The following is a 70808-nucleotide window of genomic DNA, read 5'->3' on the forward strand; positions in this document are numbered from 1 at the left end:
ACTGACAGTTGGAAGCTTCACAAACTCTTGTGTTTTTTCATTGGAGCTGATTAGAAAAGCCACAGTGAGAAGTACCTCTTCCTTGAAAGCATTCACACAGAGGCTGGAGACTGCCTCTCAGAGAAGATCGAGAGATGACACACGGGTCAAGTGGCAGACTGGATCACAAGACCTCTGAGTTCCCAACCAACTGGGGATCCGGATTCATCACCTAATTGTACCTTGAAACACAGCAGAACAGATAAAAGGCAGGTGGTCACCAGCTTTCAGAGAGTTGAAGTCTGTTTTCTTGCCAATTATTTTTCTGCTACAGTTTCCATAAAATGGTATGAGAAGACCCTTGTCCTCCCTCCTTCTTATGGATCCAGTGTGGACTGCAGGGGACGGTACGTCAGTGCTCACTCCCCACTGTCATCAATGGCCAGGCATCAACCCTCAAGTACAGCCCCTATGTTGGATCCTGCAGAGAACAGAAGAAAGAAGGGGCAAAGTCTCTGGACTTCAGGACTCTGTGATCCCATTTTTGTCCTCCGTATCAGTTAGGAATTGCTAATAATAGAGGCCTGGCCTCAGAAGCTTAAACAAATTAGGGATTTAGGTTTTCACCTAAAAGAGGAAAGGGAAGCCACGTAGGACTGGTATGGCACCTCCAGAATGTGACCAGAGAACTAGGCCACTCTCTTTCTGCTCCACCATCTTCGGGGCAAAATGCCACCCTCAAGAGCTTCAGCCATCACTTCTGTGTTCCAGGTAGGAAAAAGGGAAGAGTAAGAGGGAAAGGGGTGTTCCTCTCACTCTTAAAGAGCTCTCCTCATGGGGGGCCTGGGTGGCTCAGTCGGTTAAGCATCTGCTTTTGGCTCAGGTCATGATCCCAGGGTCTTGGCATCGAGCCCCCCCACCCCTCCGTGGGCTTTCCTGCTCAGCAGGGAGCCTGCTTCTCCCTCTCCCTCTGCCCCTCCCCCTGCTCATGCTCTAATAAATAAACATCTTTTTTTTTAAAGATTTTATTTATTTGACAGAGCAAGACACAGTGAGAGAGCGAACACAAGCAGGGGGAGCGGGAGAGGGAGAAGCAGGCTTCCCGTGGAGCAGGGAGCCCGACGTGGGGCTCCATCCCAGGACCCTGGGATCATGACCTAAACCGAAGACAGACACTTAACAAATGAGCCACCCAGGCACCCCAAATAAATAAAAATCTTAAAAAAAAAAAAAAACAGCTTTCCTCAAACGAGCAATGGTGAGTGCTCGTTTCCCTGGCCACACCTGCAAGGGGGACTGGGAAATGGTTTTAGCTGGGCAGTCACCCCAATAAAATTCAGGGTCCTGTTACTAGGAAGGAGGAGGGGACTACAGGGCAAACAGCAGCCTCTTCCACTTCCTCTCATGCCCCTCTGTCAGGACAGCGGGATTCTTACCTATTTTATGAAGAGGAAAAGGCTGAAAAGGGGTAGGGGGACCCATGCAGAGCCCCGGTAGGTCGGTGGTGACATCAGTCTCAGCACCCCACTCAGGGCCGGCTTTGAAAAATGATGGAGAACGCAAAAAGCAGAAGCATCTGCGGGCAAACACCAGCTGTGGCCCAGGGCCATCTCTCTGCAGGGAGTCCCACTGGAGACTGCAGAGGGCAGGCAGGACGAGGGCTGCAGGACACTGGTCTACATGTCATTCCCTGGGTTGGCAAGAGGTAGACAGTGTTGGCCCTGGCTCAGTTGGGAGAACAGATGGGCAGGAATTCAGGGCAGCTTCCAAGTCAGCCAAGCGGCAAACTGCCTTCCTTCCCTCTCTGTCAGCCGCAGCTAGGTCTCACCTGGTCACAGCCAGCTGCAGGGGCCCAAGACTGAAGGCCACACCCGCGTGGCCAGGAGCAGCCCTGGAATGTGTCATCCCTCGCCTGATGCGAGGGGCTGTCATGAGGACAAGCGAGTGCAGCTGTCTGTCCCAGCAGCGGGCGGGTTTCTCCGTGTGGGGCCAACAAGCCCTGACTCCTTCGTGGAGCACAGGACCCTCGCTTTTGAGAGGGCCAGCCTGGGGCTCTGTTCTTTCTCGTGCCCTCGCCTCCCACAGAAATAATGGCGTTGTGGCCAGAGAGGTAAGGGGAACCCAGGAATTACATTGAAATACATGCAAGGCGAGCAGAGGCGACTCCTCCCCACATCTGAAGAAAGCAGAGTCCTCACAGAAGGGAAACAGAAACAAAGCAAACTTGATGAGGGGACAGAACCACGTGTTCAGTTTCAGAAACAGGACAGAAAATGCCGAGAATTTTATTGCAACTCTGACTACAGCATATGGTATAGGAGGAAGAACGGTTAAGCTTTTAGACAGAAACACACTTTCCTCTGTCAGCCGAACATGGTGGGGTTCACCAGGGAGGGAGTGGAAGGGCCCAGAGGAAAGGAGAGAGCTCTCCTCTCTTCCGCCTTCCAAAGATTACATCAACTTTGGATTATCTGTGTATGTACTCCCAATTCACTGACTCTAATGAAAAACTGACTGAAATTTGTTTAGAATTCTATTTAGCTAGGCTTCCAGAAAAGTTTTAAATGAGAAGTTTGGAGTAGAAAACTGATAATAAAGATCACTACCATAAGTCTTTAAAGACAGAGAAATTGGGGAAGAGACTGGAAGGACGGGGGTGGAAGGAGGGGCAGGCTAGCTGTGAAGGCCGCGCCCCCTTGGAGGATGCTCCCTGAAAGGTGAAGTGATGCACTGCCATCCCTCTCCTCTTCAGCAAGGGGCTGGCACCTCACAGCCACCTGCAGGTTCCACAGTGAAGCTCTTCGGATGATTATAAAGAACTTCCAACTCCGGTTCTCTCACTCCAGGCCTTCTCTCATCTTGAGGCCCTCGACTCATCAAATCTAAACTCTGCGACCCAGATCTGCTCATGTGGCCTTGGGAAGGCTGGGCAGAAGGCAGCCAGCAGGCTCCCACACCACCTGCCTTCCCCCTCCACCCTCAGTAGCCTGGCTCCTTGTTCCCACGAGGACACAATCAGGGCCAAGAGCCTTCATGAGCCCCCTCTGGCCCTCTGGGGTGCAAGGAGTCAGCAGGGACACACTCCCCATCCCGCCGGGGCCATCTGCACCAATTATAAGCCCTTTGGGAGCCAGCAGAGGGCTGTTTAGCTGCTGGTTCTCTATGATTAGCTAGTTCTTGTTTTTTGAATATTGCACATGGTGCAGCCAGCTGTATGAAGCATTCATGATTCAAAGCTTTTTTTCCCCTCAAAAAAAAAAAAGTGCTAAGCTAGTTGTTATTACTATGGGGAAGGAAAACTTTAAGTCTTATTTTCTGGGTAAGTTCCTTTCCCGACCTTATAAGTCCACCTCTTCCCAGGATTAAGATCATTCTTTTATCAATTTTCTTTTTTTTTTTTAAAGATTTTTATTTACTTATTTGAGAGAGAGAGAGAGAGAGCACAAGTGGGGGAGGGGGGAGGGGCAGAGGGAGAAGCAGACTCCCTACGGAGCAGGGAGCCCTATGTGGGCCTCGATCCCAGTACCCCAAGATCATGACCCAAGCCAAAGGCAGCCACTTAACCGACTGAGCCACCCAGGTGCCCCTCTTTTATCAATTTGCTATAGGCACCAGATAGGCACTTGCTTGCTGCAAATGAGCCTTGCTAAGAAACATCAAGATAGGGACACCTGGGTGGCTCAGTCGGTTAAGCCTTCAGCTCAGGACATAATCCCAGGGTCCTGGGATCGAGTCCCACATCGGGCTCCTTGCTCAGCAGGAAGCCTGCTTCTCCCTCTGCCTGCTGCCCCTGCTTGTGTTCGCTTGCTCTCTGACAAATAAATAAATAAAATCTTTAAAAAAAATAATCAAGATACTATGTAATTCCAGCTCAGGCATTATTATCCATAGTCCAATAGACTCTCTTCTCTCCCTTATTTTGTGTATGTGAGCGACCTGATGTTAAGGCATCCTTTTAATGAAACCATTCCAGAGAATCAACTTTTTGCAATCAACTCAGGAGCCAGGGCCAACTGCTGAGGCTTACCTTCTTTTGCAGGTGCTGAGCCAGGAACAAAAGCGTACTTTGTTCACACACTTGAAATCCTCATTGTTCTTACAGGCGAGAAGCAGTTGGCTGGCTATATGCCAGCACTAAAATCACTAGAGATGCTAAATACAATGTAGATTCCATCATGGACTTGAAATCCAGGTTCACACATGTGTAGAGATCCAGAGAAGTTGGAGATCTGGGAGTCTTGTGAACAGTGATAATGCAAGTGATGAAATCAGCTACAATGCACAGGGTAATGAACATGGAAACAGAAGAGGGGGTCCCCTTCTTCCTCCGATCTCTGAACTAGGCAAGTGAACTCATTTTTCTCATCATCTACAGGCCCTCTGGTAAACAAGAGCACAAGCAGGCCAATAACCACAGGACACTCTATGAATATAAAAAGTCCTTTGTAGCATGGGTTTGGCCAGCTTGACTGTCACCTCAATTTTCGGAACTTTAGGAACCCAGCTGTATATGGAATGAATAGTTCCACGTTGAGTAAAGAGAGAAATAAAAACGCCTATTTAAATATTCAGCAGGAAGATTACCCCAAAACTGATTTTACTTTTTTTGTGATAAGCAATTTTAAGTGTGTCCAAGTAAAAGAAAATCTGTACCAATTATGGGTTGTTCCACTGAGGATAATGGGAGCCACATGTCTCACTATCTGAGGAGTTACAACTACAGAGAGGGAGAAAACTAGAAGGTATCCTGTGGTGTCAGACTGGAATCAGAGGTGTGGTGTGAATTCATGGTTTTCAGTACATGGATCCAGAAATAAAATTTAGATGCTGTGTGTGTATACATGTCCACACCGATTGTAATGGATTATAACCCACTAAATAGAAGGTGAAACTACAAGTCCATACTGACATAAATTAATAAAGAGGAAAAGAGGAACTCCATACTGGAAAAGCCTGGCAAAACACTGCCTTAAACAAGTGGCTGGCTCGGTCGGTAGAGCATGCGCCTCTTGATACTGGGGTTGTGAGTTCGAGTCCCACACTGGATATAGAGATTACTTAAAAATAAAACCTTTAAAAATAAATTAAGCAAAAAGAAAAGAAAAACCAGTGGTCAGTTAGCATCATCAGTGTTGGGGCAAGGGGACAGTGTGTGCCACCTGAGGAGATGCAGTGAGGAGGACACAGCAGTACATCAGTATTCCCGCCAACGATGCATAAACTAAACCTACCAAAGGGAAACATTATCCAAAAATAAACAGCCTGTTATCTTCAAAAGTGTCAAGGTCAAGAAAGCCAGTGAAAAGCTGGGGTACTCTTCCAGAATAAAGGACGCTACAGAGATGTGACAATTAAAGGCAGTATGTAATTCTAAACTGTATCCTTTTGCTACAGAGGACATTATTGGGACATCTGGCAAATAGGGTACGAGGATTAGATGGCAATAGGTATTAATGACAATGTCTAGATTTGATATTTGTTTTTTTGGTTACACAGAAATAGGTCCTTGTTTATAGGCAATACACACTAAATTCAGGGGTAACTTTTATGAGTGATAAGGCCCATCACGTTAGCAACTTACTCTCAAATGGTTTAGGTTCAGTACTTGTAATTTTTATGGGAATATTTCAAGATAAAAATGTTTTTAAAAGTCCAACTTCCCTGTTATTTTAGCTGTTCTACGACTTACAAAATGACTACAGTAATAATGAAGACAGTGATATTAAAGATGGCTATTTCAACACCAAGAGTTTCACAAAATTCTTGAAACAGAGTAGAGATTAATGTTATTTTAAATAATGTGATTTTAAGTGTAAATTTTAAATAAAACATTTACTATCATGAATTAAAGAAAGATCAGTGAATGTACTCTTCTAGGTTGAATAAAAATAGAATGTTTAAGGTTTAAAAAAGTTTGGCTGGAGAAAAGTAATAGTTTTTGCAAAACCTGTGTGATCCAAAATTATGATATTCAGCAGCAAGAAGTATTCCAATTTCTCATAACCAGTTCTCAAGCAATGACACATATGTGTTACTTTAAGAAAGTGTCAAACAGAAATAGGCAAATCTGAAAGAATTTACCAAGTGTAATAAATTAGAGACTAAAATAACAATAAAAGAATTTATGGCTTACAAAGAGTTTCAAGTAGAAGTTTTTCCCTCTATCAACCTCTCGGAGTTCTATCAGCTCCCTCCTGACCTCTGAAAGACATGACCAAAATCTGGTTTACATTTAACTTTTCAGGGACACACGACCTGAAAAGAATTATCCACTATGATGCTGCCTGGTGCTCCTTTCTTGTAGCAGTCCTTCTCTCATATAAGTGATCAGACCTGGGTCCAAGGGCACAGAAGCAAGCATTATGTATCCCGCCAACACCACTCCCTGCCCAACAAATTCTCATCTCTCTCCAGTGATGAAGAGGTGGACATTCTTCTTGGACTGGAGCATCTGTGCAGCCCGCTCCACACCAACCACAGCAGCCAGCCTCTGGGCATCATACTTGGAGTAGAGGATAGTGCAAGTCCAGGTGGCTTCCCCTCCTCTGCTGGTGGCGCTCAGCATGTTACAGACTTCACTGTAGAAGTGCGGGTACGTTGGCAGTTCATAGAAAATCAGGTTCCTGATCCCTTTAATGGTATACCTATTAGAAGCGGAAAGAGAGGCTATATCTACTTGAGAAAATGTATGGAAAAGCTACCTAAGAGTTTGACAGGGGCAGAGCTCACTCCTGCCGCTGCACGCCCAAGGAGGAGGGTAACGCACACACAACCAACAGATGAAAGGTTATTTTAACTTGGGTTGGAAGGACTTATTTTGTGACAACACGTTTGAATTCCTAATGTTTGGCTTAAGATCATGATAAAATAAATTTTATCATTTCTTGAGTCTACTCTGGGTAGACTGAGATAGACTAGGACTGAAGATGTGTCACAGAAAACTTAAAAAGCAAACACTTAACAACTTAACATTACCCTTAATATAATCAGGCAAAACAGAATGTTCTATAATGGAGAGGAGGTCAGACCCAGTACGTAAGATAAACTGCATAAACTGTAAATGCGTTCCCATCAATCTTTCCTTGTCACTCTATAGACATGTTAACTCCATGGCAGATGTCCCAAGTTCATCCATTTACAAAATCCTGCCTGAGGACCCATTAAGCATTATGGAAAAGCAATTAATTTCAACAGCGTATGCACTTCTTTCCCTGCTGCAGTGCGACACAGTGGTGGGGGGGGGTGGAGACCCTAGGGACTCACCGTATGGTTTGGGTCGAGGTCAATTATTCCCTCTGGGGCCCCATAACAAAAGATTTTATAGTTGACAAGGTTCTGATTTTTCCTATTAAAGCTCTCTCCTATACTGCTGATGTTAGACTCCCTTGGGAATTTTATTTTATTCACAGAGGATAAGCTTTCCTTGTCTTCTTATCTCATGGATCATCCTGACCTCTGTAACAATCCTCGTCTTCCAAACTATAACTGCAATCCACTACTTGGTTCACCCTTAACCTTATCATAAAGAAGAAATTCTAACGGCTAATGACTTGAAGAAACTGTTCTACCTCACTAGTTATCAAAATAACAAAAATCAACATAGAGTTCTTCTTCTGCTTAGTATACAGTAAACTCAAGAGAATATTACTTCCACACTACCAAGAAAAAGCCAGATAACTTACAAAAGCATTCCTTTTCTCGGGCCTAGACAGCTGATGTCACAAGGCAACCAAGTGAATTGATTCAATGGTGCGCTGGTGTATGTTTAATAACTGGTTCTCACTGAGGAAGAGTGGGTGCTGATTTGAAGCAATTGCCAATTTCTGTGGTGTAAATATTCCCACCATGGACAATTTCAAGCTACCAATGTCATGTTACTGAGCTCAGGAGTTGGGAAGAGACATACAACCAGATCTCAAGAGCCAGCCCACCACTGACTGAACTCTGAAGAGTCACAAAGCCCTCTGCAGAGAGACAGGAAACAAGAACTACTTCACTCTTGAAGGAGCACAGGAGGAAGACGGCAGCTGCCAAGAAAGTGGGTAGCAAGAAAACAGCTACACTTTTAACAAATTTTTAAAGGACAAGTGTGGGCCTATGTGACAGTTCAGAATCCCTGAGATTTGTGGGCGCTCCTTTAGCTCACACTCACTCATGAATTCTTTTCCACAGGCCTCCATTGGGAGTCCTGGAGAAAGATGAGAGGCAAGGCAGAAGACCTAAGAGAGACCCCTTTGGTGAAACCACTCACTTCCCAGACCCCTATCTATATGAAGCAAAACTCTGAAATTGAGGAGAGAGGGGCAAAGGTCAACTGTTGGGGGGGGATGGTAAATAAAGCAAGTCGTCTGGAGCAGTAAAACCCCACCCCATCCTTCCCCATCACAAGACTTATACCGAGTAGAAAGCAACAGCAGACTGTCCCTGGGGAAAGAGCGCGAAATCCACTCAGCCCAAGATCCCGCACTGACATAAGCAGAGGTCTGCCACCACCGTGGGAGAAGCAGGAAACTCTTTCCTGCCAAGACCCCTTACAGATACCAGGTAGGGTTTGGCTGCCATGGAGTGTGCTACAGGGATGCTGAGAAGGCCCCACCTCCACAGCCCAGAACGAACAGGGCTTGCCTAAAACCAAGCTGCACCAAGAGAACCCCAACCCTACCTCAAGCCTCACAGGGAGTAACAAGCAAGAACAGCCTGCTGCTGGGGGAGGGGCTAGAGTGGGGAGAGACCTCCTACTCCGGCACAGGAGAACAGGGCTTGGTGAAAGCAGAGAGAAGATCAGGACACAGAAAAGTCCCTCTGGCACCCCAGGCCCCACACTAAGCCACTGTGTGCTAGGGAATTTAAAGTCTGTGAAGAGTGGAAGGTTAGCCACAGTAATAACCAAATCCCAACTAGATTCGCAACTCCGACACTAGTGGCCTGACAGAGTAAGAGGTGTGCCTGGCTGTAAGTACTACTCATCTCAGCCTCTACATTCAATAGACACTTATAAAAAAAACACAAAAATGCAAGAAAAAGACATTAAAACACTGAGGTATCATTTTGGCTATCAAGTGACTGGCAATAAGTGGGGTTTTGCAGAAACAGGCCAATGGAGTACAAATTATCAGCTGTGTGTATTTTGGGGAGGGGGAGACAAGATATGGGGAAGACAGTAGAGAGCAAATAAGCAGCAATATATAATAAATTTTTCATTGTGTAGATTTTGAGCTAACAGGTTTTCCTCTCCACATTTATCCTAATGAAATAAGTAAGCAACTACGCCATCAACTATGCATATGGATGTTCTTGGCACTGTCGCATATAATAGAACAATTTTTAAAAAAATCTATATATCATTAAGGGCGCCTGGGTAGCTCAGTTGGTTAAGCGACTGCCTTCGGCTCAGGTCATGATCCTGGAGTCCCGGGATCGAGTCCCGCATCGGGCTCCCTGCTGAACAGGGAGCCTGCTTCTCCCTCTGACCCTCCCCCCTCTCATGCTCTATCTCATTCTCTCTCTCTCAAATAAATAAATAAAATCTTTAAAAAAAAAAAAAATCTATATATCATTAAAAGGAAACTGGGCTAATTATATATCCATACAACATGATACTATGTAGCCATTAAAAAAGGATGCAATACACACCTCATAGATTACTTATTAATTAAATAGAAAAGGTACCTTTACAATGGAGAGATCTAGAAGACCCACCTTTTTTTTTTTTTTTAAGATTTTAGTTATTTATTTGACACAGAGAGACACAGCGAGAGAAGGAACACAAGCAGGGGGAGAGGGAGAGGGAGAAGCAGGCTTCCTGCCGAGCAGGGAGCCCGATGCGGGGCTCGATCCCAGGACCCTGGGATCATGACCTGAGCCGAAGGCAGATGCTTAGTGACTTGAGCTACCCAGGCACCCTAGCAGACCCACCTTGACCAAATGATTACATTTAGCATCTCCAAACATGATATAAACTGACATTATGTGCCAAGATGCAGTGGAAAGTATATAATATCCTCTATGTAGAGTTCTTATCGAAGATATTTAATTTAAATCAGTGATTCCCAACTTCGCTGTACTTTGAATCACCTGTTTGTGTGTATGAAGTATCCATGCTTCATCCCCAGCCCCAGACACAGGGATTTAATTGGCATTGGGATATGACCTGGATATTTGGATCTTTAAAAGCTCCCCAAGGGGATTCTAATGTATGGCAAAGTTTGGGAACCACTAATCTAAATAATAAAAGAAAATAATTAGACAATCCAGACTCTGGAACATTCTAAAGGAAACTGGATTGAATTCTTAAAAAAAAGAAGTCAAAGAAAAAAAAAAGCAAGAGAATTATTCTAGGTCAAGGTTTCTTAACCTCGGCATTAATGACATATTGAGCCAGATAATTCTCTGTTGTGGGGCTATCCTGTGCACTCCAGGATATCTAGAAGCATCTTCACCTCAACCCATTAGAACCACCAGATCACTAGAATAACCCTCTAGTCTTGACAACCAAAAATGTCTCCAGGAAAACTGCCCCCAGCTGAGAACTACTAAGATAGACTAAAGAAACATTAACCAAATGTAATGTATGATTCTTAACTGAATCCTGGATTAGGGGATGAAACAGCTATAATGGTCAATGTAGGGACAACTAGGAAAATCTGAATACAGACTATATATCAGATGATATTACTGTAATAATAACAAGTGGTATGACAATGGTATTGTAGTTAGATAAAAGTTAGGAACTACACGCTGAAAGAGTTAGGGGTTCAGTGTCATTAAGCCTCCTGCAGTTTATTTACAAATGGTTCATAGGAGGAAAAATAAGATGTGAATGGACAGAGAAGGAAAGAAAGAGAACGGGGGTGAGTGCAAATGTGGCAAAATGCTAACAGCTGGTGAAGTCCAAGGAGTTATAGATGTTCACTATTAGTCTTACAATTTCCTTTGAAATGAAATCTTTCCAGATAAAAAGTTGGGGGAAGGGAGGATGTGACAGAGCTATATATATCAACTTAAAAATGGACCCATGATATACACATATATATGCCAAAGTGTTAACATATTAAAATTGATTTTCAGTAAGCACTTAAAACATATAAAAGAAAAAAAATCCCATAAGTACAGTGTGATCCCAATTTAGTATCTTTTAAAAAAAAAGCCTGTGTGTGTGTATGTGTGTACTGGATGTTCTTAAACTAAGGACAAAGGACATGCCAGAGGTCTAGCTCACCTGCCAACTGTGAAAGATAAAGGAGGCACCTACAGCTGATGTGAAAGGCTAGCTCCTCCACATTGTCTATAAAAATGGTCTGCTACTTTCAGAACTGGGATTCTCAGGTAGGGCCAGGGGTACTCAGGAACACGCCAGCAGCCTTTCCCAACCCCATAAATCCCACCTCCAGAGTTTCTGACTCGCGCCCTGGTTGAGAATCCTCCTGCTGTGGCAACCCAGTGACATGCTCAGGGAAAGAGCTGTGAAGCATCCCATCCTCAGGCAGGCCATCATGACCAAAGGCCTGTCCAATCCTAATTCTACTGGTTTCATCCCCCAAACCCACAAAACACGACTAATCTTCAGGTTGAAAATGTTTTGCTAGCTTGCAAATGAGCAGTGATATTTCTAACACTGCCTAATGCCACAGAGAATATAAATAATGAATTTCAGAGTTGGATACTAAAGTTTAACATACATGTACCTCTCCCAAGGTCAAATCAAATCACAAAGGCATTGCAGATAAAAGCACCTCTCATCACCTTAGTGACCTCTCAAGCAAAAAAATCTATAGTTGGAAACCTTGAGATAATTAGCAGTCGCAGAACACTGAAGCACATTATTTCTATTCATCTTAAACACAGAATATACCAATTAACCTGGCCCAGGGTATAAAGTAAGTGATACATGCTAGGTTTGTCTTTATAGTGATTTGGGGGCAAAAGAGCTTGGTAAATACAGTGGTGTAAGACAGGGGACTGTCATGCCTACTTGAGACATCATGCCCTCTCCTTGAAAAACTGCTCTTTGAGAGCAGTCTTCAACCCAGCCTAATTCATACTTGCTATAAACAATCACACTGGGACGTTTTCCAATCCATCCACTTCACTTAAAAGGCTTGCTTTCATGTGTCAAGCTGATGGAAAACGAAGGGCTCTTAAGACCTGCTGAGTGCAAACTCCCCCAAAATATCACTTTCCAACATGAATGAAAACAACAACTTACTGGAACAAAGCAAATAATGATGCCAACAAGCAGGCATTAATACTCTTTGGCCAAGCAGCCCTGTGTAGATGGCCAACAAGGGAGCCCAGGGAACACAAGTGCAGCCATTTCTCATCTCTCCACTCGCAGATCACCCAGTCAGCAGAATACCCAAAGACGTCATGTCATGTCAGCCTCCTCTGCTGTGGCAGGCTGCTGGATTCCTCCCTCCCCATCTTGGTAACAAGAGCATGTCTGGGGAGCACATCCTAACATCAGCATAAACTAAAGGCAAAGCAATGCCAACATGCATCATCGAATATGTTCCAAAGCCTGAAAGATTCTGGCTTCTGTGTTTGGGGTTCTCTGAGAAAATGTGCCCCTCAGTAGTATATATGACTGGGAGTTAAACAGTAAAGGCAAAACATCAATTCACTGAACATTATTGCACATCAGGAAGGAAAGATAATAGGATGCAATTTCCATCTCTCTATAGATAAGGGTTTAAAAAGGGCTTTTTCATTTGACAGCAGAGACAGACTTGGCAAAACAATAAAATACCTGACTTCTGGGGGCACAAGTGGCTGCAAATAGTAACAGAGGGCTCAATATTACTAACGCTCTAATTAGAATTTTTTCTAAAAAGCAAATCCAATTTGTTGTGTCAAAAATCACATAATGGGGAAGCTAAGCAAATACTGAAATCACTAAATATTCAACTCTAAGCCCCTCCCCTTTTGCCCCCCACAAACAAGGGGCCCCTCAGTCCTGGTCTCCTTGTGAGGAAGCGTGTGTGCACCTCCTCAAAACACACCGTAACTCTCTGAACACTGACCGTGTGCATAGCGTCCAATTCCACAGACCACATAGCCTCTGCTATTTTGTCTGTGCTTCCATGACAGCTCCCTCTCCTTCCTAGATTCACTTCAGTTGTGCCTACCTCGAAGTGTTCAACTCAGTAATGTCTTTCTTGAGGTGTACAACCACAACTACAGGAAGTATTCCAAGTGTAGACCCACTCCAGATCTACACACAGATCACACTATAGTCACTCACTTGTCTCTACCTTTTCCAACAATACCCATTTTGGGAAGAGACCAACCAACCAAGAAGAGTTCTAAAACCCTCTGGCTTCTCCACAGAAAGTAGAGTGAAAGAGGACCTTATGGCACCACAAAGACTGCCACACACTCAGAAGCAGGCCATAATTTGCACTGCGTCTTCCCCTCCTGAGAGGACACTCCAAACCCAGCACTACTTTACCTTTTGTAGAAGTGGAAGCGTTCTGTGAGGAGCAAGAACTGTTTCTCTCCTTGAAGGAAGAAGTGTCTGGCCCTGGAGATACCAGACTTCTGGGTGTACTCGCAGATGTGGGTGAAATTCAGTTCTTCCTTCTTGAAGTAATTCCGGAGGCGCACAAAGTCAAAGTAGGAGGGGACATAGATGAGCGTGTGAGACATGACAGCGTCACGATACTGAGGCAAAATCTTGTTCACAAAAAAGTTAAACCTGATTTGGAAAAGCAAAGGGCAAAGTCAATGATTTAGAAATTAGCCCACAATGTCACCACTAACTGGGTTACCCTGGGCAAGTCACAATCTCCTTCTACCTCCCCCAAAGAGGCCAATCTGGTTTACATCATCACAAAGAGATTATGTAAGGATAAAAAAAAAAAAAGTGCTAACTCAATTCACTGTAAAAAAACAGATGTGATGTCAGTGTATCCCAGGGAATTATTCTAGAAGTAGATAAGCACACCATTCATTCATTCATTCATTCTGTGGTCAATTAATCAACAAATAATTACTGAACACCTCTCATACACAGCATCTTCCTCCTACCACGGGTCCCCTGATGAAACACAATGAAGAGACAGGGAAAATACAGAGAGAATTAGAAATACTGGAACCTTTGTATTTGCAGGAAGCAAAAGGTGAAGAGCTTATAGTTGAATATTTAAAGGTTGCAGTGTTTGCTTCTGAGCATTAGTTCTTGCCCTGAAGGGCTTACAATTAAGTTGTTGACATGGAACACTTAGCAGCATTAAGCAGTGTAATGTAATTAAGAAATGCCACAATCTCGTGGGAAGAATCCCTGATTTACAGTACTAATGCTGCCACTAACTAGCTAGGAGAACTAGGACCTCTCTGGGCTTCAGTTTCCTCCTCTGTCAGTGACGACCGGGTTCAATGATCTCATATCATTTGGTAAACGGCAGTCAGTAAAATCAACACAGAATCCAATTCTAAATCTGTATGCTGAAGCTAAATCCCTCTCTGTGACCCCCAGGGACTAGGGACTAGGGAGGGATAGGTACCTGGCATCAATCACTGAAGCTAGGTTTTCAGCTTCCATCCTCTGGAAGACATGTGGAAGCTGCACCAGGACATGGCTGATGGAGCCTGTCGTTGGGACGTTCCTCACAGCCACCTGCCAGGAGTCAATGAGAGCATTAGGAAGTGAGCCATCCTCACCTTAAGCCTCATGACCCAAACAGTACACAATGCTTCATGAAGATCCACAGAAACGAGGAGGAGCCCACCTGGCCTTGCAGATTGACGCAGTACTTGTTGAACACGGAGTTGATCTGGGCATCCTGTAGGGCTCCAAAAAGCAGGGTCTGGCGATAGTACTTGGACCAATTATTGAGGTTCCACATCCTCACTCGAGAGAAGTCCACCCCATGAGAATCCAAGGGCAGTAGGTTCATATGGTTCATCAAATGCTTTGAGCAGAAATAACACTAGTATTAATTTTTATTGAGGATGTACCTGTTGGGCATTGCTAAGCATTTTACAAGTCTGTCATCTTACTAACTCCATGGAGTATGTACAGCCAAATTCCAAATTCCACCAGAAAATCAAGGCTCAGATGGGTATGAATTGCCCACTTAGGTGAACACCCCCGACAGGAAGGTAACCTAAAACTGGCTACCTCTTGGACCTTTCAAAAAGAATCAAAATGGTACCTCCAGGAATATTCCTTTGAAAGGAACTTCTGAAATGCCACCCCAGTCACTCTAGGGGTTCCTCAGTCCCAGACTTAGATAAGAAAGGAAATGACATGGAAAACAGAGCTGTTGTTCTTCAGTGACCTGGTTCTCAAAACATTAGGATATCCCCAGAGCCACTATACATGCCTTTCCCTCAAATTACAGAATATGACTCAACCATCAACATGCCTTTTCTATCTTAATAATATTTTCACTTTGAAATATATATTAAACAATAACGAGTACTATAAATGTATTCCATACTTTATAAATTAAAGTATCCCCTTTATTTGCCCCAATCTTCCTGGGTCCCTACAAGCCCTGGAACTGTAGAAGTGAGTTCTCAAATGCCTTAAAAAAACAAATCTATGGTTCTGTGATAAGGACTGTTCCAAAGCACAGTTGTCCAATCCTAAAATGGACAAGACCGCAGAGTATGTGGGGAAGGAGGAAAAAATTACAGCCACAAGCTACAGTAGGAGGATAAGGACATCCTACATTTCTCTGTAAGACAAAATCACACATTAAGAAATCTTGAGCAATGTTTTCCCATTTCCACTGAAGGCCAAACAAAAGAAAATGAGCATAAACTGTAGGAGGAATTATATTAGGTAAAGACATTCCTGGTCAGGAGGAACCAATCTACCAACCAGCCACACTAAAGTGGTCTATTAGCAGAGGTGACCTTAAAGGGGAAGAAATCTCTTCTGGAGATTTGAAAATACTGGTAAAAATTTTTACTTCTCTGCATAATTATTGCCGACCTGTGGGTAGAAGAGGGGATAAAAGGGTTTTTCAAATTGGAAAATGTGAAATATTTCCATTCCCAAACTGAACACTCATTTGGACTTAAATAACCCTTTAAGACTTAAATTACTGAGCTTCTCTCTCTAAATGTGAATGTTGTCATTCTAAATGTGAATGACCACCATTACCAGGACATGCTCCCAGTTCTGCATCAGGTAAATGTCAGCTTGATCAATGATGAGAAGCTCAATGGAAGACAAAAAGTCAAAATCTCTCTTCTTCTCTCCTTCTGCACCAATGATGGTCCTCAAGCCCAGCGGGGAGGCAATGAGGATGTCGGAGGAGTAAAAGGGGGCATAGAGTCGGACGCTTCTCTGAAGTATTGCCACTCCTACACAAAACAGCCAAGTACACAGCCGTTCATTAGTTCCCACCAAGCCATTAGCTTCCACCCGCTCACCGTGCATGCTATACCTTCACATCTTTCCCCTGAGGACGTGACCGTGCTCCAGTTGTTTTCCTTCCTAAAATAATCATCCCCCCACCTTGCCTCTATGGTCCTGTCTAGCTCTCATTCTCTTCCTTTTGGCTCAAACTTCTCCAGAGTGGTCTCTGCTTAGAAATCTCCCACTCATTCCTCAGTGCATTGCAATCTGGCCTGAATCTCAGGACTCCTGCCAAGGTCACCAATTCAAGGACACTCATAAACACATAAAGCAGTATATTGAGCACATCCTCCTCAAAATGTTCTTTTCCTCACTGGTGGTTTCCATTTCTTTAACACTCATTTCTGTTTCTATCCCTGACCTGGCCGGCCCATGTCTACCTTTCCAGATCCAAACAGCTCTTCCACAAGTCCCTGGTTCAGCTCTAAGTTCTACTCACACCCTATATAAGTTTATGGGTAATAAATGGGTAAATTTATTCACTAACCACGGCTATAACACCACCTCCACAAAGATCTGTATTTCCAGTCCACATCTCTTTCCTGAGCCCAAAACTGACATGTATCAGCAGCTTGCAGGACACCTGCACAATGTTTAAAACTAAGCATCTACTCTAGTCCCCTCGCACCTGACACTCCAGCCATGCTGAAGCCTATGTACACCTTATCATGCTCGACGTATTCACCCTGATGCCTCTGCATGTGCGGTTCCCTGTGTGAACCCTTTTCCTCCACTCTGACCACCCCTCTTTGTAACAGACTAAATCGTAATCAGGTCTCAACTTTCTATAAATGGCACCCCCACTAGGATGCGTTCCCTAACTATCGTATCCCCATTTTGATTACAGAAATTGCTTTAAACGCTCCTGGAACATCCACTGCATCCTCTGATCAGCACTTATCATTCTGTAGTGTTTTCCCATTAGGCCAGATTTCCTTAACAGCAGGAAGCATAACTTTTATTTCTATATCTTCAGCTTCTTAGCAGTACCTGGCACACAACAGATGTTTAGTAAATGTTTTTCAAATGAGCTTATGTGACCAAAAGACATTTTCCCAAGAACTTTACTCTATCAATATACAACCAACCAAGTATACGGGAGTTGAATGAGAGACAAGCAAAGATGTGACAAGTTGGGTGGCAGTCGGTAAGTTGTGAGTGGAGATAATTCTGGGGTAGGCACTCTACATGGCCAGTGGGAGGGAGGTCCACCACTATGCATAGACACTCAGTTTATTCAGCCTCCCCAGAGTGACCCACTCAGCCCCTGTCACTTCCAACTCCCCCTGTAGCAGCAACTACTAGCTATGGGTGTGCCAAGACATTTCTGCCATAAACGTGCATGTGTCTTTACATACAGCTTCAGAGGTGCTCCACCCTGAGCCAAGTATCCACCCCGTTAGCCAAGCAAGACTCTCTCCCCTGGCAGACACGATGTCTCAAATGCACCCCAGTCCTGGTAGGAGGACATTCTACCCCACTGAGAGAATGCCTAATTCCAGGCTTCTAGCCTCCGGCCATGTGAACCTCACACCGTAGGTCCCTCAGGGTTTGAGCTCTGACGAGAGGGAATTACCTATCCGAAAGTGGTCATCGATGTTGCCGACAAACACGGCTTCGTAATCCTCAGGCCTCTTCAGGTTGGGTGGTCTTTCCTCAGGATCTGAGCCATACTCTCCCTTAAACCTCTTTTTGTTGCTCACAATTATTTTCTTCCTACTGTCACCCTCAAGGAGGCTGATGAAGAGCTGTACGACTCGCAGAGCAGCTTCCCGGAAGGGCACCACTATCAGCACCTGTGGAGGAAGCCATGCAGCCTTGGTGGGACCAGGGGAAGGACCGGCCGTTGCAGGGCAGCCTGCTGAGGACATGGAGCTTAAGAACCCTCTGTAGAGCGGCAGGCCCTGGAAGGGCTCATATCTCGGTCACCCCCTTTGCACAGGACCTGGCTCAGTACTAGAAGCTGAGCACCTCTCATACCTACAGCACCGTGTCCTATGCACTTTAATCTCATGGCCCTACGGGAGGCAATTCTCAACCAGAATGTGGAAATATCTTTCAGGATTAGGTCAATGCCTTTAATAGGTGTCCACTAGCAAAAATCCAATATAAACACACAAGGAATGTTACTCTCATTTCTGTGTCCCACAGAACTCAGTACAGTACTTTTATGCATAAGCCCCAAGGAATAAATATATGCTGAAAAAAATAAATGAATTAGGTATAATAAGTAGAGAACAAAAGAAGCTGGTAAGGAAAAGAAAGGATTAATGCATCACTACTTTTCTATTATGTTCCCTAGTACATTTTTCAGAAATGATGAGAAAGCATTTCTGAAATAAGATCATATCTCAATGGGAAATGCAGGACTCAGTTTTCCAAACATTTCCAAAAATGCTTAAAGTTATAACTGGTGAAAATGAAAATAGAATATGCTTAACAATGATAAATTTCTAACTACCCTTCTGTAAATATCAACAATGTAAAAAACCTCTGTCAGATCCCACAATTCATCAAATTCTAAATGTGCTTCATGGCTAATCTGACTCATTGTTTTCTATAACTCTAAATGGAAACAGATAACTTACAATCCTTATGTTCAAGACTCTGAGACAGTTTTCCAGAAAGGGAACCAGCACAGCTGGAGGGGTGCAGTCAGTCAGCCTAGTACAGTGCAGCACTGAGTACCCAAGACTGAAGAGGGCCAAGTTACTGTCCCAGCTGCAACACGAAGTATCTAGGCTTCGGGTTCCCCAGCTATCATATAGGGGGCTGGACCAAGAAATGTCTAAGAGCCACATCAGTACTAAACCCTAGAATCCTAAGAAACTCAGTGAAACAATCTAAAAAGGTAAGACTTCTTCAATATGGAGGGATACAGGCTAAGGGGGAATGGGGAATGGACGACACAAGACGTAGCCACATAACATGAATAAGGTGGGCCCAATTAAAAGACATTTTCTACCAAAGCTCTAAACCCACTGGAACTTAGGCTTACAGGCCCAAATAAATGTAATTATCACTTTAAGCAATAGTAACTGTACAATGGAAAAATAGGAATTTCTGTTTTCCAAGGTTTACTTATGGGTGTGGCTCAGTAAAGAGAATCCTTGGCTCTAATTCCATCTCTGCTACTCCTTCCCTGGGGTTCTTTAGCAAGGCCCTCTACGAATCTGGGTCTCTGTCCATAGCTGTAATATTTAGGGATTGGATAAAAGGCTTCCTAAGGTTCCATTCATTTCTGAGAATCAAAAAAAAGAGATTTACAATGGAGTTGTCATTTATGTATGTTCAGGGTTATCTTTAAAGAGAATTATCACAGAGGTACCTCTGATTCATGAGTTTCCAATTAAATCCACGGTTAGAAACAGTCCACTGAGTTGTCTGCGGCACTGCTCTGGCACTACCTGGCCCATCTAACATGCTCACTCTTGGACTCATTCATTATTCCAGTATTCGTATCATTAAAATACCTGAGCACGGCCAAGTGCCAGGCACCTATATGGCAGGGACTTGCGGCCTCCTACTGGAGGACAAAGCTCTCCTACTGCCACTCACCTTGGGCCTTGTTAGCCCTTGGTCTCTGAAGTCATCATCGTCACCCACCCCAAGTTTCTGGCTGCGGCGTCTGCTATTGTTACCAAGCACCTGGGCATTGGCTTTGAGGACATGATTTATTACATGTAGGCAGTACACGTGGCGGATCTCCTCCCCATTCTTCAGGGCAGTCCTTTCTGGGTAGAAGAGGTCCCGGTAAGAATTCATAATTAAGAAGAGCTCTTTCTGGAGGGATGTGAAGGGGCCACTTGATTTTGGGAGACCAGAGAGGAACTGGCTGTTGGTCTTGGTCCAGGTGGATTCCAGAGGCTTCTGGAGATGAAGTGACTTTAAATCAATGTCCTTTGAGGGTTTAAATGTCTCCAACTTCTGAAACTTGGATGAAAAGACAAGCTGGCCCAATATGGGCCACTAGGGAAAAGACAGATCAAGACCTAAGTTAGAAATTCATTATAATACATTGTGTTCACACAGTAATTTCTAATTTACCAAGCTCTCTCTGATTTGCCAGATCACCTTATTTAATTCTCATCAACAACCTGCAAGGCGGACACTATAATGCTCATCTTACAGTTTAGGAAAGCAGAGGTTCTGAGAGATTATAGGATTCACACAAATTTGACCCAGGAGAGAAGAGAGCTGAGAGCTAGAGCCCAAGGTTTCTGACTACAACCTGAGCTCTTCACTATGTCAGTGTGTCCCAAATTATTCTGCGGAATGTGTTCTAGGAAATCAAAATTTATTCTAGAAAAAAAAGGGCTCCACGGTCAAATAACTTTGGTAAACATCACAAAAGCTAATCACCCTCAGGGAGAGTCACAATGTATATTAGATACAAAAGGTTCTGATGAGTCCTATGACAAGAGCTCTATTCTACGGTATTTAACCTCAAGTTTTCCAAATTTACTTGGGCATGGAATACATTTTTTTGAGATATAGCTATTAAAATCATACAGTATATTTTTGTGAAATACCAAGTTGGGAATTTTTGCATTGTAACAAAATTGCTGATCTCAAGGGGGTAAAAAAAAGGATGATCTCAGCAATAAAAAGAAATGGATTATTGATATGCCCCCAAGAACTGGGGGTGGATCTCCAGGGAATTATGACTTCGGGGTGGATAAAGGGAACCTCCACCTGATAAAACAGTACAGAACTAAACACACACACAAAAGAGTAGGAGCAAAACTGATGAAAGCTGAGTAAGACAGAAGGGTGTGTCAATGTCAATTTCCTGGCCCCGATACTGTAGCATGGTTTCGCCAAGATGTTACCACTGGGGGAAACTGGGCAAAGGGCATAAGGGATGTCTTTGTGTTATTTCTTAAAAATGCAGCTATAATTATTATTTTAATGAAAATTTCAATTAAAAAAGGATGACCTACTCTTAAAAACAGCATCCACTGGTAAAAAACAAAAAACACAAAGAAGCAAAAACTGTTCCACATCTGAGTAACTTAGTTGTGAACCTACCTCAGATATTTCAAACAAATCAACAGTAGCAGTAGCTACTGTTTTACTCAATACTTTCTATGTATCAGTCAGTAAACTGAATTACTTCATTTTGAGGTAAGCATTACTGCCCCCCTCTAAGAGATGAGAATAAGATTAAAAAAAAAAGGTAGATTAACTTGCCTTGGGTCATGTAACAGCACCTCTCAGATGCTGGTCTAAACCCTGGTGTACCTGTCTTTGAAGCCATTCTTCCCTGGCTCCCACACTCCAGCTTCCCAGGGCCTCTCCTGGCTACACCTGTGCCCCACTAGGCTCTTCCAGCCTTCCTATGCTATCTCCCCTATCAACTCATCTACCACTGGTGTCTATCATACATTCCAGGAGACTGCCGAAACCCAACACCATTGCTTTACTTGGAGCTTCCCTTCATTTGTGACGGGGATGACTAAGCAATACTTACTTTTAGCTGATGAGTAGTTTTGGGATTTGTGACAACAGCCTGAATTTCTTTTTCCTTCAGTTCTTTGTTCACATGTTGTAGAAATGGATCTAATTCAGAAATCAAGAATGCCAGATAACTTGGGAGGAAACAGCAGGCATTTTTTGGTCTTCCCTCTAAACGGCACACTCTTTTTCACGATGTTAACTCATCTTTTCTCCCATTTACTTTCCCCATCCTCTCTCCCAGCTCAAAAGTTTCTAACAGGTTCTTTTTCCTAAAGCATTTCTCTAATCACATTACTTCTCAGCTCAAAACCCTTGAAGAAACTTCTCAGTCTGAAATTTGGGGCACTCTAGGATGTACACCTCCAATCTACCTCTCCAATGTAGTTTTTGAATTATATGGCCCTCAAATTCTTCTGCCTCTGTGGATTTCCTTCCTTCAATTAAAAATTCTATCCTTCTCTTCACCTCATTTTTGTATGTCCAAATACTAGCAGTTTAATGTTATCTCCTGACGCACAATAAATATTTCTCTAGAGCCTACTCTGCCAGGCGCAGTACTGGTTCCACTAAGAGGCTATCCTCGGATCCTCCAGACAGTCCCCCACCCTGCCCCCACCCACCCCCCCGCAACACTGTAAGATCCCTGAGAGCAGGTTCCATGCCTGATTTCTCTTGTATTGCAGGACACACAGAAATGCTCAATACTCAACTGGGGTGAACAAATGATCCAAATGGTAGTACCTACACTCAGGGTTATCTTCAGTCCTCTGAGCTGGCCACCCAACCCTCCCTTCCAGTCCCATCATTAAGAAGCAGAGAAAAGTTAAATGGCCTATGCAACGATCCAAATGGTAAAACTTCAAATGCAGTGCACTTTGTACTAAACACCTAAGAGTGAACAATGGACATAAGAATTCTAGGGGCTGATGTATCTGTACAGGCAAAACCACCAGAGGAATTTTAGGATAATCAAGGAATGTCTCCTCCACGGTTTTTATTTTTTATTTTTTTTAGAGAGGGAGGGAGGGAAGAGAGAGAGAGCATGAGGGGTGGGGAGGGGCAGAGGAAGAGGGAGAGAATCTTAAGCAGGCTCCACGCCCAGCAGCAGAGCCCGCAACAGGCTCACACAACCTGAGATCATGACCTAAGCAGAAATCAACAATCAGGCGCTTAACCAACTGAGCCACCCAGGCGCCCCTCCTCCAAGGTTATTAAAGTTTTGATGGTTTGGAATGGCGTTAGTGCCCAAATTCTACCTGCTACTTCTCTTTCTCCAGCACAATAGCCAACAGAACCAAATGAGTCAAGTAAGAAAATTTCAGCTTCATTAATGGTAGAGCTGGGTTGGGGTGCCTGGGTGGCTCAGTTGTTAAGCATCTGCCTTCAGCTCAGGTCATGGTCCCAGGGTCCTGGGATCGAGCCCGGCGTCAGGCTCCCTGCTCAGCGGGAGGCCTGTTTCTCCCTTTCCCACTCCCCCTGCTTGTGTTCCCTCTCTCGCTTTCTCTGTCAAATAAATAAAATCTTAAAAAAAAAAAAAAAAATGGTAGAGCTGGGTTGAAGAAGGGCAATGAGGCCAAAAACAGCAGTCAGAATACAGAATGAGACCAACCTGACTTGGCCTCCAGGTACAGGCTGAGAAAGTGGACCTGAGAGAGCAGAGACCTGCCTACACCTACCATACAGAAGCAGGCCTTGTCCAAGTCACTGCCACTGGGACAGAGGCATGACCAAGAAGCTGAGAGAGATTGGAGAGACAGAATGGAGCTTTTTGGCTTCGAAGGTGCTCCGTGGTAATGAGGACCAATGAAATTAGCCAGTCCTGAGTCTTACAAATCTGGAAATTCCTACTCTAATAACAAAGAGCAAGTGAAGGGTAGAAAGAAAAATATAAAATATTTTGCTCCTTTCTCTTCCTTCCCTGCTTGGGGAGAAAATCAGAAGTCTTCCCCTGACCCCAACTGTGGAAATATGAAGTCTGCAGAACTGGCCTTCTCTACTATCACTCTTAGGCCATCTGTCTTACTAAATGGCCTCCTGACTCCCAGCACAGCCTAACCACTGAAAACCACAAAATAGTTCTGAGAAGTATTTCTGCCCAGTTCTAGATATAGGTTCTAAACTGTTTCTATTGCTGCTCATTCCAGTAATAGGAGATTTAACACGTATTAGTGCACAAGCCCCCATACTAAGCACCTGGTGAATGCGAACACACACTGCTCTGACCTTGTGATACTTTCAGAGAACATGTGCTTCCACTTTCCTCTTCAAGAAAATTGGTTTCCAGGCTGAAGAGTGACTCGTGTTTTGCATCTGTAAACTCCTCAAGGGATTCTTGTGATGTGCCAAGCAGCCCATCCCCAACTTTTCTTTCAGGGTCAGCAGGTAAAACCGTACCTGTGATTTTTAGAAACATTTTGTAAAATTATTTATGCATAAATGTAATTATACTTCTGTGGGCAAATAAAATTTAATTCCTTCGCCTAAATCAACACTGATGTTTATTGCTATTATTTACTTTTAACCAAATTCAGGTGGAAGACTTAAGTTTCAAAATTAAGCCTGATGGTTGACCCAGTTCCACTTCTATAAACTTATTTTAAGATGATAACTAGACAAAGTACACCAAGATGTACATGTAAGGATGTTCAAAGCAGCACTAATGATTAGGACAAGAAATAACTGGAAAAATTGATTTCATCCTTTTCTATCAATGGAGTACTAATTAAATTACCACATATCATTTACAATGAAATACCATGTAATTAAGAAGCTAATATGAGGGGCGCCTGGATGGCTCAGTCATTACATGTCTGCCTTTGGCTCAGGTCATGATCCTAGGGTCCTTGGATCGAGCCCTGCATCGGGCTCCCTGCTCAGCGGGAAGCCTGCTTCTCCCTCTCTCACTCCCCCTGCTTGTGTTCCCTCTCTCGCTGTGTCTCTCTCTGTCAAATAAACAAATAAAATCTTTAAAAAAAGAAAAAAAGGAAACTAATATGAATCCATGATTACTTACATGGAAAAGATCTGTGGTATACTATTAAAGAAAAAAGTTACAGAAGTGTATGAGCCCATTATGCACACACACACACACACATACACACATACTTTTACTCACACATGTATCCACAAAAAGTAATGGAAGGTTATATAAAATGTTAAAGGTGTTCATCCCAAGGTGGTGGAGATACATGTTAACTACACTACCCTCTTAAATTTTTATGGTAAGTATATATTACTTTTATAATTAAAAAAAAGCACAAACTTTTCACTTCTAAAAATCCAAAACAGGAAATAAAAAACAAACAAAACAAAACAAACCCTAAGTCTGAGGCAATGAACTTTTATCCCTGTAAAACTGATGAATTAAAATACTGAGAATGATGTATGACACCTTAAAGTATACAGAAAAAATACAGCTGCAAGGAAAACAGGCATTACAATAGTATGATATAAAAAGTTACTCAGACATATTGACAATGAGATACAACTCCAGCAATACAAAGTCATGAATTACTAATACATGAACAACATGGATCAGGCACAAAAAAAGTGAGGAGCCAAAGAAGCCAGACACAAAAGGGTACATACTGTATGCTTCCATTTATATGAATTTCTAGAACAGACAAAACTAATCTTTAGTGAAAGAAAGCAGGTCAGTGGTTGCCTCATGCCAGAGAAGGGAAACTGACTACAGAAGGACAAGAAGACACCTTCTGGCAGTATTGGAAATGTTCTCAATCTTGATTTCAGTGATAATAACATAGATGTATATGTCAAACTCATTTAATTGTACACTTAAAACAGGTACACTTTATTGCATGTAAATCATACCTCCATAAAGTTAGTTTTAAAGTTAAAAAAGTCACCTAGAAGTCCGACTGAGATATAGTTCCTTTAAGCTTTCAATCTCAACTGTTCTCTGAAGCCCCCCTCATTTACTCTGACAATGTGCAACCAGCTGGAATCTCTTCAACGCCTTATAACTAGCTATTCCATACAAATCTGCTGTTGAAAATTTTTGTGTATTTTGTCTGTCTTCCATTAAACTTGGTTTCTCTAAGGAAAGGCCAGTGATCTCTTTAATTGAGACTGTCAAAAACAGCATTATGTTCTCTTTCCTCTGAATCAAGGGATCTTTACCTAGGATTGATGAAGTCCTGGAAATCATAAGCAAAAATATTACTTCTGCATTTTTCTGGCCATAGGGTCCTGTGTTTTCACAGATTATCAAAGATATCACTGAATCAACAAGGTTAAGAGTCTCTGCTTTGGATCCATGTGCTTTCATCCAACTCACACAGTACAAGGCACTGTGCTCATGGGGCAATCTGTCCTGACAAAGATGATGAGCCCACACCAAAGACACTTACTCTCCTGCACTTTGGTAGACTCTCCTGTTGTCTCTTTCTCCACACTGACGTCACTATCACCATCTTCACTGTTCATTTCCGCCTCATCTACAGCACTGTCTTCTTCCTCTTCTTCTTCATCTTCCTCCTCCTCCTCCTCATCTTCTTCTGGAGCATTTCTTAATGTGGCAAGTAGTTTGTGGTACCCAGAAACTTGTTCTGGTTCACTCTCTGCTTCACTTTCAGAACTTGAAGTATCTGAACTCTCTGACTAAAAGGAAAATGGGAAATTTTATTTTATTTCTTTTTAAAGATTTTATTTACTTATTTGAGAGAGAAAGAGAGAGCATGTGTGGTGGGAAGGGGAGAGGGAGAAGCAGGCTCCCCACTGGGCAGGGAGCCCTACATGGGGCTTGATTCCAGGACCCCGGGATCATGACCTGAGCCAAAGACAGACACTTAACCGACTGAGACACCCAGGCACCCTGGAAAATGGGAAATTTTAAAACAAACATATTATTCTTGTTTCTACCTTATGATTACCATTAGGCCAAAAATATAACTGGTTCAGACTTTCATAAATAAAAATTAGCTTTTCTGTAAATATGCAATCTTATCTATTCAATGATGCACAGCAACAAAGTTATTTTAAAAAGCTAGTCTAGTGGGATGCTTGAGTGGCTCAGTCAGTTAAGTGTCTGACTTTGATTTTGGCTCAGGTCATGATCTCAGGGTCATGGGATCCAGCCCCAGGTTGGGCTCTGTGCTCGGTGTGGAGCCTGCTTAAAATTCACTCTCCCCCTCCCTACCCCATGCATGCGTGTGCTTTCTCTCTCTCTCAAAAACAAAACAAAACAAAACAAAACCCCAAAACCCAAAAAAGCTAGTCTAGCTATGATTTTAGAATCTTTTCATCTTCTTTGAACTGCTTATGTTCTATATGGGAAGAAAGTGGACTAAAAACAGAGCTTGAGGTTATAAGGAGATCTAATCTATGTGTCAGATATTTGGAATGCTGAAAGGAGCAATAGGAAAATTGCAATACAACAAAAGAATGTAGGGGTTTTTTTAGTTTGTTGTAATGAGTTAGGACCTTTGTTCAGTTTGCACTGTTTGTGGCTCCTTTTATGTTAAGTAAACAAGATACTCCTTTAGGATTCACCAAGAGCCCTCTGGTAAGCCTCCTTGACAGGTTCTAATAGGCTAATCTCTCAGGAGAGTTTCAAACTCTGGCTACTATATTAGTTATCCCAATGGCATTATAACAGACATCTGCATTCAACACTAAGCAATATTACTAAAATAATAGCTTACATCTAAAATCAAAAGGAGTGGCAATGTAGCCAGGCTTTACTATCATTATATATAATCTTAAACAACCAAGAACCAACTATTATAAAAAAAAAAAAAAAGGCATAAAGCATTACCAGTTGATAAATCTGTGGTTTTCCCTCCTTTCCAGAAACCCTGAGAAGAAACAGGTAATGTTAAACTCTAACTACTAGCATGTAGCAATTAGTAAAAAGTCTAATGATAACTTTAAAGGAAAAAAGCAGAGTATAGTATTATAAATACATTATAAGTATAGTCATGTAAAAGCCACATATGCACTTGGACAGGGATTTTAAGAATCTAACAAACTGATAATAACTGACAAATGAAAAGTTTAACAAAGTCACATGACAGAGTTAACTGGCTCTCATCGGAAAGAGGTATCACTTTAGCAAATAAAAGACCTTTTCTAGCACATTGCTTAATTATAATGCCCCTAACTGCTGATGAAGCGGCCCAAAGTGGAGTGGCGGGTGAGCACTAAGACCCTAACTGACTGAGTCTGGACACTTCGAGAGGAGCCCACAATTACCGATACACCGGTTTCCTCATTGTAACTGGATAGAACAGCGATGTCTGAGGGCCGAGACAATTCTTTAAAAACACACAAAAAAACAAAAACAATCTTAGAAAACCTCTGACGGTGCAAAAACCAGCACCCCACCCCCACAGGGGGCGTGCGGTCTAGCTTAAAGCTAAGGGCTCAACAAAAGCAGGAGAACCCACGAAGAACCCCATCTCGGGCGGGATGCCACCGGCACCCGCCCAAGCTGAACGCGCTGGGAAGGCGCGGGAAGAGTGGGGAGCAGCCCTGCCCCGATCCCCAGGGAGACCGGCGGGCCCAAGTTGGGAAAAGCCACGGGCACCGCTGGCCCCGGCACTGCCCCTCCGTACTTGTCATAGAAGGGATGCTCCTCGCCGAAATCCCGAAGATGCTTCTTCTGCTTCTTAGTCAGGGCGGTGAGCAGCTGGCTCTGGCTCCGGCTCCCGCGTTTGCCCATAGCAAAAACGTCAAGGTCGCCCACCTGCAAGAGACGCGTTTCCCACCAGGAAGTTGTCTCGTCAACTCACACACGCGGGCTCGCCCACGGTGCTTTACGGCGGAAGCAGGTTGCCATAAAGCAGAGCCGTTTTACGTCCTAGCTGTACCACAGGCTTTAAAACTTCCTGGTCTCGATTCTGCCCTCTAGTGAAGCTCTTTTTTTTTTTTTTTTTAAGATTTTTAAAATTTATTTATTTGACAGAGAGAGACAGACAGAGAAAATACAAGCAGGGGGAGCAGCAGAGGGAGAAGCAGACTCCCCGCTGAGCAGGGAGCCCGATCCCAGAAGCCTGGGATCACAACGTGAGCCGAAGGCAGACGCTTAACTGACTGAGCCACCCAGGCGCCCCTGTAGTGAAGCTTTTTGGAAGCTCATGCACGCGTGCCTTTTGGTTCTCTGAGGTCGAGAACGGTGGGCGGGCAGGCTTTGGGGCTGCCTGGGTGCTTAGATGGGTGGGCTTACTTTGTGCTTCGGTTTGGGTCTATGGGAATCCTCCCGCTTAAACGGGTGGTAGCGGAGTTGGTTGAACGCCCTGACTTTATGTTGTGCTATAATAAAAATACCAACCAATATTTAAGGGTATCAGCACATCTCACTTCATTGTCACAGCAGTACACATACAAAGAGGTCCTGTTCATATGCGCAATATTGCAGAGGAGAAAACTGATGCTTAGAAAACATTGCACACAAAAAAAAAAAAAAAGAAAAAGAAAAGGAAAAAGAAAAGAAAGAGAAAAGGAAAACCTTACACACTAGCAAGAGAGGATGGGAACTTTTGTCTGATGCGACCATAAGCTTTAACCCACAAGGGTCGGCCACCTGTGTGTGCTGTATGAGGAATGGGGACACAGGCTGAGATTCCCGCCCTCACCCCACCCCCTCATTTCCTGAAAGTAATGGAAGAGCCCCTAGAAATAAATCTACTCCTACATTCGTCATGTTACAAGAGCCGAAACTCATCCAGAGAAGGAAAGTGACTTTCCCCAAATCACCCAGAGTCAATGTTAGAGAATGCCATAATACTGAATTAAGTGTCTCAAAACTGCGCTTGGACAAAGGGGGATGGAAAAACTTTTTAAAGTGGTGTGATCGTTCCAGATCTTGATGGTGGCAGTGGTTACATCTTATATACAATTACGAAAATTAAACGGCACATTTAAAATTGGTGAATTTGGAGCACCTGGGTGGCTCAGTCAGTTAAGTGTCTGCCTTCGACTCAGGTCATGATCCCAGGGTCCTGGGATGGAGCCCCCCCTCGGGCTCTCTGCTTGGCAGAGAGCCTGGTTCTCCCTCACCCTCTGCTGCTCCACCTGCTTGTGTTCTTTATCTCTCTCTGTCAAATAAATAAATAAAATATTTTAAAAAATAAAAATAAAATTGGTGAATTTTAATGTACCAAAATAATAACCTCACACATAAAGAGGAGAAAGCACAAAACAAAACTAGACTCAGTATTTCAGGGACATGCACAGGTGTGTGGGTCTTCGTGAGTCCACGGGATAAACACAGCAACTTTTTTCCCCTAATAATAATATCATGTTCTATAAAAACAAAGTGCTAAATCATAGATTGCAGAATTCATCTGAACATTTAAGGTAAAACAGGAGCCTTCAAAGAGAGTGTTCTCTTGGCTCGGCTATTAGGGGTGCTTCTGTGGGAAAATTTGAGCTTTGACCAATGCCATGTCACCCATGGAGAAGTTACACTAGAACTACTCGAATCCTATTCTTGTTGTGTCTAGTGACCATCTACTGTTCCTAATTAGATTCTGGGAGCTTGGGGTGGGGTAGGGCATGCAGGGGAAGGACTATCAAGAAAATATGCAAATAGTCAGTGGTGTCAGCACCTGGCCCAGCCAAGGAAACCATACACAAACACACATCTGTCTTCGTCTAATTTCAAGATAAAAGGTTAATTTATGTCAACAAAAGGCTGTTTGCAAAATGTCATCATATATTTTAAGGCACTAACCGCAGTATAATCTGGCTGTAACAATAAAGTCATACTTTATTTTTCCTCCCACTGTGTCCCAAGTGCTCCAGCTTCTCTCCCCAGAGGCAACCAGTTTCTTGGTGTTCTTCCAGAGATCTTCTGTAAAAAGCTATACTCTTGAGCACTTGAGATGACTCCTTATTCTCTCCTGGTTTCCACATCCTTGTAGTCTTGTGGACAGGTCTAGACGGTTCTCAGGCTCAGGCAAAACTGTGCCTTAGCCCCACCCCAGCAGTCTCATCATTGGCTCACTAGACAATGAAAAAAGAGTCCTTCTTCTAAAAAATATTTATATTAGCCTTTAACAACACAAAAGGGAACCCTGTGTAAAATTTTAACCTGAGAATCCAGAATTTAAACATTTTTTTCATGCCTTCATGAAAATTCTCTTAGTAAAACCCACACAAAGAAGATGCATGTGCCAAATAGTGAAGGCCCTGGGAAAACTGTAATGAAGGCCAAATTTGTTCTTCCTTTCTTTTTCTCACACCCAGCCCTTACTTTTCCCTCCTCCAAGGTTTTCTTCTACTTTTATCCTAGGCACTCAGTATTTTCAGGAGTAAAGACAGCCCAGTAAATAATCTTTTAACTAGTGTGCAGAGATATTAATGAATTAATGTAACTTTTCCCAGGATATTTGCAATTCCCTGGAGATTCCCTAGGATAATGATCTCAAAAGATGGGAGAGAAATGGCTGTCCCTTAGGACAAGAATATCAGAATAATAAGGAAGTGTTAATAATTTAAAAGAGAAAAACTTTCTTTGGAAAATGTCGAGAAATACAGAAGTAGACAAAATGGAATAATGCACTCCCATGTATCCATTACTCAGCTTCAGCAATTGCCAACACAAGGCCATCTTGTTTCACGAATACACCCACCCATTGCCCGTGACCTCCCTCAGCCCCACATTATTTTTGAAACAAATCCCAGACATCATATGATTTCATCTGTACATATTTTAGTACACATTTTGACAAGATAAGGATTCTTTCTTGAAAATAGCCACAGTGGCATTATTTCACCTAAAAAATGATAAATTATTTAATAACATCATGTATCTAATTGGTGTTCAAATTTCTCATTGTTTAATAAATGTCATCTTTGTTTTCTTTACACTTTGATGGTTTAATGTCGTCTGCTCTTCTCTATATTTCTTGTGAATAGTTTGCTGGATCTAGAACTTTGATCAGACTTCATTATAGTTGGTATTTTGTACTTCCTACAGGAGATGTATAATGTCTGATTGTCTTTTATTTATGATATTACCAGCCACTGGTGCTTAATGTCTAAATTCATTAATTTACTAATTCACTAGAGGTTGCATTCGCTATCTTCTAATGGTGATCATTCAAGTTTTTGTTTTTGTTTTTAGTATCATTATGAGCTCATGGAATTCTACAAATTGATGTGTTTTCATCCCTTGCAAATATTACGGTGTATATGGTTTGAAAGAGCTTATTTGATGTACAGCTATATGTTTGAAAAGATGAATAAACAAAACACTTTATAATGCAAACTACAGAATGTTGGCAGGAGTCTATCTCAGATTCTCAGCAGAGGGGGATGTTTGGGGAGGGTGGGGATGGGGACGTGTGGGGGGGTGTACAACTTGAAGCTATAGATCAGATATTGAAGATATTTGAGTTCTGAAACTAATGTGATAACTTACATAATAACAAGGTCACATGGGTTCAAGATATGTTCACAGGGAGCCATATGTAATCCAAAGGTATGACTCTCTAATAATGGAAGTTTGGACTCCTCAGCTACTGATTTGGGAGGGTTCTGGGGAAGGTTCTTATATGCACACCCACGCATTTGTCTCCTCTCCTCCAGAGGTCAGACCGTTTCTTACACCCAAGACCAGCTCCCCCAGCATACATATACACACGTGTCTCTATACACCCCAAAGCGATCCAGCCCCTCCCTGAGAATGCTGGTAGAAATCAGCATCTCACTACCCTTATAATGAAATGATTCTATTTATTCATTAAAAAATGCATATAGTAAACACTGTGTGCCAGGTGTTACGCTAGCAGCTGAGGCTAGGAGAAAGAATAAGACCCATGCTGGCCTCTTAAAGGAGTTTGCAGTCTTGTTTAGGTGTGGACAAGTATGCAAATTATTGCAATATGCTGGGATAAATGCCGAACCCATAAATGCTAATGCCAAGGAAGCAGCCAGGACTGTTGTTTTGGGGCTGGGGTAGATGGGATGGGGTGCCTTGAGCATTCATCAGTCGGTCACTTTCATAGGACATGAGGATTGAATTCCAAATTGATCTAGATCTAGATCTTTGACTGTATGAGTTGTTTCAGCTGACTTCATGAACAGCGTGTGTGTGTGTGTGTTCAAGACAGGATATGAGAGATATAGGACAACAGGAAATTAGAAAGCTGTGTAGTCATTGGATTCCACGGCATTTACTGTGTGTGGGGCAATACATTTTCAAGGTGGAGCATGTTTTAGAAAATGAAACTCTGAGAAAAGGAAAAGCTTCGTAATGCACTTCAGTACACTCTACATAACGTAGAAAAGTAAAATATTAATATATCTAGTTCCTACACTTTCTGTTCATCTGGACCCATAAGAAGTACCCATTGTCAAACCCAGAGCCTGGCATATCGTGATTTTTAAGACATACGTTTCCCTCAGGTTTATCAGAGGTTGATTTATATTAGGTCAAGCCTAAAAATGAAATATTTTATCAAATTATACTAATCTGATTGAGACGGAGCCTAAAATGCTGTGCTAGAGGGGACAAAGCTTTACATCCCTCCCTCCAGTGGAATATTGGCATAATTATATTCTACTTTTCATATTTTGGGGCAGGGCTCAGCATGCATAAATTTATCAAACATTTACTAAATAGTCACTGTGTTCAAGACATTATGCTAGGCATCAAGGATTTTTAAAGCTCCAACCTCAGGCTTTGCCCTTGAAGATCTCACAGTCTAATTGGGGAGGCAAAAGCAAGTAATAAATAATTACACTGTCATGGGCTAAAATCTCTATTTGGGAGTGCCTGGCTGGCTCAGTTGGAAGAGCATGTGACTCTTGATCTCGGGATAATAATGAGTTTGAGCCCCACGTTGGATTTAGAGATTACTTAAATAAATGAAGCTTTAAAAAAATAAAATAAGAGGCACCTGGGTGGCTCAGTCGTTAAGCGTCTGCCTTCGGCTCAGGTCATGATCCCAGCGTCCTGGGATCGAGCCCTGCATCAGGCTCCCTGCTCTGCAGGAAGCCTGCTTCTCTCTCTCCCGCTCCCCCTGCTTGTGTTTCCTCTCTCGCTGTGTCTCTCCCTGTCAGATAAATAAATAAAATCTTTAAAAAAAATAAAATAATAAAATAAATAAATAAATAAATAAATAAAATAAAATAAGATCTGTATTAGAAGGATGCACAAAGGGTTCTAGGAACCCAGAGGATAAAGAAACTCATTCTTCTGTGGAGGGGAGGGTGAGGGTAATGGGGAGCTGCACAGAGGATACACCAAGTCAGGGGTTCCCTAGTGAACAGTAGGGAGAGAACATTCCATGGAGAGGGAATAGCACAAGCAAAGGTGTAAAGATGTGTTTGGAAAACGGCAAGTCCATGTTGCTGGGGTGGATGGGTGAGAGAGGCGTGGTTGGAGAGGCCAACTGGTGAGAAAGCCGTCCACTGAAGGCCTTGCATTCCTTGCTGGGGGGTTCAGGCCCAACCCCACATGAGGTGAGAAGCCACTAAAGGATTTTGGGCCATGGGGTTACGTGATCAGATGTGGACTTTAGAGAAATCCTAATAATATCTGGTCTAAGAAACAAGGCTATTAAATCTCCCTTTTTGATGCCCCCCCTGAATAATTAGTTTGGTACCCATGCTGCCCACCAAGACTTTGGAGACTTTTTCATATTTTTACCAAATGCTTCCTTCTACTTCTCAACACTTTTTTTCACTTCTCAACATTTTGGAAACTAGCATCTCAAGTGTCCCTGATAGAATCATCCTAAGTAGAGACTATGGTGAATTCAGTTTAAGAAATCCACACCCTCCATACTGGTCCCTGTGCAGGGCATGGTTACAACACGAGGGCATCCCGTGGGCCAACCTAAGGGACTTGCTCCCTATAGCTGTTAACTTCTTCTGTTCTCCCTTTCTAGCCTCAGAGATCCTGCATCCATCTGCCTAACAAAAAAGATCATTTGATTCACATGAGCTTGAGAATATTATTAGACACCCAAGGGGAGAGATCCAAGAGGTAGTCAGATGTGTGCACATCTGGGCTTCAGGGGAGAGGTCCCAGATGCCAGGAGGCCCAGGCACATCTGGGAGTGGTCAGCATATGAATAAGACATGATGAGATCACCTAGTATAAATACAGAGATGAGGCCTGCGAACTCAGCCCTGGGGACCTGCAAATTTAAGAGACTGGGGAGTTGAGGAAGAACCAGAAAAGTGACTGAGAAGGATCAGACATTGGGGGAGGATATTTTCTTCCATTTACTGACTGATCCTTCTCAGGAAAGGTAGGTTAACAAAGAGGTTAAGACGGAGGGTATTGGACTCAGATGGATCCAGATTCAAATCTTCATCACACATTAAGTACTAAATGAGTTTACACTTCGTATGTGCCACTGGGTCCAGTCTAGGACCAGGAGGTATTTGCTTGTTGAGTAATCACTGATTGTGTACCACTGCACTCCAGGCATATAATGAGTGCCAAGGGCATTCATGCGGAAGAATCAAAAGCCCTGGGCTCAGGGAACTCACAGTCCAGAGGGAAGAGACAGTGCTAGAAGCCATGATTCTCTGTGACATCACGACATGATCAATTCTTTAATGAAAGTATGAGCCATGCACTGAGAGAGCAGAAAGTGGGAGTGATTAATCCAGCCTGCGATGGCCTGACTTAAAGGTGATGAATTTCTTCCTCATTTGTCTTTTACGTGTCATCTTACCCAAGAAAACTGTGACACTTCTGAGGTCTACCAACCAATCTATGTGACCATTTATGAGAATTTTTTTTTCTTTTGGAGAGAAGAAGTATAGATTGTGGGTATAGATTGTGGTCCTACTTTTTGAAAAATGAAGAATTACTGTCTTGAATGAAATCAAATCCACAATTGCCTATTAGCCCAAATCAATAGCGGTGGCTCTTACGTTCTCCCACATTTGACTATGACCAAATCACTCCCCCGTGTAGCCCCCATGCTGCAGGCTAAACCAAGGAGCCTATCACATCTGGTGTGGTAGGCTTCAGTGATCTGACTCTTTTTCCTTGGGTGATAATTTACCTTCCATTTGGTGGGGGCAGATTTTTTTCTTCAAATAGGGAAGCCCCAGTAAGCATCAGCCTTTCTGAGATTTAACAGCCATACATTTCTCATGAACAAGATTTCTCGCATCTTCTTGTACATTTTATTTCTCCTTGCTTTCTTCTTGATACATTCATCCTGGTTAGAACTGAAAATTTTAGACATAAAATTTGTAACTAAAGATGTCCTTTCATGAGTTTATTATAAAGTCTTGCACTGAAAATTCCATAGGGCAGATCTCAGAGCTGTTTGGAGCTCAGTGTGGAGCACTGTGGAGTATACTACCCTTATTCTGCAAACTGGTAGCTTCTCCAGCTCTCCCTGAAGACAGGGCTAGGGGTTTGGATGCCCAATGAATGTTTGGATCACTGTGTCCTCCAGTCCTAAAGTAACTGTAACAGCCATCCTTTTGGTGGCTGGTGTGGATGACGGTGACTTGGGACAAGGCAGGTCTCAGTGGAAAGGGAGAGGTGGGTAGTTTGGGTAAGGGTTAAGTATTGGCAGCTGGGATCCAAGGAGGAAATTTTTTTCAACCACCCAGAAATATACTCTGAAATCAGTCTTTGCTCTCCAGAAGACAAAAGGACCTTGAAAATCATTAAAAGAAAAGGAAGTCCTGATTCTAAAATGAAGAAAACTCTACCCTTTTTTCTCAGGGAAGATACATTTGTTTCCCAAGTAGGGCATATTACTTGAAGAATAGTCATTCTTCAAAGTTATCTCTGTGCTTCAGCCTTTAACTAAAAGGAATAAGTGTCTTTTAATATAGGAATCCCAATGATGCTGAGTACAATGGACTGAGTGTGTGTGTCCTTCCCCCAAAATTCATATGTTGAAATCCTAACCCTCAAGGTAATAGTATTTGGAAGTGGGGCCTCTGGGAAGTGATTAGGTCATAAAGGTGGAGCCCTCATGAATGGAATTTGTGCCCTTACAAAAGGGACTCCAGAGAGCTCCCTCATCCCTTCCACAATGTGAGGACATAGCAAGACGATGGCCTTCTAAGAACCAGGAAGCAGGTTGTCATCAAACTCCCTATCTGCCAGTGCCATGATCTTAGACTTCCTAGCCTCAGAACTGTGAGAAAAAAATTTCTGTTGATTATAAGCCACCCAGTTATGGTATTCTGTTATAACACCCCAGACAGACTAAGACATCAGGCTCCCACATGCATACATTAGCCAGAAGTACAGCCTTCCCCCTGTTTTGGCCAAATCTCTCAACAATGCTGGCACAGCCCAAAGGTCACACTCAGGTTAAACAATCACTGCTGAAGCCTGGCTGTGTTCTGGGGGCAAGAGCAGACACTCTCCCCTCCCCTCTTTCCCCTCCCTTGGCTCCTCCAATTTGTTACACTCAGACTCAGGCACGCCAAGCCAGAACTAGCTCCCACTGGTACAGGCCTTCAGTTGATATCCATTTCCCCAGACAGTCCCACAATGTCAACTGGATGGGTTGGAAGGAGGCTCCAGCATCAGCCTCATGCTCTTCCCAGAGTCAGATCTCCCCTCTATGGGCTTGCGGCCCTTGGACATCCATCCAGAATCTCCCCTATCTTATGGTGAATGTCATTTCAGCAGCCTAGTCACGACTGTCTGTCACTGTTAGGGCACCCGAAATTCATCTGATGTGTTTGGGTAACTCTGAATCTCAGAGAGACTAGATCACTAATAATATGAGCTATTATAGTTGTTGAGCATTATTTACTCTCTAAGTGTAAGTTCCTATTAAATTAAACTGAATGAAACAGGAAGGGTGAGGAGGAGTTGGCTCTGCTGCTTCCAGATGAATACATGCATATATGTGTGTGTGTGCGTGCATGCGTGTGCACACGTGTATTGGGGGAAAAGGAGCAGGTTGGAAGGACCAGGTCCTGGGCGCATATTCTTCTGGGGTCCAGGACTCTCCTTTGTTGTGATTTCCTAAGAGAACCTAGGGTAAGACCAATACAAAGGTAGTAAAGACTGATTTTAGGGGACAGGGAAATTTTATAACATCTTATTAATTGGCCATCATCAGTCTACAGTCTGAAATTCTTGAACTTTTGGCCAGCTTGGGCAGGTGGGCAGTCTGCACTGTCAACAGTGACCACATCGGACATTTCTGTAAGTTTTGACGATCATGTAACAGGCCAGATACGAGTCATACTCTAGGTATACCAGAACACCCCAAAGCTGTTTAGAGGCCTGGGATTCCAGAGAGAGAGAGAGATGCTTCTTTGGCCTATGACAAACAGATTAATTTGGAACAATTAGTAATGCTAAGCATCTCCTCTCTGCTAAACCTTTAGGGAAGGAAATGCTTTGGCTCTTTCTGTGGAAGAGTCGATCCCCTCCCTGGGGACAGCAGAAGGATGCAATCCTAGAAACAATGAAAACAACAGACTCTGTACAGGGCCTCTGGGCATGGCCTTTAGCTGCCCTGGCTACCGTTTTGTGACCAGCTACCTCCAGAGGGAAGTGCTTATGTGTCCTCCCACATGGTCACTCTGCACAGCAGCAACTGATTCTTGGAATCAGGGAAGAGTTGGCTCCCAGTAGTTGGGGCATTTGGCTCGAGAGGTGGAATGGCAGGAGCTGGTATCCCTTCTTTCCCGTCCAGGCTCGAAATGGCAGCTCGAGGCTTTACCATTCACCAGATGTTTTCAACCCAGGAAAGTAGGCACAGACATACCCCAGGGGAGGGTGGCAATTCCTGTGCCCAGAGAGCTGGATGCCTTGTCATGGTGCCAAATCATCTGAAAAGGTAAAACAGAAACCAAAACCAAGTCTAAGTCTAGGCAGGTGGGAACGGAGACGGGGGCTGGCAGGGACATCTACCTTAGGGTTGGATGAGAAGAGGTTGGCCGTCTCCTGGGAGAGCGGGGTAGGTATTTCTTACAAGAAGTGAAGTCCCCTAGTTTTCTACAGGGCTATGGGAAAAATTGCTTGTAATTATGTTAATTACAACAACAGAGCCCTTCACTTCTCAGGAGGGCTTTTCATCTTCAAAGGGGCTCCAGGATGGGACATTAACACTTGACATGAAAGTCTCTGGAGTTTCAGAACTGAAGGCGGAGGGGCCCTAGCTATATGGGCTGGGGCACCGGCAGCTGGCCTGGAAAGCCAAAGCCCAAGGACTTTTCTTGCATTTGGGTGGGGAGCAGGTCAAAGCAGGGATATGTTCCAGAAACTGGCCCTCACCTCACTGAAACTGGAGGGGCAGAGGGATGGAAGCGTCAGCCTCACTCTGGTTCTCCTGAGCCCTGACCCCCCCTATATCGGAACACCCTGATAAATCTGAATTTCAGATAAACAATAGACACACAAATGCACTACACAATTTGCTTACACACACCCACACACAGCCCGTGAGCAATCAGAGGCTGGGCTTCCTACCTGATAGACTGCTACCAGAGAGGTCAGCAAATCGGAGCATGTTCCCCCCAGGGCCACAGGGAACAAGGGCTCTTCAGACCTGCCCAGACCCAGCCTCTTTCCCACCCCCATGTGGGAATGCCAGAAAGTCCTCCTTTCAGCTCTCTGTAGGGCTAGAACTCAGGGCTGGGCTGCTGGGTGCAGGCCAGCCTCCCCAGCTCCTTTATTTACCTTGGATTTGGGGATGAAACAGCCTCAGGAGTGGAATGTCTAAAGCTTGCCTTCGCTCCCTGCCATCGGTCCTTCTCTGCACCCTGACCGGCACCCCACTGCTCTGTGGTTTAAGGGAGACATCTGTGGCCGCCCACCCCTCCTCCCCAAACAGCGGGAATAGAAATTCCTCTGTGAGCAAAACCAGAGAGAGATGGTCACTGGGCTGAGAGGAGCTTCCAGCCTCAGCAGTGGAATCCGGGCTGCCAGGACGGGTCTGGGCCTGAACTAGAAATGCCGCTGGGTTCCCGGGCTGGGCGGGAAGGGAAGACAAGCCGGCACTTGCCACAGCACAGAATAGTAACTGGGAGGTGGCGATGCTTGCTCTGAAACAGAGCGAAACTCTCAGGGCCTCCAGACTCAGACACACTGAGAGAGGTTCCCAGGCCCCCGAAAGCTCCAGATCCAGCCCCTGGGCTCAGTCAGTCAGGGTCAAGGACGGAGCATGCTGCCTTCCTCACGCCCCCGGGACAGACAGATGGTCCCACACATCTACATCCTGGAATATGACTTCGGGCCTGTGGGCAAGATTAACATTCCGAAGCTTTGGTTCCCCTTTATGACCTAATGGAAAGGGCATGGAGTCAGTCAGATGGGGCGGGGTCAGCTTCCCACTCACCGTGGACCAGCTGAGTGACCTTGGAGAAGAGACTCTTCTACAAACTAAATTTTTAAAAAGTCTCCCCTATGTGCTTGAAAATAAAGCCATTTAAGGAAAATGGATGTGGGCAAGATGAACCTGGCTGGCTGGGCTGGGAACGCCGCAATGGGGATTCCTGGACAGTGGGCCAGGCACAGAACCACAGCCGTTCCTTCAGATTCCAGAAAGGCTAATCTTAGGAAATTACTCTTAGAATTGTATTGGGAAAGAACAACTTTCCCCTGTGAATTGTAATAGTGGGTAAAACATGCTAATGTTTCCTTCTCTCCTTATCCTTTCTTCATGAATTAAAAGAGCAAGAATATATGAATGAAGTGTGACACACTCAGCTCATGGGCTCATTCAAATCATTACCTGCAGTTACAGAAGTGTGTTGGACACTGAACAATAAATGTTTATTGACTGACTAACTAACCTACTGTCTGATTAGGGGAAGAAAGGGCAGAAGCAAGAATTGATTTTATGTCAACTGAGTAGATCTTATTAGAAATCCTGCATCTTAAAAAAAAAAAAAAAAAGAAATCCTGCATCTTACTTTAGAAGCCTCAAAGACTAGTATTTTATCTCCCCAAATCCCCATTCACTGGTTCTACTATTTTCCTTCCACCTTCCATTGCTATTCATGCAGCAGTCATGCCCAGCTCTGCCGATAATGGTTTGTAACTAGTGAACCTTAGCTACTTGGCTACGCTAAGGGATTTGTCAGCCAGGCACCTGGCCAGTGAAGGCCTGGTGGGTCCTTCCTTGGATCTGAATGGCCCAGGAGTAACTGCTGCTAGCCGCCCCACATTATGCAGATGTCACTGTGCTGGGGAGGGACAGGTGGTGTGTGGGCTGCCTCATCTCTAATTCCTAGGTCTGAACAAAATAAGGGAAAAAACAGTCCCACAGTGTAGGATCAGAAGTATCCCAGGGGAGTTAAAACCAGGCAGAGCCTCGCACAAGACTTTGGTAACAAGTGGGAACAGCTGGGGATAGGGGGTGGAGTAAGGGTCAGATGAAGAACCGTTTCTACTCATAATCTGTCTCTCTTGTGAGTCATTTTGTCTCATTTCAAGTTCGGAGATTTGATCTTGAACCAGAGTATGGCCACTTCCTGGGTGATCTATAATCCTCTGTGAGCCTCAGTTTCTTAAAGTGTAAGTAGGAATACTAATTACTAACCCATATGTATGCATCGAACAAATATGTATTGAACACTTACTGTGTGCCAGGCCCTGTGCCAAGCACTGAGAATACAGTGGGAACAAGACAAAGTCCCTGTCCTCTTAGAGCTCATTTATACTCCAGGGCAGAAGCCCCCAAATGACAGCTCCTGTGGGCTGTTCTATCTGGCTCACTTAATTAACATTTCTTAAAATGTGTTGCAAACATATAAAAAGTTTTACATAAAAATCTAGATTGCCCAGTGGCAAACCTGGGCCTGTTTTTCTGGATGGCAACCATCAGCCAGAGCTTAGGGTCTGCTTCCTTTAAAAGGAAAGCGGGAAGCCTGGGTGGCTCACTCGTTAAGCATCTGCCTTCAGCTCAGGTCATGATCCTGGGGTCCTGCATCGGGCTCCCTGCTCGGCGGGAGGCCTGATTCTCCCTCTCCCACTCCCCCTTCTTGTGATCCTGCTCTTGCTATCTCTCTCTTTCTCTGTCAAATACATAAGTAAATAAATAAATAAAATTTTTAAAAATTAATAAATAAAAAATAAAAGGAAAGCATTCTCTCTCTCCAGGTCGCCACAGAGCATTTCCAGACACTCTTATCTTGCTCAAGCTTCAACAATATTTTTGTTTGTGTACTTACAACCTTTCCATGCTCCATAACTATAAAGAGGAGAAAGCTCAACTCTTTGATACGGCATTCAAGGCCTTCTACGTCTCTTTCCTGACTGATTCGTCCCTACAAATACTAAAGCTCCAGCAAATTGCGGTTTCCTGACCTTCCCACGTGGTACCTCTGAACATTTGCGATGTTATTTTCTTTGCCCAAAATGTCTTTTGCGTCTATTTTTTCTATTCGGAAAATTGATATTGATCTTTTAGGGTCATCTCCAACATTTCTCTATTTGTTCAGACTTCTGGTGAGGAGATGCCCAGAGAGTCACATGGGCTGGAGACCCTCAAAGATGGAAAAGCTGCCTTAGAGACCCAAGGGGGAGCAATTGTTCTGTATCTTATGGTCGGGCCCAGGGACCTTCCAGTTGGTGACATTTTGTAAAAAGCCTCAGCTTTCCCAATACATAGGGCAAAATACCAACATTAAATGAAATAATGTCTGTGAGTGAAATTAGATAGTACTTAAAAAAAAACCACATTTGATTGGAGTTATGGATGCTTAGTAAGTAGCAGCTATTATTCCAGTTGTATTATTATTAATATTTGAAGTGGAAGCAACTTCATCAAGAATGGGAGGCCAGCAGCTGCAGTGTGTGTTCTGGGAAGAGTCTACTAGGGCTGTAGGGTAAGAGATGTGGTTGGAAAAGCGGGCTAGGGTGAGAGAGGGGCCTTCCAACTAGTCTCCCCGCTTGGCCTTTCCCTCCCTTCTTTCTATCTTAAACACAGCAGCAAAGTGATGCTGCAAAGTAAGTCACCCTATATTGCTCTTACACTCTAAAGCTCCTAGGCGCTCCCTATCTCCCTCAGAGTAAAAGCTAAAGTCATTATCTCTCAGTCCTCATATCCCAACACTCTCCCCTTGCTCCTCGCTCTGTTCCAGCCACTGAACTTCATTCTGACCTCCCTGCCCATCCTTTAATGCGCAAGCATGTGCTCACCTCAGGGCCTTTTCACTTGCCAGACCCTCCTTCCGGAACAATCTTCCCTCTGCTATCTACAGGGCTCCATCCATCACTTTCTTAGATCTCTACTCAAATGTCATCTTCTCCCTGGTTAGTCTATGTAAAATTTTACTTCTCCCCTGCCCCCCTCCCCTTCTTAATCTCTGTTAACTTATTGTTCTTCTTGGAACTTACCACCAACTAACGTGCTTTACTTGTTTCGCTCATTTATCTTGGTTATTGTCTCTCTCCCACTAAAATACAAGCACTATGAGAACAGAAGTTCTTTTCTGTCTTGCTCACTGCTGTATCCCCCAAAATCTAGAACAGAGCCTGGCACATATTAGATACACAATAAACATCTGTTGGATGAGTGAATACAGTTTCTTGGTTCAATAAACCTTGGGATCTTACAGAATGTTTTTGAGCAGGAGAATGAATGGACCAGAGCTCACAGAGGGCTGTAGGATAGATTAGAATGGGGCTGGAAGCTGCGGAGAGGAGGTAGTCACAATAGCAGAAGGCTGCATAATTGAAAGTTTAAACAGAGGGCTTCAGTACGAATAGAAGAAGACAATAGGGGGTGGTAAGTTTCATGAGGGCGGGGAATTTATCTGGCATATAGTAGGTGTTCAATAAATATTTACTGATTGATGAATGAGGGAATGATGCTTGTGTTTTTCATGTGGGATGGGCTCAGGCCTCTGGTCTGAGTCTATCTTAGGAAAGACCTGAGCCTTGTTTGCTCTTGACTCTGGGGTTCTGCTGGTCAGGAGTTACATGAGCTCAACACTGAACTCTTACATTTGTAGGTACATCTTCCCTTCCTTTCTTGACTGGGCTAACCCTCCATGGCATGCAGTCACCTTTTAGGCCTTGGTTTAGCTCAGACAAATGGGGGTTCAGGCTGTAGGAATTGAGGTGGGATTCAGGCTGTAGGTTTTTAGGGGCAGGGACCAGATCGAATGACCTTTTTGAATACTACATAACTAAAGTTTTAGGTGATGCGGAGAAATTAGCGTGGAAGGGAGCTAGTAGTATGGAAATGAGTGTGCCAGCCCAGAGCCCCTCAAGAGCGTGGAAATCCCTCTGGACGTCATCTTCACCTTTCCTGCAGAACCACTGGTTAATGGTAGGAGGCTGATCTAGGTTGAGGCTGGGTATGTGGACTGTGTTAAGAGAAAGTCCCACACTGGAGGGGTGGTGGGGTGTGAGGTGGGGCAGCTGCTTGGTCAAAGAACCTCTCATTTATACCCTCCCTGGTCTGCCCTTTTGCTAGCTACATCTCCTCAAAGGAATTATTCACTAGGCTCTGAGATCCACACTGGGACCTGGCCCCTAATCCAATCAACAGAAATGAAGTGCTTCGTATCCTCCCTGACCCAAGGATAAATACATAGTAGCTCATTTCTGAATTCTCCAGGTTTCTATTAAGCGAATGCCTGGTGCCCAGAACTGTGCCAGATCCTCGCTTAAAGATGGTGGAGAAAAGTAACATTTGCATAGGCCTATTACTGTTTTATTTATTTAATTTGATCTTCTTGCCAATCCTGTGAAACAGTCAGTACCCTCACGCAGGAGATGGGTAAGCTGAGGTCCCGCTAGTTCATACGGCTAGAAATCGAGAGAAGGGAAATTCAAGACAAGTTTTGACGAATTCCAAAGCATAGGTTGGTTTTCTGAGGCCATCAGTGCTGCCTCTGGAATTTAATCACTGAGCTAAGGAATTGTTAGAACTAGAAGGTGACTGAAGGATTGGTTTAGCTCCTTCCAGTGAGGGGTTCAGCTTGGCGGTCACTGAATGCCAAAGAAAGGTCTCACACTCAGGTCTCCTGGCTCCCACGTGCTTTTTCTTTTGTCTTTGAAAGTACATGATGATATCTTTCTTAAATATTACGTTCATCTGCTTTAAAAATCAAAGAGTACTGAAAGCTTTAAACCAAAACATCAGCTGTCCCCACTCCCTATTTTTGTTGAAATAATATCTCATCTCCTAATATTTCTGTTGGAATCTTTCATCCCTTCTTATCCCCCCTCCCATGCTTTTTGTCCTCTCTTAACCTTGTGGTTGTACTAGAATGGTCAGAGGAGGGAAAAGAGATAAACACACTTGGTCATTCAGCCCTATTGGACAGAAGTCCCATGTCTTAACCACACTGTCCTCCATAAGATTCTGTATCCCCAGATAACTCGTTTTTCTGAAGTCAACACATGTCCAGTGCTCACGTAGCTTACCCTGAGCCTGACCTGTGCTAGCAGCTCCTGGCTCACAAGAGTTCCTCTCTGGCCTGTGCCTTGCTGCCCTGGAGGACTTGACTGGGGCCAGAGAATGATTTACATGAGAAAACAAAGAGCAGATAACAGCAGAGACGATCCCTCCCATTCACACTTGGCCATTCAGAAAGCTTTCAGATCCACAACAGCATATAATCACAGGGTCTGTTGTTTGGTGCTGACCATGGAGTCAAAATCGGGACACTGCTCTGTCTTGACAGGGCAGCATATTTAAAATCAGGACTGTGAATCTTCACACTCATGGTGGTTTCTTATTTGGCTCTTTTGTCTGCAGGGCCAGTGGAAGCTTCTTTCGCCAGGGCAGGTGGAAGTGGACTCTGGGATTTGCACCAAAGGGGAGAGAGAAGAAGGGGAGGACCCCAGGGAGACAGCTTACTTTTAAGAGATTTACTGGGCCTTGTTTTTCCCCTACTCCTCCTCCCCATAGATCCAAGTTTGGGATAAAGAAATTTGCTTCTTTGAGAACGCTTACCAGTGCTTGGCTCAGTTCAAGGATAAAAAGAGAGTCAGAAACTAATAATTCTGAACGCTTTAGTGGGGAATCCACCTAAAATCCCAAACTGAAGTCAGTTTCATTGCCTGGGCTGGAAAGTGAGATTCATTTATAAATTTATTTCTGCTGCAGCTTCCACTGTAGAAATCTCCATGAGCCTCGAATCTGGATCACACTCTGGGGTGCCTCTATAAGGGGTAAGGGGACAGAGGAAGGGCAACAATTCAGGCTGCAGTTTAGGTAATGTGCTAGGCTCCTCTGTAACCCCAGGACCTTGAAACACTGATGGAGCCAGATATAAGTCAGGATAGGATTTGGGGTAGTCATGATGGGCTCCAAAATGCCTTCTAGAAGGTCTGAGTTTCTCTGAGAGAGCACAGAATTGGATTGTTCAGCCTCTTCAACAGCCCCACCGACAAGTCGCCCGGTCTGTTGCTATTACAGACACCAGGGACACTGAGTTCTCCACTGTACTGAACCACTGGGAGCAGTCCCAGTTGCCACGCCTTCTGCTCTGCCAAGGCAAGTGGGATTTGGGTCACATGGCTTTATTGTCATATGATTGATACTGTAGAGGTTAAAGCTTCTGGGTGGTGAAAGAGACCCATCCTTACAAAGTAAGAGCTGCCTGGGAGCAGGAGAGAGGAATTCCCAGATTCCTTGTAGCTATACATCAATGCCCCTGTGTTGAAATGTACATCTAACTGCCTGAAACTCAGACTCACCAGTGAGTCAGCAATGCCTTACCTGAACGGGGATGGAAGGCAAAACAATGGGAATATCACAGGCCCAAGCCACATTGGGGATCTCTGAATCTTAAGAGTGCTCTTTTGAGAACATAGGACTGACTCCTCCCAAGCCTTTGGAGGGGCTCACAAGATGTTCTTATTCCCCAGACCAAACAGATGAGGTGTATCTCCAGCAAAAGAAGACTTCAGGGTGGCCTATTGCCAGACCTCATCGTTTGAAGAGCCTGGAAGTTCTTCCTGATCTCTACCTTAAGTCCTCCTGCTTCATCCCCTTTCGTTGACTCTTCAGTAGAGTGACTCCAGAGTTGGGACTTTGTTTTCTTCACCATAGCATCAACAGTGCTTAGATACATGGGTGATTAAAAAAATAATAATTAGGGGCGCCTGGGTGGCTCAGTCATTAAGCGGCTGCCTTCGGCTTAGGTCATGGTCCCAGGGTCCTGGGATCGAGCCCCGCATCCGGCTCCCTGCTCGATGGGAAGCCTGCTTCTCCCTCTCCCACCCCCTCCTCCTGCTTGTATTCCCTCTCTCGCTGTCTCTCTCTCTCTCTCTGTCAAATAAATAAATAAAATCTTAAAAAATAATAATAATAATTAACAACCAGTGCAGCACCAGTCAGAATAGACTCTGGTTGGGATGCTAAGCAGGGCCCAAGTGGAAGGGGCCCTGGGTTTGGGTTCTAGTCTTGGCTTTGTGCCTAATTTGCTACGTGACCTGGAGCAAATCACTTGACCTCCTTGGACCTCAGTTTTCTCATCTATGAAAAGGGGGTATTTGGACTAGAAGTTGCAAACTCATATGCCTACAGGCTCAGGTTATTGAACTAAATGAGTGAATCCAATAGGATGGGGTTGTCCTGACTTTAACATACGGATTCCGTCTAAATGAGCAGCTGGTGTCGGATGCAACTGCTGAGCCAGGCATCCAGAGCATTTGACTCTTCAAGAGATGCTGAAAATCTGGATGTTTATGTGAAATCCCCTGGTGTTTAAAATACTGTGTGGGTCAAACAAACATCTCTAAGCCAGTTTTACCCTCAGACTAGAGGATTGGAAGGGCCCGCCCAGCTTGAATTTTCCAATTTTAAAGTATGTGTCTTCTAAAGAAAATCTTTAAGAAATCATCTTAGTTATGGGGATTTCTGCCAGTGCACAAGTGAATGCCTGCTTGTGGGCTCATGCTTGTATGACATAGGGCTTTTGGCTCCCCGTAAAATGATCCTTCCCTGGTGGTCTTCCCCCCACCCCTCACACACACCTGCAGTGGACTGTTTGCTTGGTCTCAAGAGCCAAGCCCTGAGCCAAATGGGAGACGCTGCTTGTCCAGTGAGCTCATCAGCAGTAAAGAGTGGCTGTGTTGATGAAATAGTCCTTCCCTTCATGAAGGGAAGAGTGGCCACCAGCAGTGGCTGAACCAGAAGCTGGCTAAGTCAGGCTTGGGGACTTGCTATGTTCCCAGGCCTTTGCTGTATATGTCCCTAAGCCGAACTGGCACCGAGAATCAAGTTCACACAATTACCAATCTGGAGTTCTCCAACACACCCGTGTTAGTCTGCTGGGGCTAATGGAACTAAGTGCCACAGTCTGGGTAGCTTAAGCAACAGAACTGTCTTGTCTCACAGTTCTGCAGGCTGGAAGTCCAAAATCAAGGTGTCCGTAAGGTTGGATCCTTCTAAGGGCTCTGAGGGAAGGGTCTGTTCCAGGCCTCTCTCCTTGGCTTGTAGATGGTTGTTTTCTCCCTGTGTCTCTTCACATCATCTTCCCTCTGTGTCTGTCTGCCTCTATGTCCAAATTTCCCTTTTTTAAATAAGGACACCAGTCATAGTTGATTAGGGCCCACCCTAATGACCTCATTTTAACTCGATCACCTCTGTCAAGACCCTATGTCCAAATAAGGTCACATCCTGAGGTATTGGGGGCTGTAGGACTTCAACATCTGAATTTGGGGGGGGGGCACAATTCAACCATAACACCACTCCTTCATGGTCTCTCACACATTGCTTTAAACTCCAAAACCTAAGTACCCTGCTTATGCCCCTTCCTACCTGTGCCAGCTCAGTGCCTCAGGTCTCATGTACTGGTACAGAGCTCACTGTAAGCATGTACTCTATAAGGACTGGGGTTCACTGTAGTGGGAAAGGAGAGGGAACTCTCATCAAACACCTGTTAGGGGACATATTGGCCTTGAATGTCAGGTAGTAACAGGAGATGTCACCTCATTCTGTGAGGCACTGTCTATATACTTTTTATCCTTATACAAAAATTTCAAGTATTTATATATCACTCAGTAAGTACTGCTCCAAATGCTTTTTATGAAGCAATTTATCGGACCCCCACAACACCACTTTGAGGTGGGTACTATTATTTACCTCGTTGTATAGATAAGAAACTGAGGCCCAGAGAGCTTAAGAAACTTTCCCAAGTCTGTAGTAACTGATGCAGTTGGGGTTTGAATCCTAATAGCTCCAGAGGCCATGCTTTTAATCATTACCGGATAGTGACTGGAAAAGGCAGCAAATATTCTTGAATAGACGAGAAAAGTGAAACCAAGAAGCCAAGTAATTTACAGTCACTGGGGTGAGGGGCAGAATAAAGGCAGAATTCCTGCCCTGGAAGCCATAGGGCTTCCCCCTCCAAGGGACCAAGTGTCCTAACTCCCTTTTCCATATTCCACTCACTTAAACAGGCCCACGGGTAGTGCGGCCAGCCCAGAATCTCTAAACCCTTATTTGTGGTTAACTGTCTCCATACCGCAGGGCAACTATGGGACAAGAGGAAAGGGGAGGCACCCTCTCCACTTTAGATCTGACTTCCCAGTTTCCAAGACCACCAGCCCCGAGGCATAAGGCCCAGACGCGAGTCTGGGAATTTTCTCAGCCGGGGTTAGAAGCAGGAGAGTGAGGTGGGGAAGGGGCTGGGCGGTGCTGGGCCGCCCAAGAACACAGAGTCTCCTATTTCTCGCAACCCGCCAATCCTGAACGCGAGAGGGCGTGGCCATACCTGGGAGGCGTGGCCGGACGGCGGAGGGGGCTGCGGCGTCCCAGGGCGAGGCGGTGACGTGAGTTCGGCGCACCTGGGTCGGGCAGGTAAGGGCCGGTGCGGGACGGGGAGCGGAGCTCGAAGACTCTACCTGCGCAAAGCCAGGTGTTGCTTACCCGACCGGTGAAGAAGAGCGGTGGCGACGGGTGATCTTAACTGGGGACGTGGTTCGGAGGGACGTCCGCTTCTGGTCGCCGGATTGAGAAAAGGTGAGGACGCTAACTTTTGAACACTAGCTTTGGAAGGGGGTGGGGCGGTGGGGACCCACCCGCCCCAGCGTTTGTGGGGTTAGGAACCTTGCTTGAGAACATCTGTTTGTTTGGGGAGACCTTCTGGGGCTGGGTGCCTGTCGCCCTGCTTTAGGTAGCTTCTGGGCGGTCCTAGCCCTGGAGCACGGGGCCCCTCCCGAGCCCACACTTCTCTCTGCTCTCTTTCCCTCCCTGCCCTACCGGAGTGTGCCGCTCTCGGCCCCTACCCACCCACCATAGGCTAGAGCTACGGCGCCTCCGCCCCTCCGGTCTTACCAGCTCGCTGGGCCCAGTGTCCCAAAGAGGGGATTTCCCAGGCCTGCAGGCCTTTGGTCTTAGTGGGTGTTTGGGGAAATGGGGATGGGGGCGGTCAGGAGCTTTAGCCAGTTTGTTTTTTCTCCTTGAATTTGTTTAGCAGTCAGGCCCCTACCTGGGGCCTGGGAGACACCCATGGATTTCCAAGTAGCCAAGCTTGGTGTTGGGGAGGGTGGCGCTGGGTGTGGTTGCTCTGGGGGTGAGGCCCACTTCGCCTGAAGGGGATGGAGGGTGGGTGTGGAAAAATGGGGAAAGTGTCCCAGGCCTGACTGGAAAGGAGACCCGGGGTGCCCCTCTTTACAGGGAGCCTGCTTTGTAGTAAAAGGGTCATCTCTGTCCCAACCCTGCTTTCCTAGTGCATGTCAAAAGTGGAATCCAGGGAAGGGAGAGGGAGAAGGTGCTTGAGTAGGAGTTGGTGAAAGCTGGTGCTGACCTAGGAGAGCAGTTTAGGGTGTGCATAATGCATGGCAGCAGCACCCAGTACCCTGTAGCTCCCTCTCACCAGCCCCCAACTTCAATCCAGCAGGGAGGAAGGGCATGGGAATTATGGTGAGAGGCATAGAATTTACCCTTAAGCAGGGCTAAACTAAATGGAGGTAAGATTGGGGAACTTGGAATATTGCCTTCAGTTCGCTCCAGGGGAAGGGAAAAAGCGGGACTACCTGGCAAGTGTGTTTTGCTCTGAGCCAAACCATTGGCAGCCCAATCTCGAATCTCAGCTTTGAGGTAGTGGTGCCCCTGGAAACTAGGCTGGGCAGGGGCTGCAGAGGTGGCAGTGGGGGCTGTTTATAGAGGACCTGCTCCCTGGAATGGGTGTGTGAGAGAGGATGGTTAGTGCCTTGGGGAGGTTGAAAGTGTCCCGGCTCAATGCCCAGTGTGAGGGGAGTGGGTTAGCATCTTTGTTTTTTGGCTGGGTGAATACCTGTTGGACACACAGGCTTTGAATTTCATTGTGATGGCAGCTAGCGATCCCAGGGTTGAGTTCAGCTAGGCTGAGGTTCTGTGGGCATTGAGATTTGAGTGATGTGAGTGTTTTGAAAGAGAACTCTGAGTTAGGTGTGTTTGGGGGTGGGTGTCATCCAGTCTCCTCCTTAACCACTTCCTTGGCCCTTCATGCTGCTGGGATCTTGTCAGTATTTTGGTTTACTCTCTTAGTGTACAAAAGGAGGGACTTGGAAGGCAGGGTATCGTGGCAGGATTCAGTACTATGGCATACTTTGACTCAGGAGTGTTGGGTCCAGGCCCCAGATGAGGCACTTTTCTGTGTCTCAGTTAACCCAGCTATAAAATGGGGATGATAATAGTACTACTTCCAGATCATGAGGATGAAATCAAACACATTAAATAAAAGTGCATGTAAAAAACTGTAAAGCCTATGTAGGTATGAAGGATCGTTGGTATCATGGTCTCAGCAGCTGAAGGGCATCATCTTTTATACCTTCCAGTGGCCAAGAAAGGCCTTAGCTTTCTGTGGTTAAAAAAATACTACTTGTTTTTTTTCATTTTTTTAAAAAGATTTATTTATTTATTTATTTGACAGAGAGAGAGAGACAGCACAAGCAGGGGGAGAAGCAGGCAGAGGGAGAGGAAGGCTTCCTGCTGAGCAGGGAGCCCGATGCAGGGCTCGATCCCAGGACCCTGAGATCATGACCTGAGCGAAGGCAGACGCTTAACTGACAGAGCCACCCAGGCGCCCTGGTTTTTTGTGTTGTTTTTTTTTTTCATTTTATTATAAATTGAAACATGTCATTGTAGGAAAATGTGAATCATATACAAAAGTATATAGACAAGTATAAAATTCACCCATAATCCTATTACCAGCTAACGATTATGGATATCTTGTTACACTGGTGTATTATTTCTTTTCCTTTTTTTAATTATATGTATGTATGTGCAAGTGCATGTTATGTTACAGGACGGAGATACTACTGTAAGTCAATATTGTATGGTGTATTTTCTCCCTTCATGTTGTAAACATTTCCCCAAATCCAATAAAAATTCTTCAGACACCCCGTTGTTAATGGTTGCTTAATAGTGCAGCCTGTGAATATGTAATTAGCCATTTGCCTCGGTTATTTTGGTTGCTTCCAACTTTTCCCTCTCTGCCGGTTTTTACAGCTCTAGTTACTGGGTGGCAGGTGGGGGGGATGTTGGCTGGCTTTCAGAAGGTGGAGAGGGTTAGCGATGCAAGTGAGGCATGAAGGCAGGGGCGGGGTTGCTCATGTATAGTGCCATCTCGAGAGAATGCTGAGAACCCAGGACTCTAGATCTTAACAATCAATCTCTGAGATTGCTTCTCCTTCCCTATCACTATGTGCAGTTCTCTGTGTTGACTTGGTTGCTTTAATTTTTTCTTGATGAGCTGTCGATCAACTAGGATAAGCCCTTTTCTTCAAAGTCTGTGGTCCGTCAAGAACTGGATTTCACATGTCTGACAAGCGTAGACACAGGACTTATGGGTACTGCAATAGAAATTCTCAAAAGTCCCTCACGAGGTTGACCAATGTGCTGCCCATTTCCCTATCGTCCTTCCCGTCATCCCCTTTCCAGTAGGCTGGGACTGAGGAGAAGGTAGAACTTGCCTCTAGGAGAATATGCATTCTCTCCTCCTTAAAAGGTAAATGTTCCCCCCCCCGCCTCCCCCCCCCCCGTTTGATGGCTTGACTTGCTGCCCTACAAAACAACCTAAACAAGGCCAAGAACATGGGGGTGGGGTGGGGTGGGGGTACAGTTGAATATTGCATGCCACCCTCACCTGCCCACTGTGAGCTGTGCTCCCAGGGGGAAGGTTTCAGTTGCAGGACTTGTTAATTGGGTCAGAAGGCTCAGGTAAGAGCAGGTCCTGCCTTGCTCTTAAAGTGCCAGAAGTTTAGTGGGGTTTGGGTTTTCCCTGTTTGTTGGGAGTCTGGCTGGGGAAGGAAGTGGTGTTAGGGGCCGCCCCCTCAACTAAGCTCCTGTGAGTGGGAGCCTTCAGCTGACTCAACTGGTTTGGTTTCTGAACTATGATCCAGGTGGGGACCTTCCTGGGTGTGAAGGTGACTTATTTATCTTCCTTTCCTCAGGCCATTGTGGGGCTTGAGCAGTTCCAGTGGGGATTTCTTCAGGGAGGCTGATGAAAACGATGCCCTTTCTCACCCACATAGTGCTGGACTCACAGTAGCCAATGAACACATATTTGTTGAGTGAATGCGAATTTTGCAGGCCTCACCTTAAGTAAAAACAAAGTAAAAGGAGAACACCAAAAAAAAAATCTAAACACAACATCCCAGGCAAACAATTCTCTAGTGGCCAGTTTTTCCTAAAGGCACCCAGTCTGGGCAGGCCTTTGTTTCCTGCTCTGAGTGCTGGCTGTTGCCGAATGTTATCTGCTCTGCCCGTGTATTTTTATGAGAATCAATTGCAGACTTTACCCAGGCCAGCTCCTGCAACTAATGCGTTCACTTTAGCCTCTGTGGGGAGATAAACAGACCCAGGTGGAGGAGGCCATCTGAGCAGAGCAGAGCTTGTCTTATGATTGTTTTTAGCAGTCTAGGGTGAGGAGCCGTAGCATTTGATTATTCTTGGGTTCCTGGACTTTGCAAGAAGGGTCCTCAGAGCCTGTGTCTCCCATGTTCCCAAGTCTTCTCCCAGCCACTGGATTGTCTTGTGGATAACCAACTCAAGACCCCTTTTTCTTGGTACAGAGTCTTTGGCTGGCCCAGAGCAAGGAGAGCTGACTTGAGGCCCAGCTCTTCGGATCCCCGTGGATACGCTGCCTGCTCATCTCTGTAAGTGTGGACTTGGGAACCAGGACCCACCCTTGCCGCCTTCTCTCTCACCACGATGGTGCCATTTCTTAACTAAAATATTCCCGATCACCTTTAGTTGTCTTGTCTAAAAAGAAAGTGTGCTTCAAATTCTTGCCCCTGTCTTTGCTCTTTCCATACCTTTTTTCCTCCCGTCTCCTGAGATGAGATTGAAAAGAGCAATTTCACTTCTTTTTCAAAGCCCTTGATTCTTCAGGAAGGACTGTGTTCCAGCAGGGATGATGTCATCTTTTTTTTATTTTTCTGCTTCAGGATTTAAATAGAAGAAATGTGATCTACTTACATGATAAGTCTGATTTGGCTAGAACATGAAGTATAAATGGCTTTGGAATAAGAATCAAAAGAACCTTTTAACCTCTTTTCTTTTCTTCCCCACCTGGCACAGTTTATTCCCATATTTAGTTTCTTTGCTGTAATCTAATGAAACTGTAGCTCTATCATACGGGAACAGTGGCTGGGAAAAGTTCCCAGAGGCTGGCCTAATTCTCCTGCTCTCCCTACTCTTTACCCTCCCCCCGCAACCCCCTACAGATCATGGCCCTCCACCCCCGCAGAGTTCGGCTGAAGCCCTGGCTGGTGGCCCAGGTGGATAGTGGCCTGTACCCCGGGCTCATCTGGCTACACAGGGACTCCAAACGCTTCCAGATTCCCTGGAAACATGCTACCCGGCATAGCCCCCAACAAGAGGAGGAAAATACCATTTTCAAGGTAAAGGACTTCTTGCACCATCTGACTTAAAATGTTTTCCAGTTCTGTCAGAGCTTTCTGAGTTTTTTGGTTGTTGTTGTTTTGTTCTGTTTTCTATTTTGGCGTGAGGAATACAGTAGATCCAAAATGCTGATGCATCAGAGAGAATGTTTATGAAGGGGGTGCCCAAACTTAGGCATAGTAATTTCTCTTGCTGGGGCACATCTATAATGTTTGAGTCTGTTTATTCTTTCCCATTGGTTGAAGGTACTCAATTCACATCCCAAAAGATTCCAGGTGCAGTTGGCTAAACTGCAAGTGATCGTATTGGTGTGGTGGTTCCAAAAGCTCCCGAGGATCAGCAAATGACTCTTCCTCTTCATTCACTCAGGGCTCTTGCTATGAAGAGAGGTGCTTGGGCCTGGGAATGACTCTTCAGACCAGGACAGAACTACTGAGTGTTAGCAGGCTCCTAACATAGCCTGTAGGATGGGTGTAGAGGGCCCTCTGCAAGGTGTTCTTTTGATATTAAAATATCTTGCCCTATCCATAACCTCTGCTTAAAAATTAATGGTGATTTAGTACAAGTTTTTATTATACAAGTATGTTTTCTTAAATAAAAAATAGCTCTGATGTGACAGTTGTTTTACTTAACTGAAAACAAGATTTAATCAGATGGCATTTTACAAAATTTAATGAAGCCAAAGCTTGGCTTTAAGACAGAAGTAGGTGGGAAGCTGGTCATGGGGAGGGGTGTTATGTGGTTTATAACTCTGGACCGTGTGCCTCTGCTTCAGACCAACTTCTCTGTGCTGGTCAGCCTTCCATCTCATGAGTTGCTTTAGTTCCTGCATCCCCAAGACACGGAGAAGTGAGTTTAGCCTTTTCTTCCCTCTATAAGCTGGAAGTCAGAAGTGAAATCCAGTCCCTACCCTGGGCCTCTCAAGATTGATGGCCCCAGGTTCTTGCTGAGATTGGATCAGAAGAAGTGGGCTTACCCCTCGAAGAGAGCCATCCTAGAGATGTTTCCCACCCAACTCAGTTATATCAGGTATAGATACAAGAGGTAGAGGGAAAATTGGCCTGAGAGCACTTAGAAAGAAAGTAAATGAGCGCTTTTAATTTAAAAAATAATGATATGGAAATGACAGGGAAAACATCTGTAAACCAGCCCTAATTACTGAGGTTGGCATCGAGAGGGGGATGGGCCTGCCCTGGCCCAGCTGGTCTCTGGTTGTCGCCTTGGTTTGAAACTGGATTTGCCGTTGGTGGCTGGGGGTGGCTGGCCATGGCGGAAGAGGCTGGTTCCTGAAAGCCCGACGCAGGAGAGTGATCTATGTGTTCAGGGCTTGAGAAAAAGGTGGCTGCAGAAAGCTTGTCTTATTTATATCTGTATCTCTGTTTGCAGAATGCTAAGGGAGGGCCTTGGAAGTCAGGAGAAGAGTGAGGGTGCTTTCACACATCCCAAGCTCTGACAGGCCTTGGGTAGGATATGTGGGGGCGGGAAGGGGGCAGGGGGGCACTAGCATTAAATGGGTGCCCGCTCTGTATCCCCTGTCCATTATCTCATTTGATTCTCAGCAACTCTGTAAGGGAGGTATTACTCTCACGTTGTAGATGCAGAGGCCGAGTCTCCGAGGAGCTAAACAACCTGCTCAAATCAGGCAGCCAATAAGGGGTGTGGCCAGAATTTGAACCCAAGCCTATCTGCTCCCCCATTGGAAGAGAGAATGGAATTGGAAGACCTGGGTCAAATCCTACTGCTATCAATGGCGTGTATGGTCTTGAGCAAGTCACATAATCTCTTTGGTCTTTAGCTTCCCCTTCAGTAAAATGGGGATGAAACCAGTCTTGCCTGCCTCACAGGATTGTTGTGAGAATTGAGTGAAATGACGTGTGGGGAGGGACTAGTGAATTACCATTAAAATACAGAAGTTACTTCCATTTCTGGAGGAGGAGTGGGGACCTGCACAGTGACCTGAGTGTCAGAAGCAAGGCTCAGAATGGGTCTGAGTAAGTCACATTTATAAATCACAGTGATTGCCATGTGCTGGGTACTACCCTCTGCTGCATCAGCCTTGGGCCCGCTGCACCATCTGAGTGGGCCCTGAGGAGCAACGGCTCTGTTGTGAGCAGGAAGGCTGGGGCTGTGGTTTTGGCTTAGCCTGGCTGCTCTCCATGGAGGGGCAGAGATTTAGGGAGCCAAGGAACTCTGTAGGCCTGTGCCAAAGTCAGCACAGCCCAAGCCAGCTGGGTGGGGCTAGAGTGGGAGTGGGCACAGGGAATCAAATAAACGGAGGGGAGAATGTGGTGAGGTAGCAGTCAGGTACCACCAGGCACAACTGGAGATGTGCTTCTCAGATACTGTGGACCAGTGACGTCGGAATCCCCTGGAGGGACCCAGTGAACTGTATTTTTTCGAGCACAGCCATCTCGGGCAGCACCCCTCTATCAGACCTCTGCATCCTGTACTGCAAAACAAATGCAGGTGCCCCCAAGTCTGAGGAGATGGTAAGAAGTGAGCCTGAATTAGAAGAGAAGGATTTAAATTTGTACCGGAAGAAACTTCCTCATCCGTGATCATCAGGCTCTGACGGGGGAGTGACTGAGGGAGATCAGAGATCTCAAAGGATGGGGCGGAAAATTTCCATTTCAGCTTGAGGTCAGAAGCAGAGGCAGGGAGTTGGTATTAGACACGTGCCCTGTCCGTGTGAACAAGCTGGGGTGTGCTTCCTGGTCTTGAGGACTCTGCTAATGACATCCCCCTTTTCTGCATCAGAACATAACATCCTGAAGAAAGCATAGAGATCTGAGAATATGTTAGCAGTGGGGGAGAGTGGATATGCCGTGAGCAGAAACATACATGCTTTGGGACCCAGAAACTGAAAACCAGCAAGGAGGAGCCAAAGTGGTTTTAGCTCATGCCACCAGCCCCTGGTGTTTGCAGCAAAGTATTTCCAGTGAAGTGGGACTTTGAGGAACTAGGGAAGGGCAGGGGGTGTGGGTTTACTCGGACATGGGGCCACCTGAATGAGGCCCTCTGCCTCCAGCTGAACTCCCAGAGTATGCTACCTTGCCCCCCTACAGGCTGTTACTCCTAGGGGCACTTGTTTTCTACAATTATTTATGCATCAGATTGAAGAATGTATGGGGAGGGAACAGCAAGGCCAAATTCTTCATATCACATGCCAGCTCCCTTTGTCTTATTACATAAGTAATTAATGTCAAAAACAAATAAGCCAAAATAAAAAATTTACCTGAAATCCTGCTATCCAAAGTTACCATTAGCATTGTGGTGTATACAGTGGATGCTTGAACAACATGAGTTGGAACTGCACGGGTTCACTTCTTTATTTATTTTTTTTAAGCTTATTTATTTAAGTAATCTCTACACCCAGCGTGGGGCCCAAACTCACGACCTGGAGATCAAGAGCCGCATGCTTTTCTGACCGAGCCAGCCAGGCACCCCTGCACTGGTCCACTTATGTGCAGATTTTTTTTTTCAATAAATACTGTACTATAAATTATATTTTCTCTTCCTTATGATTTTCTTAATAGCATTTTCTTTAGCTTGCTTTATTGTAAGAATATAGTCTATAATACAAAATATGTGTTAATCAACTGTTACCAGTAAGATAGTTAAGTTTTGGGGAGTCAAAAATTAAATATGTGGATTTTTGACGGTGCAGGCGGTCGGTATTCCTGACCCCTGTTTTGTTCAAGGGTGAACTGTATTTTTTCCAGACTTTTCTTTATTTCCAACCCTTATTATAGCCACTCTTGACAGGTGGTGCTGGCACCAACAGTTGAGATAAGGCTCCTCCTTTCAAAAGATTGTGTTTGCATATGGCTTAATTTCCCTCAGGCCCTGCCTGGCCTGGTCCTGAGGGTGGTGCTGCTTGCTGCCGGCTCTGTAAGTGGGGATCCGGATGGCAGGGCAGTCAGGCAGGGGTGTACGCGCATGTGTGTATGAGAGAGGGTGCGCACACTTGGCAGTGTTTCTGGGCAACGGCAGGCATTCACTGCGGTTTCCTGTTCCTCAGGCCTGGGCTGTGGAGACAGGGAAGTACCAGGAAGGGGTGGATGACCCTGACCCAGCTAAATGGAAGGCCCAGCTCCGCTGTGCTCTCAACAAGAGCAGGGAATTCAACCTGATGTACGATGGCACCAAGGAAGTACCCATGAACCCGGTGAAGATATATCAAGTGTGTGACATCCCGCAGCCTCAGGGATCAATCATTAACCCAGGTGAGGCCCCAGCTGCTGGCGGGACAGGTGGACAGTAAGCCAGGTTCTGGGCTGGACTTTTAAAGAGATAGTTGACTTGAATATTGCTTACAAAGTTTAGTTACAAAGCAAAAAAGCCTTTCCCTAGGAAGGACCCAGAGAACAAAAGATCTAAAGTCAGCAAAATCTTCTTGTTCATTTAGGGGAATAGTTACTGGCGTGACTGCTTAAAGCATGAGAAAGCACAGGGAGTATAGAGTCCTACTGTAGGAAGAGCTTCCCTTGAGACTCAATGCTGAGAGGAGAGGTCAGGTAGTTTTGAAGATGGAGGAATTAAAACTTAGGAGGTTTGAGTTCTGAACCTGGCTCTTATCACTTTGCTCCTTGTGGGACATGGAATCAAGTCATTTGACCTTTGAGCCTCAGTTTCTTCAGTGGTAAAATCTGGGCTCTCATCTTTCCTGCCTACTTTAAAGACTATTTTAAGACTCAATTGACATGACATTTAAAAGCTATTAAGTTCCCTTTGTAAATGTTAGATGAGTGATTATTTAATTTGTAGGATACTTTTCCTAAAAGAATACCACCCGATCCTCCTATTTACCCAATGCTCAGCAAGTACCAAGAACCGGAAAATTTAGACTTGTCTTCCAATGGATCTAGTGAGGCCCTGCCCAGAGAGAAGGGTCTGTCCTCACATTAAGCTTACAAAGGGGAAAAGTTGGTGTCCTTGAGTCCTTAAAAGGGATGCTGAGGTGTGGCAAGAGGTTTAAAGTGAGAATTAAGAGATTTCTAGGAAAGGGGATAGGGTCTGCAGCTCCTGGGTAGGGGAGGGGAAGAGAGTTTACATTAGAGCTCAGTAGGAGGAGTTAGAGCCAGAGGTTCATATACCTTTGGTTCTCACTCTTTTTGGCTAGGGCATTAGGGGTGCACACTGAACCCCGGGAGCTGGTAGTACCTAGCATGTACAGTGGATCAGCTGCAAAGATGACAGTGCAACCCCAGTTACTCACTCGAGGGCTTACATGTCTGTTTCTCGGTTAGGATCCACTGGATCTGCTCCTTGGGATGAGAAGGATAATGATGTAGATGAAGAAGATGAGGAAGATGAGCTTGATCAGTCACAGCACCATGTTCCCATCCAGGACACCTTCCCCTTCCTGAACATCAATGGTGAGTGGGGGTGGTAGGTGGTACAGAAGAATGAAGAGGATGGAACGGGCTTTGATTAACAGCTACTGGCCCCCCTCAGCCCCCGCTGCACTGGGAGCAGTGACAAGGCCCTGTGGTCAAGCTGCTGGTCTATTAGCAAGTAGGGGTCACAGACAGGGGAACTCTGCTGGCCCAGTTATCCCAGTGGGCGGCTTCCAGGCATAGAGAACATCTTCTGAATCTTACAGATAATTCTGAGAAATTAAACAAATTCATTCTCAATCCCACATACAAAGCATCATTGTTACAAATTTCACTGATTTCCTTGAGGCCAAGTGTAGATATCATTTTGACGAATTATAGGCAAACTCTTCCACTATTTCCCTTGGTATAAATTTTGTGTCACTTTCTTAGCAGGATCTACTCTGCTAAGGCTAGGTCATGGGAAACTGGTGGTTTCTACAGCTCTTAATACTAGGCTTTGATAGAAGTTATCTGCAAGAGACTTTTTGCTTCTTTTATGGACTTTTTGAATTCAGCTTCCTAGGAAAAATGAGTTGAGAGGTTGGAAGATCACTGTGACAGAGCAGGTACTGACTCTTCCAGCGCACATTTGGAGAATGCCCAAACACAAGGTGAAGTGCTCTTCGGCATCTTCACTTGAACTGTCCACTGAAATGCTCCTAGTCTAATGCCATGCATTTAGTTGAGAAGCTCATCACTGTGTTTTCTAGTTCCATCACACTGCTATGGGTCAAATGAGGTCCTTGTGCCACTTAGAAAATTTATCAAGATGATTCCTTTGGGATTTTGGAGTCCCCTACTTTAGGTGATTCCCTTACCTTTGAGAATCAGGAAATGACGCTTATTATCTGTCCACTTCCCTCCTTCACTTAACCTACCATTTATATCTTTACAACCAAGTGATGAGTAAAGAAAAATAACATTGAGCTCTTTCAGGTCAATATTGCCACATGTTACATTCCCACTTAGTGATTTGAGTTGGATATCTGGAAATATGAGATCCTTTCCCAAATCCTTGGCTGGCTCATTCTGTTGTTTTCACCCCTTAAAAGGATGCAACCTATTTCCAGGATCCTGATTTCCTATTTCTGTTCATATTTTACCAAAGCAAATATTGTGTGGCCTTATGTTAGGGGTTGCTTTGGATTCTTTTTGGGAAGATGTGGGACATCTATTTAAAAAGTAGGGGCACCTGGGTGGCTTAGTTGGTTGGATGTCTGACTGTTGATTTCCACTCAGGTCATGATCTCTGGGTCCTGGGATTGAGCCCCAAGTTGGGCTCTCTGCTCAGTGGGGAGTCTACTTGAGGATCCACTCTCTCTCTCTCCCTTTGCCCTTCCCCCATTTGTGCACTTGCTCTTTCTCAAATAAATAAATCTTTAAAAATAAAAAAAAAAGTAAAATGGGTACATAGGTTTAACCAGACTTTTGCACGAAGGGTCAAAGAAACATTAACTTCTATGATTTCAGAGCTGTTGGGGCAGAGGAAGAAGAATTGTTGAAGAATAGATGCCTAAGAGGTGAGGCTAGGGGGAGAGATCTGTAGACTTTGGAGTGAACCAACTTTGAGAATAGCAAGAAAATAGGATGGGTATTTCATTTTCTTTCTTAAAAGCTTTAATTGTATTCTTTTGAATAAATATTGGTCTTACATGGTTTAAAATTCATAATGGTACAAAAAGATAATCAATTGAAAGTTTTTCCTTCCTTCCTGTCTCTGAGCCCCCTGTTCAGTTTCCCTGGAAGAAACTGATCCTTTCAGATTTTTGGGTATCCTTCCAGATGTTTCCTGCATGTGAAAGTATGTTTTTAATGGAATTTGTAAACACTCAAAGCTAATCAGCTAACTCAATTGAGTTCATTTTATAGAAGACAATCAACTCCTATGTAATTGCTGGGGTGAAAATCTGCAACAGGGAACCTTTCATCCATGCTCATTCTGATTTAACCCCAGAGAAAACTCACACGTCTGGTAATCTTCAGCAAATTCGCGTCTTCAGAACTATGAGTTTATGGGAGAACTAATATGATTAGGAAGTAGAAGTAGGGGAACTGTATTTCTTATCGTGTTAATTGTGGGAATCATTGAAGGGCTGCCGCACTGAGTCATAGTCCAGTGTTTGACTCTTGTCTGTTGACCTTGTTAGGTTTTAGAGCCCCAAGCCAGGTGATGTACATATGTGGTGCCCCCATGCCTGCTCACCCACATCTTTCTGTTCTAGGTTCTCCCATGGCACCAGCCAGTGTGGGCAACTGCAGCCCTGAAGCAGTGTGGCCCAAAACTGAACCTCTGGAAATAGATGTACCCCAGGCACCTATACAGCCCTTCTATAGCTCTCCAGAGCTGTGGATCAGCTCTCTCCCAAGTAAGTGAGACTTAATCTTTCTAGCTGGGTCTTCAGCTCCTTTTATAGTCCCTTCCCCGCCCTACCTTCTGCCTCCATTTCTTTGCCATGTAGGCAGCCTCTGTGTCTGGTTCCTGGCTGGCTAATGAGTCATCAGGGAAGAAGTAAAGAAACATTAGTTCATATTTATCTGCCCATGGGGATGCTCTGATTGGTTGCAGCTCGAGGTTACATACCTCTTAGGTGGGTGGAAAGCCTGGGTTAATCAGTTTGGCTAGGGGATCTGGGCATAAGGCCAGTTGAGGGATAGGAAGATTAATGGCCATGGATTTGATCAAGAAGGTTCTTGGATTTTGAGGGGCTTTCGGAAGGGAGAAAATCTTTCTGAATTGAACACAAATTGATCTCAATGAAGAATCAATGTCACTGCCCCATCTCCCTTTCACACTACACATGATGGTAGTGGGGATGGGGTGGGGGGTGGGGATGTGAGGGCTAGTATTTTGTCCAAGAGGCTAATAGCTTTGATAAGACCTATAGGGTTTAATTGAGGCTTGAGGAGTGAAAATTTACTCTGCCATGAACTGTGTCCTTTTATGGTAAATTATCAGAACAGATCCACAGAGTGTGCTTGTGTGTATCATTTTTCAGAAAGACAAGATGGCTTGGTAGTTTTTTCTTATTCTTCTGGTTTCTTTAAAAATGAGCCAAAAGGGCGCCTGGGTGGCTCAGTTGGTTAAGCGACTGCCTTCGGCTCAGGTCATGATCCTGGAGTCCCTGGATCGAGTCCCGCATCGGGCTCCCTGCTCGGCAGGGAGTCTGCTTTGCCCTCTGACCCTATCCCCTCTCATGTGTTCTCTCTCATTCTCTCTCTCTCAAATAAATAAATAAAATCTTTAAAAAATAAATAAATAAATAAAAATGAGCCAAAAATGAGACACAAACCAGGTACCTTATTCTTTAGCTCCTTCCAATGCCTACTAATGTGAAGACTCAGTCAGTATATCTTTATTTTTTTTTTTTAATGATTTTATTTATTTATTTGACAGAGACAGAGATAGCGAGAGCAGGAAAACAAGCAGCGGGAGTGGGAGAGGGAGAGCAGGCTTCCTGCCGAGGAGGGAGCCCAATGCGGGGCTCGATCCCAGGACCCTGGGACCATGACCTGAGCCAAAGGCAGACGCTTAACGACTGAGCCACCCAGGCAACCAGAAGACTCAATATAAATGAGGAGACTGGACCCAGAAGTTTGCTTGGAGAAATTCTAGCCCTTAGGGTGTAATGATTAAACAGAGATAGTATACATGGACCTTGAACTGTCTGCTTTTAAGGCAGCCTTTTGAGTGAATATTCGAGGGATAGGATGATGTCTTCCTTTGTTGCAGGAAGGATAACTGTGGTAGTGACCTTCCTGAATGCTGGTTGAAAGGTGGCTTCATCTCGATGGACTTGCATGAGTCTCAGAGATAGACAGGCAGAGCATTAGAGCAGGACTCTCACTGTCCTCTCTCACCTTGCAGTGACTGACCTGGACATCAAGTTTCAGTACCGTGGGAAGGAATATGGGCAGACCATGACCGTGAGCAACCCCCAGGGCTGCCGGCTCTTCTATGGGGACCTGGGTCCCATGCCTGACCAAGAGGAGCTCTTTGGTCCTGTCAGCCTGGAACAGGTCAAGTTCCCAGGTCCAGAGCATATCACCAATGAGAAGCAGAAGCTGTTCACCAGTAAGCTGCTAGACGTCATGGACAGAGGACTGATCCTGGAGGTCAGCGGTCATGCCATTTATGCCATCAGGCTGTGCCAGTGCAAGGTGTACTGGTCTGGGCCATGTGCCCCATCACTTGTTGCCCCCAACCTGATTGAGAGACAAAAGAAGGTCAAACTGTTTTGCCTGGAAACGTTCCTTAGTGGTAAGTCTTTTTTCAGAAGGTTGGTGGTTGGGAACTTCTTCCTGGAAGTAGGTTTACCACCTTCCCTACCCCCTCTCCTGGCTCTGCAAAGATCTTAACAAAAAACTCCTGGAGGAAGTGAAGGTAGAAGAGAACCTTAGTTCTTTTTTTTTTTTTTTTTTTAAGATTTTATTTATTTATTTGACAGAGAGAAAGACAGTGAGAGAGGGAACACAAACAGGAGTGGGAGGGGGAGAAGCAGGCTTCCCGCCGAGCAGGGAGCCCGATGTGGGGCTTGATCCCAGGACCCTGGGATCATGACCTGAGCCGAAGGCAGATGCTTAACCGACTGAGCCACCCAGGCACCCCGAGAACCTTAGTTCTGAGAAATGAAAGTGGCCTGGGCAACAAAGAAGGGCATTCCACTCCAAAGCTATGTACTTGGAAGCTATTTTTAGGTTAGCTGTGGCTCCTTTAGTGGCAGAAGAGGGAGACAGCCTTGTCATTACTGCCAAATGCCACCAATGCCACCTTAACGTTGGAAGTTGACTTTATCATAATTAGCAAAACATATTCTTCTCATTCGGGAAATATCTGAATGGCAAATTCAAGCAGACACATTTAGGGAGAACACTGAGATGTGGATTTTACAGTATAATTTGAACCCCAGGTCCAGTTTAGTGATGTCCAATAAAACCCCCTGAAATGGTAAAAGTGTTCTATATTTGTGTTGTCCACAGTAGCCCACATGGGACAGTTGAGCACATAAATGTGACTCATATGACTAAGGAACTAATTAATTTTAATTAATTTAAATGTAATAGCCACATGTGGCTAGTGACCACCATATTGGACAGCATAGAAGATAGTATTTACTGAGTGGATATGGAATGGCCCAGTACACCAAACTTGCTCTTCCACCTTCTACAGATCTCATTGCCCACCAGAAAGGACAGATAGAGAAGCAGCCACCATTTGAGATCTACTTATGCTTTGGGGAAGAATGGCCAGATGGGAAACCCCTGGAAAGAAAACTCATCTTGGTTCAGGTGAGGATATAAGGACGTGTCAACAACTCTTTGCCTTTTCACCAGTGCTTTAGCCCCTAGGACTAGGGTTATGCTGAGCAAAGGTCCATCAGCCTATGTGCATTTTATTCCCATCAGATAGAATAGCAGACTCAAGCGTTGTTTATTGTAAGAACCAAGTAGGTCCTATCAAAATAGGACCAAGCTGGAGCACACAGGGTCCTCAAAGTGGATGACTGGTTTAGTGAAGACCTTACCTTGCATTCTCTTGCTGACATTAGAGTCTTGCTGAAACCTAACAGTATATGGTCCTTTCCAGCTCTTTAAGAAAAACGTTTTGAGTTACTTTTAAGAATGTAACCTTATTCCAGTAAGTGGCAGCAAGACCACTTGGGTTTGGTCCCTGGATTTGTAAAAAAGATAGTCAACAGATGAAATGTGGGTAAAAGTCTTACTAAAGAAGCAGCTGTTTATTTAGACATGTGATGTGATGAGACATATAGGTTCTTCACCTTCATTTGGACCAAGTTCTAGAGTGGACCTTAGCAGGATGGTCCAGAGAGAAGAAGGCATACCCAGTATCTAGACATAAGGGTTGGGGCCTTCCCCAGGGCCTCACTGGTCCCTTCTATCATCTTGAGTCCCTCCTGCTATTTAAAAATACCTTCTCTTCAGTGGATACCTGTGTGCTCTGTGTCCTGAACAGGTCATTCCAGTGGTAGCTCGGATGATCTACGAGATGTTTTCTGGTGATTTTACACGGTCCTTTGACAGTGGCAGTGTCCGCCTGCAGATCTCAACTCCAGACATCAAAGATAACATCGTTGCTCAACTGAAGCAGCTGTACCGCATCCTCCAAACCCAGGAGAGCTGGCAGCCCATGCAGCCCACCCCCAGCATGCAACTACCCCCTGCCCTGCCAGCCCAGTAATCATGAATGCCATCTTTTTTACAATATTGTACATATCGGTATTTTTTATTACTCAGATTTAACCAGCTTTTAAACTTCTTCTTTCTAACAATGTTAGTGGCCTCCAATTCTCCACATATGCCTGGCTTTTAAAGTTGATTTAATTTATGGAAAAATCACCCTTCTTATTCCCCCTTTCTTTTTTAAACCTCGCAATGTTAGTGTAATGTAGTAGAGGGAGATTTGGCCTGGGACTTTGGACAGCAGCGTTCTAGCTGCAGCTTTGCTTCAGTGGTGTGACCTTGAACCACCAAGTCATTTAACCTCTAGGCTTCAGATTCATTACTGTAAAACGAAGGGGTTGGAATAATGCCTGAAATAATGCCAGTTAAAACTCTGACCTGATGACTTCATTCTACTTGTATAAGGCAGAACTGCCTGGAACAGAACCCTTCTGCATTGTTCTTGCACCACATTTTTTTCTTGCTTTCATTAAAGTTCCCTCAAGCACTGATTTGTCCAAGATTGATCTCCGTTTGACCTGTTCTGCTAGTATAGTAAGCTGGCTCCCTGACGGGGTAAGTGAGAGGGAGGGGAGCTGGCTGGTTGCTTAGGAACCAAGCTTGATATCTAAATAGAAATAGGTGCCAAAGTCTGAAAGTCACCTGGTCTGTGGAGTAAAAGCTCATAAACTGAGCTCCTCAAGGGAATCTGTCAACAGAAGGCCTAGGGATTCTGCACAGTTGGTTGTCAGGTATTTACCTTGCCACCACTCAAAATAACACTGTATGTGTGGTAGATGAGAGTATGACTCAGTGGTACCTTTCAGAGAGGATAGAGCTCTTTTTCTTTTTAATTCTTTGAGGAAGAGTTGGGAGTGAGCTGGGCATCTAGGACAAACTCCTTACTAAAAAAGCAACAGTTCCTTCTTGTTTGGAAACTTTTACAGTCTTACTATCATTTGGATTTTTTGCATTTGAAAAAATGGGGTGTTCAGGGTGAAGGAGGACAGGGCAGTGCTCTTCTGTAAAAGGCTCATCTGGCCCAAACGTGCTTGTCTCCCTTCTTGTGGAGGTAGCTGGGTGTGGACTACTCAGGTGAAGAGTGGTGTAGAACATTGTAGCTGTGGCTTCCACAAACTGGTCTTATCTATTAACTTTTGCTCCGTCTCTGATCTTTTTGCCCTACCCCAACCTTAAAAAAAAAAAAAGTATAATTTAAACTCCAAGACCTAAATGGAAAGCAAGATGTTAATCTCTGATTGCAGGCCCCTAATGCTCTTGAATACTGATGCCTCTCTGTGCCAGGCTGTTATAAGAAAACCCATGTCTAGTGTGCTACCCTTAAACTAGGCCATCCCCTACTTCCTACTGAAGTTGAGCTAGCCAAAAAGTCAGGTAGCTTCGAAAGCCATAAGCTCAGTTCAGTTACGGGTGGCAGTGGGACTTATTTAGAATGCAGAAGCTGTGGTTTTAGGGTCTCTAAGGGACGTAATGGGATCTGCTGTTACTAAAGTATGACCAAGAGAAATCTGAGTAAATGTCAAGTGTAGCTGTGAGCAGAAGTTGGGCTTCTAGACACCAGGAAACATACAAGGTATAGAAACTTTATATTTTTTGGTCATTTTGTTGAGTGGGTAATGTGAAGGATTTGGTTTTGGTGTCTGGCTAACTCTGTAACTGCACAGCTCAAAGTTAAAAAGAACCCACTGTAGGTAAATTGGGAGGACAACTGCTAGATCTGGATAGTCCTTTTCCCTTATGCTGTGAGAGGCTAATAGCCAGGCTGTCCATCTGGACGGGGACCGAGATAATACGAGCTGGCAAAAGGTGATGAAGATTGTTCTGAAGGGCCAAGAAGGATCAAACTTGCTGTATGTGACTGTAATGAAAAGTTTACAAAGATGCCAGAGGAGTGGATGAGTGGTTTTATGTAGTCTTAACCAGAGAGCCCAGTTTCTTCCACATTTTTTTATTGTTTTCAGAATCCTGGGAGAGGAGCGCCTGGGTGGTTCAGTTGGTTAAGTGTTGGACTCTTGATTTCAGCTCAGGTCATGACCTCAGGGTCATGACATTGAGCCCCACATTGGGCTCCATGCTCAGTGCGGAGTCTGCTTGAGATTCTCTTTTTCCTTCTTCGTCTGCCCACTCCCTACCCCACCTCCCCCACTCACCCGCTCTCTCTTTCAAATAATAAATACATCTTAAGAAAAAAAAAAAAAGGGGGCGCCTGGGTGGCTCAGTTGTTAAGCGTCTGCCTTCGGCTCAGGTCATGATCCCAGGGTGCTGGGATCGAGCCCCGCATCGGGCTCCCTGCTCTATTGGAAGCCTGCTTCTCCCTCTCCCACCCCCCCTGCTTGTGTTCCCTCTCTCGCTGTGTCTCTCTGTCAATTAAATAAATAAAATCTTTAAAAAAAAAAAAAAAAGAATGCTGGGTGAATGCATGCAGGGCTGTTCACTGATCTCCCTCAGTGCTCCTTCTCTGGTCCTGATGGACAGATAGATACCAGGTGCCCTTTCTTTCTTGGAGACGTTACTTCCTTTGGTGGCTACACCACACACTCTCTTGGTGTGGTCTGCTTTCTTGCCTCCACCTTGTTTAAGAGAGGAAGGGGAATTAGAGGAAGGTGTCACTAGCTCTTTTTGTTCTCTGTCCACCCCGCCAAACTGGATTAGCTCAAAGTTAAACAAAACAAAACACTGTAGGTAAATTGGGAGGGCAAGTGTTGGATCTGGGCTTATTCCTTCCCCATATAATTGTATGTATATGTATATGTTCCCCTATCATCCTGTACTTCTTTTTTCAAAATAATCAATTCCCTTGTAATTGCTCAGCATCTGTGTCCTATGTGACTACAAACTCGCTGAAGGTAGGGACTGTTTGTCTTGGACTCTTGCCAGTGTCTGGTACATACTATGTTCTCAAATAGAACTGATCCTTGAACAACACAGGTTTGAACTGCACAGGCCCACTTGTACTCAGATTGTTTTCTGATTAGTACAGTATGATAAATGTATTTTCTTATGATTTTTTTTAGCATTTTTTCCTCTAGATTACTTTATTGTAAGAATACAGTATATAATGTTGCTGTAAACATATGTGTTGACTGTTTATATTATTGGAAAGGCTTCTGGCCAATAGAAGGCTATTAGTAAAGTTTTGGGGGAGTTAAAAGTTATATTCAGAGTTTCTACTGTGTGGGTCACCTCCTACCACCTGCGTTGTTCAAGGGTCAACTGTATTTGTTGTTAGAATAAATGAACGAACTAAATAAGTCTTTCATTTTACAGATTTATTGCTAACGACCATGGGAAAATAAAATAAATACGGGGAAGGAAAAAATCCTAAAATTAGTTTCTGGTCTCTGCTTCTGACTCCCTCTGAGCTAAGAGCCAATGTTAGCCTGGCAGCTCCCACACACTGATCCTCCTTCCAGGCTGGCCCCATCTTTACTCCATACTTGTCTATGTTCACCTTCTGAAGATACCACCAACGTAGAGCCAGGAGTGAGACCTCCAGTATAGGAGCCCACAGTTCCCTTTGCCTCTGTCCTGCCCACGTAGCAATACATTTGGGCCATTTCCTCAGATGAGCTTTCTCAAAAAACTCTTACCCTATAGCTGGCAGTTTAGAGGTGTTAACCCTTCAGTGAAATAACACTTCCTTCTTACTGGCCTGATTGAAAAGCTTCTGCCTCTCTGCTCATTTCTCATGTGAAGTCAGAAAACTGAATTCCTCGAACCTGAGCACGACGAAGGTGGGGTTTTTGTCTATTTTGTACGTTGTAATACCGCCAGCGCCTAGAACCATGCCTGGCACACATTTATTCCGAGTGAATAATGCTCATGCCCTTCACACCCTACTTAGAGATGACAAATCTTGGACTGGACAGCATTTGTGCACCCACCTCTAGGAACTGAGCCTCTCAAACTTAGGATTTAGGCAGGTCAAAGTAAATAGACAACTAACTTTGTAAGACCACTCACAGGTGAGGACACTGCAAAACGTATCGCTTGTCTCAAGATAAGCTTCATTTGTAGAAGAAAGCGCATTTTCCCAGACACAAAGCCAAGGGTGTTTTTGCGCTGCGTGCCCTTCTCCGGCTTCCCCGACTTAGTAACACGACGGGAAGCCACGTGAGGGCAGCGGCAGCCTATTAGTTTCCCAGATCCCGCTTTCTTTCGGGCACTTCCGTCCCTCCCCGTCCCGACGCAGACGGGACGGGCCGGCTTCTGTCTGGCCGGAAGGGGCGGGGCCGCAGGCGCCCACACTTCCGGCACAGCCTGGCCGGAGGTCCTAACGCGAGGCGCGCGAGCGGACTGGATGACGTCACGGAAAGCGGCGGGAGGGCTTGTGTTGGACATGCGCAGTAGGCTGGTTTCGCCCATCTGGAGCCCGGCGCGTTTCAAAGGATTTCCAGTATTGCGGCGGAGCGTGCGGACTTCGGCGTCTTCTCTGCAGCCCACAGGAAGCGGGAAGGCGCTTCTGAGCCCGCGAACCGACGGCAGAAGTGGAAACAGAAAGTATGTGTGAGAGAGAGACCTCTGACTCATTGAACAAATCACTATAATATGCTCAGCACTGGGTGTGGGGATCGGAGTGAGCCCATCTTCCGAAGGTCCGTAGATGTCGGCCAGAAGGGGAAGGCGGGCCGGCAAAAGTAAAATACAGCCCTCCTGCAGTTATAACAGATTTTATTAATTACTTTTATGTCCCAGGGT

General features: G+C 44.8%; 3 protein-coding genes across 6 annotated transcripts in view; 2 read left to right on the forward strand and 1 right to left on the reverse strand.

Annotated features, from left to right (window-relative positions):
• Nucleotides 1-6037: 6037 nt before the first annotated feature.
• On the reverse strand, nucleotides 6038-28594 carry UTP25 (UTP25 small subunit processome component). Of its 3 annotated transcripts, XM_036114206.2 has the most exons (13): nucleotides 28384-28594; nucleotides 28022-28083; nucleotides 27585-27624; nucleotides 26179-26428; nucleotides 24002-24202; nucleotides 21822-21910; nucleotides 19907-20317; nucleotides 17925-18144; nucleotides 16091-16293; nucleotides 14706-14888; nucleotides 14481-14593; nucleotides 13427-13672; nucleotides 6038-6623 (listed from the first exon to the last, which is right to left on the reverse strand). In XM_036114206.2, the coding sequence occupies exons 2-13, from the start codon at nucleotides 28039-28041 to the stop codon at nucleotides 6380-6382; spliced, it is 2220 nt and encodes a 739-aa protein (XP_035970099.2). In that variant the 5' UTR covers nucleotides 28042-28083; nucleotides 28384-28594; the 3' UTR covers nucleotides 6038-6379. The 3 variants fall into 3 exon arrangements, with proteins under 3 accessions (XP_035970099.2, XP_035970098.2, XP_035970097.2); XM_036114205.2 differs by lacking the exon at nucleotides 28022-28083 and having other exon boundaries at nucleotides 24032-24202; XM_036114204.2 differs by lacking the exon at nucleotides 28022-28083.
• Nucleotides 28595-49433: 20839 nt separating this feature from the next.
• Nucleotides 49434-69361, forward strand: IRF6 (interferon regulatory factor 6). Its single transcript, XM_036114201.2, has 9 exons — nucleotides 49434-49662; nucleotides 53700-53783; nucleotides 54354-54530; nucleotides 58553-58757; nucleotides 59781-59909; nucleotides 62135-62278; nucleotides 63778-64170; nucleotides 65080-65198; nucleotides 65884-69361. Exons 3-9 carry the CDS (start codon nucleotides 54357-54359, stop codon nucleotides 66106-66108), a joined length of 1389 nt encoding a protein of 462 aa, XP_035970094.1. The 5' UTR covers nucleotides 49434-49662; nucleotides 53700-53783; nucleotides 54354-54356; the 3' UTR covers nucleotides 66109-69361.
• A 1071-nt stretch (nucleotides 69362-70432) lies between these two features.
• C7H1orf74 (chromosome 7 C1orf74 homolog) overlaps nucleotides 70433-70808 on the forward strand; it is a 5993-nt gene continuing 5617 nt past the window's right edge. The window contains exon 1 of one of the 2 annotated variants that reach the window (XM_036114203.2): nucleotides 70433-70705. The gene's annotated coding sequence lies outside the window, so the exon portion shown is untranslated. The remainder of the gene's footprint in view (nucleotides 70706-70808) is intronic. The other variant, XM_036114202.2, reaches the window with a different exon arrangement.

This window comes from Halichoerus grypus, chromosome 7, assembly GCF_964656455.1.
Source record: "Halichoerus grypus chromosome 7, mHalGry1.hap1.1, whole genome shotgun sequence".
Classification (NCBI taxonomy): domain Eukaryota; kingdom Metazoa; phylum Chordata; class Mammalia; order Carnivora; family Phocidae; genus Halichoerus; species Halichoerus grypus.

Bases quoted from the DNA above. Each gene is read 5' to 3' on its own strand.
- UTP25 (XM_036114204.2), bottom strand. From the start codon at position 28,490: ATGGGCAAACGCGGGAGCCGGAGCCAGAGCCAGCTGCTCACCGCCCTG. The intron at 18,145-19,906 runs GTGAGTGGCAGT...CTTCCTCCACAG, and splicing joins AAGGGCTAACAAGGCCCAAG to GTGCTGATAGTGGTGCCCTT. The intron at 13,673-14,480 runs GTACCTATCCCT...TTTCCAAATCAG, and splicing joins GCTTCAGTGATTGATGCCAG to GTTTAACTTTTTTGTGAACA.
- IRF6 (XM_036114201.2), top strand. From the start codon at position 54,357: ATGGCCCTCCACCCCCGCAGAGTTCGGCTGAAGCCCTGGCTGGTGGCC. The intron at 54,531-58,552 runs GTAAAGGACTTC...CCTGTTCCTCAG, and splicing joins AGGAAAATACCATTTTCAAG to GCCTGGGCTGTGGAGACAGG. The intron at 62,279-63,777 runs GTAAGTGAGACT...CTCACCTTGCAG, and splicing joins GTGGATCAGCTCTCTCCCAA to TGACTGACCTGGACATCAAG.